We start from the raw sequence: 71,280 nt of genomic DNA, 5'->3' as shown, positions 1-71,280 counted from the left end.
CATGTACAAGGGAGCAATGCTGGCTCTGTGAAGTACAGAGATTATACTTATCTGCAAGAAACTTACCTTTCAGCAAGAAATATTTTAAAGAACAATAGCTAGAGTAGAACTAGGTCATATTAAATATTAACTGGCACAAAACTTACAGACAATGTACATGAAGGTTTAGAAAGGGATATGATTTGGGGGCAAGGAATAAGGACTGGGGGATGTATCAGAAAAGGAATTTAAGCTACATCATGAAGAGAGGATAAAACTGGGACTAGATTTGATGGAAGCTACATTCACTGAGAATTTACTATATTTTAATTTTTTTATTCATTAAATCATTTAAACCTATTCTAGAAAATAGGACACATGTCAGTTCCTATAGTAACACTGGCAGAGTGAGGTAAATTATTTTAAAACCTTTGTATAATGTAGAGGCTAAACATAAGCAGATAAGACAGCTCCGCCAAGGATACAGTCTGAGGGATGTCTGCATAGGTCTCCTGGGGTTTGGGCCACTTAGCCCCAGGGAGCAAGTATGGTAACATCAATAGCCAGCATGCAGGTGCCTATCGGACCTCTCTGTTCTATGTAGAGGTATCTCTTTCTTAAACCCAACTCAGGTGCAAAAGGCTGAGGGTGTCAGTAGGAGGGGTGACAAAGTCACCACAGGTAAAAAAAAAAAAAGAGATGAATGGGAAAGGCCAGGCAAGATCCTAAAATGTACATACTTTCCGTAAGAGGTATCTTTTAATACTAATTCTGGAGCTCTATACCAGCGTGTGGCCACATAGTCTGTATAAATATCCCCAGGAGCTGCTAGCATTCGTGCAAATCCGAAATCACAGAGTTTAATAATTCCTGTCTGGGATACTAAAATATTCTCAGGTTTTATATCTCGATGAATGATCTAAAAAACAAACAGAAGATGCAATACATTAAAATGAGGTTTCATTACCTAGAGAAGCTCTCAAAAATTATACAGAGAAAATCTAGCTAATTAAGGCAGTAAAGCTATTTTCTTACCCCATGCAAAGGATTAACCACACAATGCAAAAGCTGAAGTTATATATTTTCAATTCTTGCCCCATACATTATCTCAAAATGACAGGGAGACGAAAAAAACAAGTATAATACTAAAAAGGTACATCACACTCCTAAATGGAAAAGTAATCAAAAGAACTTGAAAAAAGTTTAACTTTCCTTTAACCCCATGTCACTTCCCAGGTACTACCCTTTCTCTCATTTTCTTCACAGTAAATCTCTTGCTGACATCATCTCTACTCATTCTTCACTTTATGATCATTCATTCACTACTCAAAGTAATGAAATCTGTCTTCTGCTGAAATGTTCCATTAAACTGAGCCAACATCAACAACTTAATTGTTGCTAGTCCAACAGAGACCCCTCAATGCATATCTTACTTGATATCTTAGTGTAAAAATGTTGCCAACCATTCCTTCATTCCTGAATACTGGGACCTAAAATTCTCCCAGGGTCCTTCTATCTCTACGGCAATTCTCTCTCTATCTGTCCCTTAAATGCAGGTTCTGATCTTAGGTTTTCTCTTCTCATACATCTTATCTCCCTTTGCCTGGTCTCTGTAAGTGCACTTATTGCCACTCGCTGAAGTCCCCGGCCCAGGTGTACCTCTATTATAGAGGCACCCCATCTGAATACATTCCCTTTTCAAGTGAAATCTTAGTTACAGTTCAAAACTGTACTTACATTAGTTTTAGCTCTTCTTCGAAGTCGTCTACTCTCAGTCTAGCCCATACTGGTTTTTCCCTTTTTCAAAAAACATTTTTAAAGTCTACAAGGCACTATAGCAGTGATGGCGAACCTATGACACGTGGTCAGAGGTGACATGCGAACTCATTTTTTTGGTTGATTTTTCTTTGTTAAATGGCATTTAAATATATAAAATAAATATCAAAAATATAAAGCTTTGTTTTACTATGGTTGCAAATATCAAAAAATTTCTATATGTGACACGGCACCAGAGTTAAGTTAGGGTTTTTCAAAATGCTGACACGCCAAGCTCAAAAGGTTCGCCATCACTGCACTATAGGACTACAGATAACATGACTATTCCTGACTCTGATACAGTGCTAAACACTTTATACCTACTACCTAATTTGATCTTTACAAAAAAATCTGTGAGATACTATAGTATCATTTCACAGATAAAGAAAATGAAGCTCAGTGAAGTTAGATAACATTTCTGGACCCAGAGAGTAATGGGGCTGCCACCTTTCATTGTGCAAGTTGTGAACTGCACAAGTTTTGTGTTTATCCACAGATAAGCTGGTGGGTGAAAATCCAAGACAGACTGATAACAAAGACTGGTGCTTTTAACTTTTGCATTATACTGCCTCCCCATGGATCTAGCTGGAAAGGAAATCACAATCTGAATTCCAGTTGCTATCCCAACCATATTTTTCAAAGCAGTAAAATATGATACACTATGAGCAAGACAGAAAATTAGGAATTAGGATATCTGAAAAAGTATGGAATATATATATGCTATGCCTATATCACTTCCTAATAAAACTATTTTTGAAGCTTTTACTGTTATTTCCTGAATACAAATCTAACTTTCCAGAAAGCAGAGCTCACAGTGGGAACAAAATATCTCCTTAATAACCTGAGCTAAGGCAATGCTAAGGGCAGCACTAAGAATCAGAAGAGTTGATTTTCTTTCCTTTCTTGATTTTTTCAGGAGTCAAACAAGGCTCTATATCTCTTAGCTACTTTATTTCTCCTTTCTTCCCCTAAAGGCATCCACATGAACTTGCCATTCCCCTGGCCAAGTTTCCACTTCCAACCTTCAAACCTCCCTTCATTTGAGCTGACCTAGCTTTCAACATTTTAAAATGTACTTTCTCTAGTAAAAGATGCCCCAATTGACTTTTGATTCCTCTATACCAAATTATTAATACCATACTTGGTCTGCCCTATAATTAGAAATATTGTAAGCTCACTATGTTTACTTGGTTCTGCAACTAAGTTATAAAGTAGTGACCTCATTTTCAGGATGTCAATATTGTACAGAAAGATAATTTTAACAACGTCATAAAAAAAAGAACAATATTTATTTTATTTTGGGGGTCTAGCAATGGCTTTTTATTTTTATTTATTTTTTTAAAAAAATCTTTAAAGTATTACATAGGTCCTGCTTTTCCCCCCATTAACCTCTTCCAGCCAGCTCCTGTTCTCCCTCCTCCCCCAGGCCCTCGCCACCCAGTGTCCTTGTCCACGGGTATGCATATGTGCATACAAGTTCATTGGTTGATCTCTTTCTACCCACACTCCCCTGCCTTCCCTCTGAGGTTCAACAGTCAAAACAGAACAATATTTAAAGGGCACTTATCATTCATATACATTCTATAGTTTCGCTTATTCTGCAGCACTTACATTATTATTGTGAAGATATTCAATTGCTCGAATGATTTGGAAAAGGTATTTTCTAAGTCGTTTACTCTCTAGTCCATGACAATAATGTTGTAACTCATCTAATACTGTGTGGTCAATAAATTCAAATACCAAATGAATTTTCTTTTTCTGTCTAAAAACTTCAATCAGATTGACCAGGTTTTCATGATGGAATTGCTATTGACAAAGAAACAGATTTTTAATAAATTATTTCATGCACAATGATTTATACATATAACAACTATATTTTAAAATGAAGCAGAAATAGTCTCAGCTTCTTTTCCTCCATGCATTTCAACAGAAATTTCTCAACTGATTTGCTTACATTCCTGTTTTAAGAAAATGTTAATCTATTTCATAATTAATATTTATAGAACAAAGGGAAATGTATTGCTTTACTTCAAGTTAGCATTTGCTTGTTTTTTATTAAAGTAATTTAGAGTTAATGTACTATAATGCAATTTGGTATGCTAAGAGATATCTTCCTATCTTTTAACTTGATTTGTGGTTAAATTTAACATCTGAAATTTAAACAGTCCTTATATTTTCAAATGAGCACCGAGTTCAATGCTACTGAGTATGTGATCTGAATGTATATAAATTATTCTTTGAGTTTAATCCTAAACTCTTGAGAGTAAAATCTGTTCCAGGAGGGACATTATAAGTTCATCACACTGTAACAAAAGAGTATCAGAATATCTAGAAACTTTCAGATATGTGAAATACCTATTTATAGCCAGAAGGACATTACATAAATATACAGTTATTTGTGTGTACATTTTTGTTCTAGTCTATTGAGCATTATGCTATTCTATTTGAATAAAATAATAGTCTATTATTCTATTAAGCAACAAGACATCTTTTTAGACTGATATAATAATTTTAAAATATCAAAAATGGTATGCATCGGCTTAGAAAAGAAATGACATTTTAATATTTTATGCTGCTTATTCTATTTTGTAACACATTGATTTAATTACAATAAACTCTGAGATATTTAACTTTTTCAAATTACCAAAAATACTTATTCATTTGGCTAAAAACTAAGGGGTATATTTTCAATATTAGATTCATTAGAAAACTCTACTTTATGAAAATTATTTGCCTTTATTCTGAGGGGATATTAGCAATTTTTCTACTTATCTGTATTAATATCTAAACCAGTCCTTAAAACATGACTAATAGAAAAACATGTCAAAATATAATGCCAGATGCCTTTCCTACTTTTGCTCCCAATTTCCTTGGTGGGCAAGATGCCAGCAGCAACAGCGTGCAGGCAGTAACAAAACAAAAAATGACTGCTTTTGGACTTTAATCTTTCAACTAAGGAAAATTATGGGTTTCCTATCCAGTCTTTATTTTAAGGGCAAAAGCAGTGAAAGGTTAATGGGAGTTAATAATCATTAGGGAAGATCCCCAGGGGTAAGGAAACAGGTACACTCTCAAATAAATCATGAAACCCCTAGAAATGCTCCATTACCCCTTTTCAAGTTGTTTGTTTTCCTTCATTACTAGACAAGGTTTATACAGATATTTGCACTAATTACTGTCATTTATTTAGTAAAATTCTAGAAGATAAAAATTTAGTTCAAATTAAGTCATTATGACTATCTTTTTAAATTAAGTATTGTTATCTAATCCAAGAAATCTCTCTTGTAGAATTAGATTAAACTAAAAATTCTATAAGAAATAAACCAATACGAATAATTAAGGTGTCTCAAAATAGTTTGCATAATAGTTGTAATAGCTGTAACATTCAAATTCATCCCTGTGCTCTTGCCATGACATAACTGACTTTTAGAAAAAAATAATCAGCTTAAATGCAATAGAGTTGAAGAAAGAATGAAATATATTACCTAGGAAAAGGTCTTCTAATCAGATTACTCACTTATAGTGTCTAATAGTTGCCTTACAGTATTATTATGTTTTGGGTCATCAGAATAAGGACTGGTATCTTACACAAAATTATAACATCTTCACTGACTTTAACTTTCCTTTTCATTGTCAAGAAATAGAGCAGTTCCAACGATACACAGACACCTAATATATTTCTTCAATTTTGAATTGATCCATCATACCTTATACTTACAAAGAAATAGAATATTACTTTGTTTTCTTCATTAAATAAAACATCTAGACTACATTGTCAAAGTCATAACCTTAAAGCATCTAGATAAATTCCAATTTATAATATACATATATACTTAAATCACTAGTTTTGTACTCAATCACCAAGGGGTCTTAATGCCCCTTTCTTTACACCCGGGAGTACTTTCCCCTAGGTTGACCTGTCATACCTACACAAAATCCTATCGTCTGCCCTGATCTCTCCTGATATTGTTCGCCATCTCTAAGAGCCCTCTGGCCATCTTTACTTAAATGTACTCCTGTCACCTCAAATTCAACATTTCTTTCTGTTTTTTTCACCTGAGGATATTTTTCCCATTGATTTTTAAGAAAGAGTGGAAGGGAGGGGGAGAGACAGAGAAAGAGAAACATCGATATGAGAGAGAGACATAGATTGGTTGCCTCCTGAAAGTGCCCCGAATGGATCAAATCTGCAACTGAGGAATGTGCCCTTGACTGGAATCGAACCCGGGACCCTTCAGTCTGTAGGCTGCTGCTCTCTCCACTGAGCCAATCAAGAACAAATTCAACATTCCTAAAACTGAACTAGTTCCCAAACTATGCCTCGTGGGGTATTTCAAACTTCCATGATAGTACTCACTGAACCTCAAAGAAATCTTTGTGTCTTCTTTTGCAATATATCATGTTTTAACTTTATTTTCCATTCAAATTGTCACAATCCAGTAGGGTTCCTCGTGACATTTACCAGTATTCCTGAATTAAATTCCCTAACAGGACTCCCTATTGTTATTCTTGGAGTCCTCCAATCTTTTCTAAAAAATAGTGCCACATTTGTATTTATAGAGTTTCTTTATTCTGAATTCAAAACCTTCGTCCTCTTACATATTCAAATTTTAACTCCTTAGCCCAAAAGGCAAGATTTAAAAACCGCTCTGGTTGGTTTGGCTCAGTAGACAGAGCATTGGCCTGCAGACTAAAGGGTCCCAGGTTTGATTCTGGTCAAGGGCACATGCCCAGGGTTTTGGGCTCAATCCCCAGTAGGGGGCAAGCAGGCAATCAATGATTCTCTCATCATTGATGTTTCTCTCTCTCCCTCTCCCTTCCTCTCTGAAATCAATAAAATTACATGTGTTAAAAAAAAAGACTTAAAAACCTACGTCCAATTTACCTTTCTAACTCTACCTCTATTTCGGTACAGGAAATTCTACAGGCAAATACCTTTGCTCTTTGTCCTTTCCACTCTGCTCCTTTTTTTTTTTTTTTTTTAAATCCTCACCCGAGGATATTTTTTCCATTGATTTTTAGAGAGAGTGGAAGGGAGAGGGAGAAACACCAATGTAAGAGAGACACATCAATTGGTTGCCTCCCACATGCCCCCGACCAGGACCAGGAGGCTACAACCGAGGTACATGCCCTGACCAGAATCGAACCTGGGACCCTTCAGTCTTCAGGCTCAGGCTCAACCCACTGAGCCAAACCTGCTAGAGTTCCACTGTGCTCTTTATCTTTGTCCTGCTTTAGCCACTCTGAGCTTATGCTGTTCCACTAACCTATTATACAACAGTCTCTCCTTCTTACATAAATCCTACACATCATTTAAAGCCAGAGTCATGTCCCAATTCTTCCAAGAAACCTTCACTACCCAACAGGACTTTGTGTTAATCACTTGGCACTTCTTATGAGCCACTTTTTATGCAGTATTATATGTCCTCCTGTCTCTCTGATTAAATAATAAAAGGCCTGAAGAGCAGGTACTGTCTTTTACCTCATTATAGTCTCAGCATCTGGCACAATGCCTTGCACAAAGCACACATTTTTATATTTCAGAATAATTATTTCACAATAATCAGTGAAATTCTAGAAGATAAAAATTTAGTTCAAATTATAACTTTTGTTATATTATCCATAAGCACATATATCTTGTATCACTATAAAATTACAAAATGTAAGACAATTAGGTAGGGTATCACACTTTTCTATTACCTGTCTTAATACATGTGTTAACTGAAAAACTCCTTATATAATTTTTTTCCATAACTATTTCTCTCTCAACTTAAAGAGCAATTAAGGCAAAAGAAGCAAACCTTTAGAAACTTTATTTCTCTCGATGCAATTTTGTTGACAGATTTTTCTGGTGTCTCATAAAAAATCTTAATGGCCACTATCTGCCCGGTATCCTTATGTTTACACTTCATGACTGTTCCATAACTTCCTTCTCCCACTTTTCCAAGAGTTTCATACATATCCATTCTTAAGCCCTGCTTCTTCACAGAAATAAAGAAAATGTTAAACATTTTTATTTTATTTATTGAAGCTGGATAATGCAGTTCCACAATAAACCCATACTTTAAAATACAGAAACATAGAAAAAAAATAGGAATCTTTTCCACAGGCACCGTTTGTCTTTGGAAACTGCCAGCCCGGCAGTAAGGTGTACTTGTGGGGCTCCAGCCTTCCGGAGAACTTCGGGACCCTCCTGCTGCCTCGGTTATTCCCATCAACACTAAGTATTAAGATTCCTTCACTACACGTCACAATCCAGGGGGCGGAGGGTTATCCTCACACTTCCGGTCATGCCCGTCAAATAAGAGGTTCCGCAATACTGCAGTGGCCCGCAGGTCAGTCCCCGGGACCCAAGAAAACCTCGGTCCAGCCCACTCCTCAAAGCAGATATCTTAGGGTCCCGGGTCAGTGTCGCACCCTATGCCCGGCGGACGACCTCGTCCGGGCAGCCGCCACCGCCTCAGCCCATTCTGTGGTCCCGAAGGTCCGGCCCCGCGTAGTCCCAGTTGTACTTTGGCCGCTGGTCCCACTAGCTCTCCACCACCCGCTACCATGGCAACGGTGCCGCCGGCCTCTAGTGCGCAAGACCGGAACACAGGCCGGACTGGCCTGACCCGGAAGGAAAGTGAGAAGTAGCGGAAAAGACTAGCTCCCGGTGTGCTCTCAACGGAAGCTCGTTTAGGGGTGGAGGTGGGGATTAGTGGTTGCCAACGATCAAATTGGGTTCTCCTCGCAAAGCTGATTTAGAGTGGAGATGGGGGGGGGGGGGGTAATGCATCAGCAATTCAGACGGCAGCGTGAGTGACTGCAAATACTCTAGGAGAGAGGAACCGCGGCGGAGGCTTGTCCCACCGGCCTCGCGTATGTCCCCAGGCTAGAGAACACCTGCGCTTCCGCTGGGTCCTAAAAGGACGGCAGGTGTCATTAAATAGTAGAGACTTCTTGTAAAAGGAGACTTCCGAGCAAGTCTAGTGTGATTGTAGTTTTCTAAGTTACCTAGTTATGTAAATACTCCATAGACGAGTTTGAGTTCAGCTGTCCACATTTCATCCTTAAAATGGAGAGAAGACGCTTCTTACATCAAGAACATTTCTGCAATACGCTTAAAAAATTTTTTTTCAAGCTCATAGTAATCCTTTTTAAGAAAACTGTGTGTCAAAACTGGAAAACTTCCTTTTGGGGGAAGCAAATATTTCAACGGGTTCTACCACACATGGGTTAACACACAAGGGTATAGGGGGGAAAGCTGTTAGCTAATTGCTTAATACTAGAATGAGGTCCTGCTGGCCTTCCAGCCTCCAGTGAATAACAAGGATATCACTGGAGCAAGTGCCCTCTTTCTTAGGGATTTCATTTATTTTTGTCTGTAAAAGTAAATTTAAATGTTAAAGGGCCAAATCTCACTGTTTCCCTAAATGAGGAAATACCATTATCCAGTAAATTCGAGCCCAGTTGGTCCCACTCACCATGCATATTAAAATTATATCTGGTGAGCTTTTAAAAAGGTTCCACCCCAGAGATCCTAATTTAAATGAGAAAGGGTAAAGGAATTGGTATTTTTAAAGCTTCTGAAATGTTTCAATGCTGCTCAAATTTATATTGAGAGAGGAGTGGGAAGGGAAGGAGAGGTGGTCATGGTTGTCTTTTTCTTTTAATATATTTTTTATTGATTTCAGAGAGGAAGAAAGAGGGAGAAAGGGATAGAAACATCAATGATGAGAGAGAATCATTGATCAGCTGCTTCCTGCACATCCCCCAGTGGGGAGCGAGACTGCAACCCGTCATGTGCCCTGACTGGGAATCGAACAGTGACCTCCTGGTTCATAGGTCAACATCCAACCACTGAGCATGCCAGTCAGGCAATGGTCATGGTTTTGAAACTGGACAACCAATGGATCCGGGCTGGGACTGATGGATCCGGGCTGCCTATCACTACTTGATCCAATTAAGCAGAGACTGAGTTGAATCATGTGAGTGTTTATTCTAATAATGCCACAGTATGGGAGAGCAGCAGGTCATCCATGAAAATCTGCTCTGCTTATGTTGGTTAGAAGGACAAAATTACATGGGGAAGTGGGCAAAAGGAATTACAGGCATGGGGAAGTAGGCAAAAGGAATAAGAATGGGTATAATGGTTACTAGTTACAGGCAATGAGGGGGTTTGGAAGGGTGGACTCTCTTGTTTCAACTCGGTTGTTAATTCTTTGATGAATGGACCGCATTCCCAGGTTAACTCCCATGTCCCAGGGTGTACAACTCTCAGCCATTTAGAATGTGGTTTCTCCAATCAGAATAGAACAATCATGGTTAACAGAGCATGATTAATATTTCTGCCCCTAATAGTTTTTGTTTATCACTACCAAAATATTGAGCATTTTTTTCCATTTAAAAAGTTATTCAGTGTGGCTCTGGTTAGAACGTCGACCCAGAAGTGTCTTGGGTTTGACTCCCAATCAAGGGCACATACCTGGGTTGCAGGTTCGATCCTGGGACCTGGTGCAAGGGAGGTAACCAATCTACGTCTCACATCGATGTGTTTCTATCTTCTCCCCTCCTCTCTTCCACTCTCTCTAAAAATCAATGGAAAAAATATCGTCGGGTGAGGACTAACCAAAAAAAAAAAAGTTATTGAACCCTGTTATAAAATACTTTGTATCTATGAATAAGAATGTCATAGTGGGCTCAGACTTTATAAGTATATTTATTAAATATTTGTTGTGGACTAAATAATTGCAAGGGACAAAGCATGAATCAGAGTCCTTGCCCTCAGTGATCTCATAATCTAGAGCTACAGAATCACTACAGTATAAAATTATAACTTTTAAAGGGAAGGGGGGGGCAGAAGAGATTAAACAAAGAACTTATATGCATATATGCATACCATGGACACAGACAACAGTGCAGTGAATGCTTGGGGAGACTGGCAGGAGTGGGATGGAGGGGGTCAATGGGGGGAAAAATGAGGACATCTGTAATACTTTCAACAATAAAGATAAGTTAAAAAAGAAACTATCTACTGTGAACCATAGGCCCCAAATGCTATTACTTGTGCTAAAAGCCCATGATACCAAACCTAGATTTAATACCTCATCTAATTGCAGTTTCAACCTCAGCCAGAAGCAGCCTTGACTAGAAAATTCCAGATAACCAGACTCAAGATTTTGTTTTCTGGCAATTGTTGACAGTTTGGCTCAAATAAATTCACAAAAATTCTTCACACGTTTGAATGTTTCTTATGTTGACAAATGGCGCTAGATAAATGACATAACAGACTTTTTTTTTGAAGTTTCTCTTTAGTATTTCATTGCACGTAACCCTACCAGTGTGTCTTCATCCTTGGTAATAGGAGGATTAGGATTGCTATGGCAGGAAGGCAAAAAAGTAAAAATAAGGATATTCAACTTTTGATTTAGAGAATCACATTTGTGAATGCACAGCAGGACCTATCAAAAGTTAGGTCTGGCTAACTTGATCACAAAGGCAGTTACTAAAAGCAAGAGATAGTCAGGGTTTGAAAAAAGGGAGTGTTGACATAAGAAACATCCAAACCTGTACAGAATTTTTATGAATTTACTTGAGACAAACCGACAATTGCCAGGAAACAAAATCTCTTATCAGATTGAGAAAATGCTCCCGAAAAAAAATGGCAGTTTTACCATTTATTTTATACATCAGAATCAAAGGAGAAGATGTAAGGGGGTTATATGAAATCCATTGGTGATTAGGGAGATGGTAGAACTCAGATTGAGGAAATCTCTGAGATTGGATAAAAAGTATACCAGAGACTCAAATACTTCTTTTACATTGGTGGGTTCAGGATAATGAACACTTATCATGGTATGTGGAGAAAAGATAGCAACGGGTTCAGTGGTCTCAAGTTCTGGTGCGAGATTATGCCCCAGGGGTCTGGAAAAAGGGGGATTACTCTGACATAACAAAGGTATGTTATCATAGATGCAAAAAGACAATAGGACATGACTACCTTCCATGGCTCCCTTTTCGTTAGGAAGTTCTCATTTCAGACCATCCTATATGGCTATTTTAGGTCTCTGAGCTTGTAAAGCTTGCCATGCAGGCCTCCCCTAAGTTTGTCGGTTTTAGTATGTGGCTTCTTTTTTGTCCAGGAGATACCAGGAAAGTGGGGAAAGAACCCTCTCTGGTTCCATTGAACTATGGGCAGTTTGGGGCAATGCTAAGGCCCTCATCCTATCCTCTCATTCTGGTTTGGGCTGAAGAATTACCCTAATATATATGAAAAGGTTCAGGGTCCTCTACAAGAGTCAATAACTTTGAGCTGTTCTCCCACGCCTTCCCCGCCCTCCCTGAAGCTGTGGGGAGCATTTCTGGTGCATCTGCATCAAAAGAGCTAATGTGGAAGACCTGAAATGAATTATCCAGGCTAGATATAAAATCCCCAGCCATGTCGCCATGATCTGTTCCCCAATCTACACCATTCTTTTACCTTTGCCCATAATTTCCAACCCTGGAAACCCCACTGCAGTGCACACACAGGCAATCTGGTGCCCCTAAGGAAGATTTTACTTTGTATTCAGGGGATTTTACTTTGTATGGGTCTCAGCATTCAATACCGCAATAAAAAAAAATGGTGGTCCCATCACTTTATGTACTAGATTTGATAAGCTTTTGAAACAACCAAAGGAGATTACAATTCCAAATTATTTTTAGCTCTGTGTTAGACTTAAGCAAAACATGCTTCGCTTCCCAAAACCTCTTCCTCTCCCATTGCCCTCCCTGATCCTGGGACCAAATGTTTGGAAAACTAATACAGGTGTATGCCCATCCGGTCAGTTTAACTACCTGCTTCAAATACCTGGCCGAGACTCAGGTGCAGCGTAGCCCTCGCTTTACCAGTTCTAATCACGTCATAGGGGCACGTGGTTCTGGATACTTCGCCACCTCCCCCTCAGGGGTGGATTGTTGACATCGCCACCGGTAGATCACGTGACCTTACGTCATCCCACCTCCTTCGCCTGAAATCTCCAACCCGCTGGCGTCCCCCTCTCCCCACTCGGTCGGACCTAACCTAGTGAAAGGGGACGCATCAGGGTGGTGTTTCGGATTTGTTGTCTCCTAACCCACTATTATCTAGTCTGAACACAGAAAATACTCATTTTCCAATTAGTTCAGAGAGCACCAACGGTAGGACCTTGTTGAAAAGCTACCGCAGGAGCTCTCACCCGTGCCCTCCCCCTTTCCTCCCCCCCTCGCGCCGTGGTACTGGCGGAGGGCGGAGGGATCTGGAGGCGGCGGAGGGAGACGTCATTGCGGGGTTGTTTGTGCAGCCTCCGTGGCGGTGACCCGCAGTGATTCGGCCGCCGCGCCGGGGGGTGGGGGGGCCGCGCGGGACTCTTTTCTTTCAGACGGACCGCGGGGCAGCTGTGGAGCATGTCGACCCCCGCCCGGAGGAGGCTCATGCGGGATTTCAAGCGGTAAGGCCCTTCCCCTCCGCCTGGACGACGGCTCCTCCCCGAAGCTGCGGGCCTACCGGACGCGGATCCGGGACACCTTCCTCTTGGGGTCCTCAGAGGGCCGGCTGTGGACCCCCCGGGAGCGACGGGGGGCCAGTTCCAACCCCCGTTCGCTATCCCGATAGCGGAGTGGTTTCTCACTCCGCTATCCCTCCCTCCCCAAAAAGTAAAAAAAAAAAAAAAAAAAGGCTGTGTGCACCTAGGATTCCCCGCTGCCCGCTTGGGCCAGCTGCCTGACTTGTCGCCCTGCCGTTGAAACCTTACCCCCGCGCCTGCACCCGGCGGTACCCCTTCTCGAGACCCCAAAAGGGAGCCCTTGCAGAAGCTTTTTCCTCGCTGACTCCACCAGTGAGCTTTGTTCGACGGGCCTGCGGTCTCCTCGGAGGGGCAGGGTGGAGGCGAAAAGCACCCCCCCCCCTTTCTGCAGGGAGGGTGGGGTCAGCCTCGGGAGGTCGGAGGTGGTTAACCCATCTCTCGAACCCGACTCCCCCTTCTCCGCCCGCGGCGGCGGGCAGACCTTGAGAACTGGCTCAGGCTGGGACCGAGCTGGCAGCGCGGCTGCAAGATCTTCTGCACTCTGTTCGGGCCTGGGCAGAAGCTCTATCTATAGTCTCCAAAGTCTGGAAAATGCTTCTCGAGCAGCGCTAACTTATATTCTCAGGCCTCCTTTGTAAACGGTTTGGTAGAGACGTGGGGTGGGAGGAGAAGGACTTTTTTTTTTTTCTCAGTTGTTTACCGTTTACTTTGAGGTACGGTGGGGGGAAAGTAATAGAAAACTTAGCATTGCGATCCTCTGTTTTTCTGAGACCTGCCCTGATTGAGATGAAATTTGTAGTATAGAAACTTAGATCAGCGGCTCAGGAAGTGACCTCTCAACTTGGCCATGATAAAATCGTAGGTGAGGCCTTGGAAGCCATTGTTTTGGGCTTTGACCAGTTTATCATCATTGAATATATTTGTCACTTCTCTTAGCCGGTTACCTTTGGTGGGCGTCCAGCAGCATCATTCCTGTAAGGCTTCTGTTCGTGGCCCAGTCTTCTTGAGGCTGACTAAAAATAACTGTCTTTATGTGGACTGATTTGAAAGTATCATACCAGATGACAATCACTGCACATATATATATATAGAGAGAGAAAATACAGCGTTTATTTTTTACTGAGTCTTTGAAAGGAGATGCCCTATTTCATGTAAAAGTCATCTTCTAAAGCTTGAAATCAGTAGATTTCAAATTAGCTGAAATTCAGATGAGTGAAATTCAAATAATAAAACTTACAGTTCGTGCCTATTGTTACCCTGATTTGCTGTGATTCTCTGCTTTATTCTGCATTGGACACAGGGTACCTTTGGTAATTTTCCAAGGGTCTTCAGGTTACAAGAATTTGACAGATGTTGGAAGATAGTTTTGTATTGAGTCTCCTGCTCTCAGAGGTAGTTTTAGTGTTCGTGCAGCGCCTTTAAAATAAGGACTGACGGGAAACCAAGCAATTTTGATTACTCTGAAAGCCATTGCTAATTGAAGCAAATGGGATAAAGTAGCTCTCCTGCCTGAAACTACTTTCCTAATCAAATTGAATCAAGTGTTTTCAGTCCTTTAGTGGTCACGCTGAGGATTTTTCTGTTTTGAGGAGGAGGAGGTTTGGTGGCCATGTTGCACAAATAGCCATCCTTAGCACTCACACAGTCTGCATTACAGCAGCAAAATTGATGGTTCTGTTAAAATGTTCTTTTATTTTTGGTTGAGGGCAGCCTATACATATGTTAGCTGTTGAAAGATATCTTAATCTTGATGGTAATTGAAGAGGGATACTCCCAAGCCCTTTAGCATTCTAGATGATTTGTAGTGGTATCTAACAAGTATGTACCTGGGCGAGTTTTTTTTATTGTCAGATGGTTTATTCCAGCTCAGCATAAGAACAAGGAAATAGGTGTTGTTTGTGTCTCAGAGCAGAGAGTATAGAGTCTATAGGTGTTCTATTTGGCCTTTTTAGTGGCCCAAATGTTCAACTTTTAAAATTATACTATGGATTTCTAGATTGCAAGAGGACCCACCTGTGGGTGTCAGTGGCGCACCATCTGAAAACAACATCATGCAGTGGAATGCAGTTATATTTGGGTGAGTTGAAAGATAAAACAACTGATAGGTGTGGTGAGTTTTTAAAAATGAGCAACTAGGAAAAGAGACTGAGGTTGAACGGGGACCTCACAGAAACTGCAAGGTAAATTAGAAAAAACATTGCCATAAAAGTTTTATCGGTTACATAAAATTTATTTGCATTTTGCAATTAATACATAAGATTTTATAGCCCTAGCTGGTTTAGCTCAGTGGATAGAGCATCGGCTGGTGGATTCAAGGGTCCTGGGTTCGATTCCAGTCTGGACACATGCCCAGGTTGCGGGCTCGATCCCCAGTAGGGGGCGTGCAGGAGGCAGCCAATCAATGATTCTGTTGTCATTGATCTTTCTATTTCTCCCTCTCCCTTCCTCTCTGAAATCAATAAAAATATATTTTTAAAAAATACATAAGATTTTATAACAACTTTGGGTTTTACCTTATAAAAATACCATTTGAAACTAAAGGAGAAGAGATAAATGATTTTATATAAAATGTGCCAAGCAAGTGTTTATGCTTGTATTTATTAGAACTATAAAAAGGCTAGGAACAAAAACATTGAGAACTTAGACTATGACAAGATTTTAAATGAAAAACGTTTCATAGCCCAGTATGAAATACAGGCATACCTCAGAGATACTGTGGGTTTGGTTCCAGACTACCACAATAAAGCAATTTTTTTTTGGCTGGTGGAGGGCCTTACTTTCAATTCATAAAAAAAGGCAGCATCTGTGAAGTGCAATAAAATGAGTATGCCTGTAGCTGAATGAAGTCTTTGAGAAGCAGTCTTACATTCTACATATATATTGCATATATGCTTTTTAATTTAAAATTTCCTTATGCCTTTTCTTTGGTTTTCTCAGAATTGATCTTTTTTTATTTCACTCTTTTTTAAAAACTAGGGTTTTGTGCTAAATCTTTAATTTTAAAGGGGAATATTTTCATAAACAATTCTGAGTTGCCTCTGAATTAGTTACAAGTAAGAGTCTACCTTAAAAACTAGTGGGAAAAAGAGGGTAGTTCTCCTTCTAAAGTTATTATTTTAAATTCAGGCTGTGAACATGCTTCTTTGAGACCTGAATATGCCTTGCAAGTAATAATTAAACTTCATGCTGCTGCTTAGGAAAAATGAAATTGGGGTATGGAGGCCAGGAAAAGATTTGAGCAAAAGAAACTGGCTTTCTTGATTTAGTTATGTCTATCCAGTTTGAACTAGAAATTGCTCTGTTGAAAAATAGAACACACCTGCCCTAGCAGAGGGGCTCAGAGCATCATCCAATACATAACAGGTTGTGGGTTTGATTCCCAGTCAGAGCACATACCTAGGTTTCAGGTTCCATCCCCAGTCAAGGCTCTTAAAGGCCCGGCCAATCGAAGTTCCTCTCTCACATCAATGTGTCTCTCTCCCTTCCTCACTAAAATTAATGAACATCATATCCTTGGGTGAGGATTTTTTTGAAAAGCAGAACATGCTGCTTTGGTAACATAGTTAAACTAAAGGGTATTGATTTCCATCTTACTGATGTAAATTAAAATAGGACCTTTTCTCTCAAGAATGCACATATTTACAAAATAACTTGTTGGTATTTGGGAGCTGAATTCTTTTTGTGCTAAAATTATGATACATTTGTGTGTGTGTGTGTGTGTGTGTGTGTGTGTAAAGCTACCCTAAGAGGAAAACTTAGAAAATAAAAGTTACCTTTTATGCCTAAATCTGTAAAAATTTAGGCCTAAGATGATACTAAATTAACACTATCTTAAAAACTCCACAAATTGTCAGGATGAGCCCCTCTTTCTGTTTGAGTTTATCCTTTCCACTCTTGAAAACCAGGAAAAGGCAGAACAAAAGAATGAAAAACGTGTTTTAATCAGAAATTTTCTTGTTTTCAGACCAGAAGGGACACCCTTTGAAGATGGTAAGTCATTCTCCTTATGTTTTCTACAGTGTTAAGAGGCTTTTTAAAAAGTAGGAAATTATGCCCTAATTGGTTTGGCTCGGCCTGCAGACTGAAGTGTCCCAGGTTCGATTCCGATCAGAAGCACATACCCCCGGCCTGGGCCCTGGTGGGGGCTCTTGCAGGAGGCAACCAATGTCTCTCTCACATTGATGTTTCTCTCTTTCCCTCTCTCTTCCACTTTCCCTAAAAATCAGTGGAAAAATATCCTTGGGTGAGGATTAATAACAACAACAGAAGTAGGAAATTATAACACCAATGTATCTACTTAAAACTGTTTTTTATTGTTAATAGGTCAAATTAAAATTAAATACTGCTACTGAGTTTACAAGACTTTCTCCTCCCATCAGCTTGATCACCTTTGTTGCCACTCTATTACCTTAATATTTGGCTATAGAACCTTAAGCCTAGATCATAGGGTCTGTGTTGATAATAGTTTAAATTTTGATGGCCTTTGTAGCATGCTAACAATGTTGCTGTGGTAAACACTAGGAGAGGGTAATGGTGCTTTTTTTTTCTTTTTTTAACTTTGTCATCTGTATTGATAGGATGTTGAGCTGAAATTGTTCTTAAATACACAAAGCTGTCAGTAATTTCACATACAACTGGCATTCAACACCTGTAAACAGCATTCTTGCATACTTTTTAAAAATATATGTTATTTTTTGAAAAAAGCAAATTTCCAGTTCTAAAAAAGAATTGTTAAACAGGTTTGTTTTAATTATCAAAATGGCTTCAGCATTAATGCAGCAAAGATATTTGTACAAAAATATTGATTGCAGCACCATTTTTAAGGAGATAACCTGAATGCCCAATAGAGGAAATGGTTAGCAAATTATGGTTTAGCTAGACTCTGGAGTATTATATACCTGTTAAAGAATAAGGTAGACCAAATGACGTTACAGAATAATGTATGTTGCAATAAGTACATATATGCAAGTGTGTCTGTTATGTCAAAGGATTATGTACCACACTGTTATCAGTGGTTACTTCTAGGTCAGGGTTAGGAATTAAATAGAGGTATTTAAGGACTTAAGCTTTTTACTCTACACCAAGTTATTCTCAAGAGTGGTCCAAAAACCCCTTAAGGTCCCTAAGACCCTTTCAGGGGTTCAATGTGATCAAAACTGTTCATACCAATACTGAGACATTTGCCTTTTTTTTCACTGTATTGACATTTGCACTGGTGGTACAAAAGCATTATTGACTAAAACCAGGACCTAAGCAGTTTAGTGTCTTGGCATAAATCAAGATAGTGGCACCAAACTGTACTAAGTGGTACTTTTTATATTTTAAAAAATGCCAGTTTCACTTAATCTCTTGGTGAAAAAGTGGAAATTATTAATATTATTAAATTATGATCCTTGAGTATACATCCTTTTAATATTCTGTGTGATGAAGTGGAAAGTATGTATACAGCACTTTTCTTGTATACCAAATATAATGATTGTCTGGAGGAAAAATACTTCTGCAGTTGTTTGAGTTGCAACTTGAACTACTGCTTTTTTCATGGAACATTCTTACTTGAAAAAATGACTGACAGACAAACTGATTATTTAGGTTTGAGTATTTGGCAGGTTATATTCTCAAAAGTGATCTAAGTGAGCTGTTAGGTCAACAAGAGCAGCTGAACAGTGAACCAATATTTTCCAAATGTGAATGATGTAAAGCTTTATTTATATGGTTTCAGATTCTACATTGCAACTAACCTTTAAAAACTTACCATTTCTTTGGTGTAATATAAAAAAATACCTAGTTATCTGAAAAGGCTATGGAAGTACTCCTTTCCTTTTCATTTATATAATTGTGTGATGCCTGATCTTCTTCATGTTCCTCAACCAAAACAGCATATTGCAACAGATTGAATACAGAAGAAGCTAAGAGAATCCAGCTGTCTTCTGTTAAGATAGTCATTAAAGAGATTTGCAAAAAATATAAAACAATACTTCACTTCTCACTAACTTGGTGAGAAGATATTTGTTGTTGTTTTTTCTCATTAAATGTTACTTAGGTAAATGTGTAATGAGTTTATAGTTCTTAAGGATAAATATTTTAAGATTTTTGAGTTATAATTTCTAATACAACACATATTGATAGTTACAGCCCCTGGTGTGCTGGGGGCAGCTTGTACTGATTTGTGAGAACAGATTGTTAAAAGTTTTGGGAATTTTTGCAAGCTGATTATTAGAGAGCCAATATTTTAAAATGAAATTATTTTTTATTTTTGGTGGAGATACCATAAAATGGTATGCTATTGCATGCATCTCTTTCCAGCTTCACATTCAGTGACTTCACATTGAAGCTTGGTGGAATGAGAAAGTAAAAAGGGTCCTGAGCCCTAGTCGGTTTGGCTCAGTGGGTAGAGCCTGCTGGCTGAGGGGTCCCCTTCAGTCCCGGGTTTTGTCGAGAGCCTGTGCCTCGTGGCAAGGCTGGATCCCTGGCCCTGATCAGGGCCAGTGTGGGAGGCAGCCAATCGATGTATGTCTCTTTCACATCGATGTTTTCATTTACATAATTGTGATTGTCTCTCCCATTCTTTCTAAATTTCATTGGAAAAATAACTTCAAGTGAGGATTAATAAAAAAGGGGGGGTCCGGAGACCCCACAATAGGGGGAGAACTTAAAAATAGCTGTTTCATATTTGTGTTTACTTGAAATTTTTACATAGTACATTTTTGTAATTAAAGAGAATTAAAATGTAAACTTTAAAAATACATAGGTATAAGGCTGTCTTCACTAACTATACATTTCATAGTACCTCTATTAATATATCAAAATATGAAATAGATACCACCTTTTATTTTGCTTATATCTTTGACCTCCCTAATTCCAAATTTCCAAACAAAAAATTGTGAAGAGGTAGAGTTTGAATATCAAATATGAGTAGTGAAGAAGATAAAGAATAAAATATTTTACTAAATACATGCCTCTTATGTTAGTAAACTGAAGCCAGGAGCTTAGAATTAGGTTGATTAAGGTTTTGTTGTTTAGATTATTTTTTAAATTTTTATTTTTTAGTAGATTATTTTTAATTTTTTTTTTTTTTAGTTATAGTTGGCATTTTTTTTAAAAAGTGGCATTGGTGACATAAGGGAAAGAACTGTGTAGAGACACATGGAATGGTTTAAACTTTCCTTGACTTCGTTAGGAATAAGTTTTTCCAAGGGGTTGTAATTAGAGGGAGGACCTCTCTAATCTACTCACCTTTAAGGTGAGTTTCCTCAAAATAAAAGGACTTTGGATAGTGAATAAACACAAAAGAAGTCTAAAAAAACAAACCCCAAACCACTAGTAGTGTTATTTCTGTGAAATGGATTTGGAATTGGAGTTGAGAGTTCTTAACTTTTCTGTTTACTGTGAACAGATTTACTTTGTTAAAATGCATAATTTTAAAAAAATGCCTATGCTTCTGTTGACCAAAAAATACTGATATAGACTGACCAAAATGTACTGTGTTGGTCTATAACCAACAATAGTAGGCAGTTACACTTATGCTTACCAGTACTGATTCTTGGCATATTTAAGTGAAGGGAGTCTTAAGGGACAGAACAGACCTTTTACATTAGCTCCCAAGTCTCCAATCTGAGTCCATTGTATGTGGTAGTCACCAACTCTCAAAAATCCTCTGGGCACCCTCCCCTCTTCTAAGCTATAATAAATTGTCCAAATGTGCATTTTAAATTTAGTAGCTAGAACCAAATTGCCTTTTAAAAATGTAACAGTTATTCCCACCAATAGTATGTGAAAGTGTTAGTTTCCTATGCTTGCCAATGCTATGTGTGTTGTCATTCTGACATAAATTGAAGTATATTAGTATGTTTCATATGCTAAACCAAAATTCACATGAATTTTTATATGGTGCAAATACCAGTATGGGTTGAAAATTCATTGATGAAGAGATTTAAAAGTTATGCTTGTCCGTACTATAATTATTTTGGTTTGTTTTCTATCTAGGTACTTTCAAACTAGTAATAGAATTTTCTGAAGAATATCCAAATAAACCACCAACTGTTAGGTTTTTATCCAAAATGTTTCATCCAAATGGTAAGTAGCAATTTTGTTTGACTTTGCAAATGATAAAGGGGAGGGGGGAAAGGCTTGTTTCCTTCCTTCTAGGTCTTACCCCATAGTTCTCACTCCAAGGGCCCATTTCCAGATGTTGTTTCCAGATCAGTATTAGTCACAAATCTTACCAAGGTTCCAAATTTGAGATAAATTTTTGTTTTAATAACTTCTGATTTTAAAGTAATATCTATTTGTAGAACTGTGAAAGATGTTGAAAAGAATTTGTCACTTAAAATTTAGCTTTTAAAAACACAAATAAATGCTTGTACAAAATTGGTATGTTCTGAATAAAGTTAAGTACCTAATTTTTTATATACTATGAACATTTTCCCTTATTAAATATTTCTACACCATTCTTAGTGGCTACAAAATGTTCTGAGTTTGCCATAACTTATCTAATCAGTGTCCAGTTGTTTTCAGCACTTTTGATATTCGTGAAAATAAATCTTCTCAAATACTCCTGAATATTTCTTTCTTTTTTTTTTTTTTTAATATATTTTATTGATTTTTTTACAGAGATGAAGGGAGAGGGATAGAGAGTTAGAAACATCGATGAGAGAGAAACATCAATCAGCTGCTTCCTGCACACCTCCTACTGGGGATGTGCCCGCAACCAAGGTACATGCCCTTGACCGGAATCGAACCTGGGACCTTTCAGTCCACAGGCCGACCTACTGAGTCAAACCAGTTAGGGCCTGAATATTTCTTTAGAATAAGTTTTTAGAAGTGGTATTACTGGATCAAAGGTTTGTGTATTTTTAAGGCTTTTTAAAATAGTTTTACTCTTTTTTTCTCATTCCTATTTTCACTTTCAGAAGTTTATTTTATTATTTTTCATAAATGATTGCTGAGGGACCCTTTTGTAGTTAAATTTGTCCTTCCCTGACTTTGTGCTCTTTACTTTTAATATATTTATATTCCTGATTATAAATTACTGTCTGAAAGACTTATTTTTCAAAATATTTAAGCTCTCTTTTTGTAACCTTTTGCTCATTTCAATGTGATCTTCCCCATCAGTTAACTTCTTTTCAGAAGGCACATATTCAGAAGTCTTTCTGATTGCATGTAGTCTCGTACTGCAAACTGCATGAGTGAGCTATAGGCAGGTAGAGCTCCCTACTCAGAGGAGTGTTTTTGTGTACGTGGAACCAGTGTGACTTCCCAATAATAGATTTAATTTCTTTTGCTTTTTTCTTCCAGCTGCCATTTTTTTTTCTTTTAAAGCCAAGACAGGTTTAATTGAATGTTTTGTTTCTGTTTTGGGGAAATTCCCAAGTTGCTTACTACTCTGCTTTTGCTTTATCCTGGCTTAGACTTTATATTGAATCAACCCAAATTATAGTAAGGGGGCTCTGTAAATCAAGGTGGAATAGGCTGTAGAATGCACAGGGAGTATATGTGTATAGGTGTAGGATTAATAGATTTATGGAGAAACTATATTGTTATTTTTGATCATTTAATATTAATAGCGCCAAACCGGTTTGGCTCAGTGGATAGAGCGTCGGCCTGCGGACTGAAAGGTCCCAGGTTCGATTCCGGTCAAGGGCATGTACCTTGGTTGCGGGCACATCCCCAGTAGGAGGTGTGCAGGAGGCAGCTGGTCGATGTTTCTCTCTCATCGATGTTTCTAACTCTCTATCCCTCTCCCTTCCTCTCTGTAAAAAATCAATAAAATATATTTTAAAAAAAATATTAAAAGCATCGTCTCCCTTTTGCTGCTATCAGTACTTTTTTATTGTTAACTTCCTGGTTTACTTTATTAACACCTTTATTGAAATATAATTCATACTAGGGGCCCAGTGCATGAATTCATGCACCTTGAAAGAAACTGTGGACTGCGAGGCTGAGGTGGGCATAGGACGGGTCTCGGCCCATCCTCTGCGCCCCTGCCTTGCCCTTCCCACCGCGGCCCCTGGTCCCCTGTCTGCCGGCAGCCCCGCTCCTGCCACCACTGCTCCCATGCGCTGATGGTGCCGGCCCCGCTCGCACCCCCTGACAGTGCAGAGCAATTAGGGCTGGCGCCAGCAGTGGGTGCGAGCAGGGCCAAAGCTGTCAGCAGGTGCGAGTGGCAGCTGCTGCCTAAATCGCCCCTCAGGAGCAGGGGGAGGTTGAGAAACCCTCAGGGGCAATCAGGGCCAGTGCTGGGCACCGGCAGCGGTTCTGGCGCCAGCAGCGGGTGTGAGCAGGGCCGGTGCCAGCAGCAGGTGCGAGCACGGGAGCAAAGAATTTTCAGTAACCACCAGAGGCTTGCCCCGATGACAGCGACTGGCACCCCACCTTGGTCTGGCATCCCCGCTCACCTGCTCCACCATCCCGCTGCAGCCAATGCCCACCATGTTCCACTCGCGCCCCCTGGTGGTCAGTGCACATCATAGCGACTGTTCGGTTGTTCTGCCGTTCAGTCTATTTGCATATTAGGGTTTTATATATAGAGATACCATGCTCTTTACCCATTTAAAATATACAGTTCAGTGTTTTAATAATTTTTATTGAATTCAGAGAGGAAGGGAGAGGGAGAGAGAGATAGAAACATCAATGAGAGAATCATTGATTGGCTGCCTCCTGCATGCCCCCTACGGGGATGGAGCCTGCAACCCAGGCATGTGCCCTTAACCAGGAATCGAACCATGACCTCCTGGTTCATAGGCCAGTGCTCAACCAGTGAGCCATGCGGCTGGGCCAATTTTAGAACCCTTTCTGATGTTCCTTTGGATTTATAGTAAGTAAATTGACTTGTTTTTAAGCTGAGTTTTAGGATCTTGTCTAAAGCTAACAGTTGGAAGTACCTAGCACATGGATAGTAATGGGTAAGAAGGATAGAGCCCTGTGGTATGACAGCATTTAAGTATACTTTGCCTCGTCTTCTCCCCCTGCCCCCAAAAGCTGCATTGCTGTTTTTATGTAGAGTGATCTGGCTTGCTCTAAAGACTTCTAAAACTTGTTAATTACTTTTATTTTTTAATTATAAAAGGAATGTATACTCAGTGCAAAAACATCACAAAATACAAGAAAAGATAAAACAAGGTCTTTCATAATCCTACTATCACAGTTATCTGCTAGTTACATTTTGACATTTAATCTTACAAATGTTTTTGCAACTGCATACACCTCAAATGAAGATAGTTATAATTTTTTACTATAAATGGAATTATATTATCCTGTATAAATAATTGGAAAATTACAGTATTAAGGTAATATATTGTGGATGTCTTTCTACATTAGTTAACATAGGGTAGATGTGTATCATTTCTGTTGACTAGTGTGGCAGTGGTTATATGAATGTAGCATTTAGCAGGTCCCCTCTTTATGGGCCACAAGGTGGTTTCCAATTTTTCACTCTTATAAAGAGTGTTATAGTGAACATTTGTAAATAAAATTTTGTAGTTCATGATTATTTCTTTTAGAGTAATTTCTGGGAGTGAAATTGCTGTGTTAAAAAATAAACTTTAGCCCTAGCCGGTGTGGCTCGGTGGCTAGAGTGTCGGCCTGTGGACTGAAGGGTGGGTCCCAGGTTCAGTTACCGGTCTGGGCACATGCCTGGGTTGTGGGCTCGATCCCCAGTGTGGGTGGGATGTGCCAGAGGCAGCTGATCAATGATTCTCTCTCATCATTGATGTTTCTGTCTCACTCTCTTTCCCTTCCTCTTTGAAATCAATAAAATATATATTTTTAAATAAATCAGCTCCCCCCCCCCCCCAAAAAAAAAGAAAGCTTTATTTAAGAATATTTAGAAATAGGGAATTTAAACAGATTTACTATATGGGATGTTGAAAAAGTTTTAACTCCCACCCAGCCTCCTCATGAGAAGGTACAAAATAAGAGACCTTATTTAGGGCTGGTTTTCCTGTGAGAATGGGGTTTAGTTATTGCCTAATTTTCAAAACTTCTGTGTGGGCCAAGCGTTCTATTTGTGGTAAAGCTTTCTCTTAATAGATATGACAAAGTTAATATGTAACCAGTTTTAGTGTTGTCTTTGCAGTGTATGCTGATGGTAGCATATGTTTAGATATCCTTCAGAATCGATGGAGTCCAACATATGATGTATCTTCTATTTTAACCTCAATTCAGGTAAGTGTGTATTAAGATGCATCATAATTTTTCAAGACTCTGTGGTATCCAATCAGCTCTTTTAGGCATAATCTAAAGACCGAGTGAGCAAATTAACTTTCCCAGCACTGAGGTAACCAGTGGCAGAGCTCAGACAAAAAACCCATGATTTTTAGACGTCTGGTCTCCTTTTTCATTAGTGACCACCTTAGATCAAATCCACAATTATTTTCCTGTTTATGTGTAAGTTAATGTTCTCACAGGCCAAGTATTTGTGCGCATGAAGTATAGCCAGAGGTTGTGGAGAAGAATAAAAAATCTCAGGGAAAGATGAAAGATGATTGCTTAAAAAAAACCATAGGGACCTCAAGAAACTGCCAAGTGCAGAGAATTGAGAATACTGCCCCATCCAAGAAATTGTCTATACTAATAAAAGGGTAATATGCTAATTAGACTGGAAGTCTTCCAGACGTCCTTCTGGACAAAGCTATGGTGGTGGGGGCCGAGGCAGAGGTGGTTAGGGGCGATCAGGCCGGTAGGGGAGAGTGGTTAGGGACAGTCAGGCCAGCAGAGGAGAGCAGTTAGGGGCGATCAGGCTGGCAGGCAGAGTGGTTAGGGGTGATCAGGCAGGCAGGCAGGTGAGTGGTTAGGAGCCAGTGGTCCTGGATTGCAAGAGGGATGTCTGACTGCAGTCAGACATCCCCCAAGGGGTCCTGGATTGGAGAGGGTGCAGGCCCTGCTGAGGGGACCCTCCACCCACCCACACACAAATTTTGTGCACCGGGCCTCTAGTATATATGTAAAAGAAAGTAGTGTAACTATTTGCCAAAGCACTCTGGCAGAATATTTCACAGTGGACCTTGAATGATAGTTTTCTGGAGGGGTGGAGAGAGGTATGTTTTAGTTATGTGGATTTGAGAGGAGCAGAAGTAATGTTTTGGTTTGTGACCTTTTTAAAGCTTTGCTTTATTGGGATCATCTTATAAACATTGTTTTTAACCTTCCTATTTCATCCCTTTGCTGCTAGATATGTTTTATTGATTAAAGGAAACAAGATTATCTAACTTATAGTGAGACATTTGCCAAATAACTACAATAATAGAGCTTAATGTTGGAAAAGGTTTGTTACTAAGCTATTTACAGGTGTTGTATATTAACCAAATCTGCAAATCAAACTGCTCACTTCCTACTTTAATGTTAGTAGGCTAAAGAAGATATTCTTTTCCAATTTATTCCAAAGGTCTTAAGGCAATTGAGAGTGATCTGTTTTAGAAGCTTTTCTCTAGCAGTAGGAATCTTCTCACTGTATTTATCAAGCCATTTCTGAAATTATTTAGACCTAAAAATATGTAAGACATACTAATTTCTGCCATTTTATATAACTTCTGTGCTCCTTATCTGACCCCTGTTAATGCAAAGAACAACTCTGCAACTCTATTTTTTTCTCTCTCTTTCCTTTTAGTCTCTGCTGGATGAACCAAATCCAAACAGTCCAGCTAATAGCCAGGCAGCACAACTTTATCAGGAAAACAAACGAGAATATGAGAAAAGAGTTTCAGCCATTGTTGAACAAAGCTGGAATGATTCATAATAGACAACTGGTCTGTTAATCTTTTTCATCATTGTTGTGTATAATTTACCTCTCAGTAGAAAGGCTAACAAATTTTAAGTGCCACCAGTTTTAAGGATTCTGCAGAAGAAAAGTCCTTCAGTTTAGAACCTATAAAAGCTTGTGTATCTTGATTAATGTACTTTTTATTGCATGGTGTGAACTAAGTTATTGCTTACATAAATTTGTAATATATCCTGTTTGTATTTTTTTCCAAGTGTATAATGTTGGTGTGGAGTTTTCATGACAGAATATACACATTTTGTAAATCTGTACTTTTTTCAAATATTGAATGCCTTATTTTTGAATTCTTTAGATTTTTAAATTGGAGAAAAGCACTTAAAGTTTTTTATATATGAATATTACATGTAAAGCTGTTAAAATACATAACTTCAAGAGACTTTGTCACTTATTTCCTTATCTATGTAGGAGGGGTTAATAAGTCTCTAGCTCTCAATCAATTGATAGTTTCATTTCCAATTTCAAAAGAACAGATTTATATTTTATCAAGAAATTCTTCAAATTTGATTCTAAATACTTATAATCTCAAACTTCATTTTTGAATGAACCTGTATTGCTTTCAATTGAGCAATTGTAAATTGGTTTGTTCTGTCCAACTCTGTACTTAGGCCACTTTTACTGTTTCTTCATGCTCTACTTACTGTTAAACTGTGCCTCTTGTGATTTCACAATTTGCACCTCTACCATGAGGAATTAGCACCTTTACCTTTAATGAGCAGAGAGCTGATGCAACTTATTTGCTGCTTGATAGCACTTTAAAAGACTTTTGATAATGAAGAAAGTAAAACCATAAGCATTTACCAAACATCCATACCCCACTATTAGCAATGAATAAGAATTTCAGTGGACGAGCAAGGCAGACATTTTTTAATCTCCTAAGTTGTATAAAAGTTGTACTGCATCTAGTTTACATTTTAAACATGGTATTGTAGAAAGCTAATACAAAGCTATCCTATGCCTTCAAGTAGGATAGAAAATGGAAAATATACAAGTAAATTCTGTTGAACCACCTGTGTAGTCTTTCTAGTAGTTAAAACAGCTATTTCAGTAATCCCAAGAGTTTTCTTGTCATATTCCTACTAGTATAGTAAGCTCAGAGCTGCTTCTCTATTAGAAGACTGTAAGATGGCAATATCTATAGCTTTTAGTAAGCAAAGTTTAACACTGGAAGGATAAGTGCTGATCGTTTCTTTTAAAGTTATTAGTTGGCAAATTTGGGGGTAAGTGTATGGCCTTAAGTACTTTGATACAAGTGAGAGTTCACTCACTGGAATTAATGGCCAAAACGGGGGAAAGGTACTTTATTTAAAGATACTTTTTGGTCATTTTAAATGTGTGATGCTTTTATATTCAGCTCTAAAATTATACTTTCTATAGACATATAGTCCAGTGAGTGAAGTGACTCTGATAGTTAATACACAGTAGCAATGAGTCTTCCCTCTTACTTCATTACATGTTATTTGGATACTGCTTTGAAATCTATTTTTATCCTTAACCTGTTTTCCTTTCCCTATTTTAAACTGAAACATTTCAAGTATCGATGGGAAATTATTGAAGAAAATTCGTGCACAGGTAGGGTACCTAGGCCTGGCTAGCAGGCCTGCCATCTGGGGCGTTCCTTTGTTTTGTGCCGCCCCCTAGTGGTCAGCACACGTCATAGCGAGTGATTGAACTCCCGAGGGGACACTGCATATTAGCCTTTTTTATATATAGAATATATCTTACTTGGCAAGGAGTCAACTCTGACTCTTAAATCAATGCATGCAACTCACCTAGTCTGCATTTCATTGGAGAAAATTCTTGGGAACGGTCTGTGAATTACTCCTCATAGTTTTTTCCTTCAGCTTAGGAACAGCTTAGGCCAGCCGTGGGCAAACTAAGGCCCGCGGGCTGGATCCGGCCCGTTTGAAATGAATAAAACTAAAAACTAAAAAAAAAAAAGACCGTACCCTTTTATGTAATGATGTTTACTTTGAATTTATATTCACACAAACACTCCATCCATGCTTTTGTTCCGGCCCTCCGTTCCAGTTTAAGAACCCATTGTGGCCCTCGAGTCAAAAAGTTTGCCCACCCCTGGCTTAGGCTAATGAGGACAGTGCAGCAGCTAACACACAAAACTGTTTGTGCATGGCTAAAGCCGGTGGTGATTTTATAGCATCCTGGGCATTTCACATCCATGAAGTGGGAATTGGGCTCCGTACCAGGCGTTTTTCTTGTTTTTTTTTTTTTTTTTTTTTTCCCTTCTGGAGAGGGATGTTGTCATGGGGAAGTTGTCATCGCTAGAAAGCCATTTTCAAGGTTATATCATATAAAAAAATATGTACTTTTAAACTCCACAAATTTTTTTTTTTTAACTCAACACAAATTTTATAAATGGTATGGCAGGAGGCTAGAATTAAGTTATTTGTTTAGGTATGAAGGTGGATTCATGTTAAAATTTAAATACATTTGTGACAAAATTCCTCTTTAACAATGACACTGTACAAGGCACTATTCTAAGAATTCTGACATACATTGCATCTCAGACTTAGTAATCCTGAGGTGTAGGTATCAAAGACTAGCAAACTAGGTACAAAGAGATTAACTGTGACTAGCTCCAGATCAGGGGTCCTCAAACTATGGCCCTCGGGCCACATGCGGCCCACGGAAAACATTGATCCGGCCCGCCGGTTGTTTTTGCCGCCGCTGCCTGTTGCTTAGCAGCCGACTCCTCCCGGGCCGCAGTGCGCATGTGTGGAATGTGCGCTGCACTCTCCGACTCCCCTCCTCCTCTCAGTCTCGGGTGTGATCTCACGAGTCACGAGTCACGAGCTTGCCTGTGCAGAGCCTGCTGCTGCCTGAGGACCGAGGTAAGAACAAGTTAGGATTTATTTTTTTTTTGAAGTTAGGTCTATTTTTTTTTTATTTTGCAGTTAGTAGGGCCTTTTTTTTGAAGTTAGGAGAACCTTTTTTTTTTTGAAGTTTTGTTTTTTTACTTCAAAATAAGATATGTGCAGTGTGCATAGGAATTTGTTCATAGTTTTTTTTTTTTTTTAATATATTTTATTGATTTTTTACAGAGAGGAAGGGAGAGGGATAGAGAGCCAGAAACATCGATGAGAGAGAAACATCGACCAGCTGCCTCCTGCACATCTCCCACTGGGGATGTGCCCGCAACCAACGCACATGCCCTTGACCGGAATCGAACCCGGGACCCCTCAGTCCGCAGGCCGACGCTCCATCCACTGAGCCAAACCGGTTTCGGCAGTTCATAGTTTTTTTTTAAACTATAGTCCGGCCCTCCAACGGTCTGAGGGACAGTGAACTGGCCCCCTGTTTAAAAAGTTTGAGGACCCCTGCTCTAGATCAACCAACTAGCTAGTGATAGAGCTGGGATTTGAACTTAAATATTCTATCCCAATTTATGAAAATACTTTTGATGATTTAGAATTATGTACAGACTGGTATCTGTCCAATGAAAAGGTTTTCCTGACCACCATTTTCCAACTCTTTTTCTAGTATAAAGTCTTGATAAAGGGACATTTTCAGGTCTCTGCTATAAAGGACTATGATTTATCAATAGACCAAAAATTTTTCTCTTCCTAAAAATATCCTTGAGTCTGCACACCCCACCCCCCAAAACATAAGTTCTATTAATATGATTAACTTCTAGAACTGATCTAAAAATTATTAATATAGGTGGAGGTAATAGGGGGGAAAAGCTATTTAAAGTACCTTATTTAGTAACATCTTTTGTGCTCAGTGAATAAGGCACCTAAGTTTATTCATTTAGTACTCTTTTTAAGAAAGAACTCAGGCTTACAGCACAATTTAGTTACATCTAAGGTATTTTGATCTCTTAATTCTTTCATGTTTCAAGAGCAGAGACCAAGTTTTTAGGTCTTGGTGGTGTTTATTACAATTCCTTTATATTGCATTCAGCAATGCAAAGTCCCAAAGAAATCTGTTGGAATTATGTTTGTTAATAGAAAAGTCAATGGTTGGAAAGCTAGTAAAGGTAAATGAAATTGTGCATAGGACCTGGGTCCTTGTGCCAAGATGTGCCCTCTTCAGTTCCCATGTAGTTAGGGAAAACAGCTGTTGTCAGATAAGGGGAAAGATTACTTATCAGTTATTCCAGTATATAACATAGAACAAAGATATGTTGAAAGAATTGACAGTTTTCCTCTATCCTTTAAAAAAATACAGAAATATGTGTCATTCTGTCAGTAATTTCTCTACACCATCACTACAGTTTTTTTTTATATATTTTGATTCTTTTAGTAATTTCTCTACACCATCACTACAGCTTTTTTTTTAAAAATACATTTTATTGATTTTTTACAGAGAGGAAGGGAGAGGGATAGAGAGTTAGAAACATCGATGAGAGAGAAACATCGATCAGCTGCCTCTTGCACACCCCCTACTGGGGATGTGCCTGCAACCAAGGTACATGCCCTTGACTGGAATCGAACGTGGGACCTTTCAGTCTGCAGGCCAATGCTCTATCCTCTGAGCCAAACCAGTTAGGGCTTTTTTTCTTTTTTTAACCTTTTATTATAGAAAATATCTAACAGGAACAAAAGAAGATAGAAAATATATTGACCTTCCAGAGGTTCATCATCCAGGTTCACATTTTTTTTCTTTTCATTATCTTTTTTTCTACCTGACTTCTCTTTTTTTTTTCTTTCCATCACCATGTATCCCCTTGATGGCCTCTTCCTTCTTCACCCAACCCCTCACACATCTAAAATCACCACACTGTCGTCCATGTCCGTGGGTTCTCTCTAGTTTTTTTTTTTCTTTTTTTCATCTCTACACCACACCCCAACACCACCAACAGACAAGTACCAAATGATTTCACTCATATGTGGCATTTAATGAACAAACTAAACTACCAAGCAAAATATAGACAGCATTATAGAGAACAGTCTACTTTTTAAAAATTGTCTCAGAGATCCTTTAACTTGAACACGGCAAACCAGATTCCCTAATCAGCATTTCTAGCCATGACCCCTTAATTGAGGTCATCGGTACTTTTCTTTCTCCCTTCTTGCTCCTCATAGACAATATCCTCAACCACACACTCAAACCATGAGTGATATGGATCACTTCATTTCCTCTTAGTTCTTATATATGTTGGTAATTTTCTCATCCAGCTAGTTAAGGTGTATGACCCTTACTTTGAATTCTTTCTCTGACATATTGCTTGCCTCCATTTTATTTAGTTTCTTTTTTGGCGATTCCTCATTTTCTTTCCTTTGGGGGTTTCCCTAAATGGGGTTTGTCCCCCCATTTTTGCTGTCTCTTTCTGGCCTTGGGGTCCAAGGGGTTGAAGGCCCTAGCAGTGCAATGATCTGGGACTCACTAGACTGCAGGCTGGGTCTACCTTCAGTTTCACACCTTTATTGTCTGCTCTGAGCTGTACCCCTTTCTCCCCCGACTCTGGTCCCTCAGTTGTCCATTTCAGATTCTCATGGTGGGCGGGGGCATGTGCACAGTTCATCTGGTATGCAACTCCCTGTGAGGGCCCAGAGCCCTCTGGCATGCAATTCACTGTGTGACCCCAGCACCCAAGGCAGGATGACACCCTAGAAACCCCTGGCAGCACACATGCAGCATGGTCCTGTGACCTGTGGCTGGGCACACCAGGTTGAACCAGCAGCTCTGAACTGGGAGGCAGGTAGAGCACAGGCCAGGTGACAGCTCCACAGTTTGAATGGAAAAGGCATGCCCTTCTGCAGCCCTGAGGATGGAGCCTGGTCTGATGGGGTGATTGTGGGTGCTCATTTTTTTCTTTCATGTAAATGTAAGTTAGTTGAGACATTTCATATATTCCCAGCTTGGCCTCCAAGGTAAAACGGCAGGAATGAAGTAGTGAGAGTTCACTAAGTGCCAGGTGCTTTCCCAGACATTAGTTTTTCCACTGAATCCTCCAATAAAGATTAAAGGATCATCCCCACTTTGCCGATCCCTATCCTGAGGTGAAATAACTTTGGGAAGCATCTCCTAATTCACATCTACTAGGTTCAGTTAAATATTCTTAAAGAAATGTCAAAGGTAAAGGAAAATGCAGCCCTAGAGGATGAGATTTTGGTGCTAGCATTCACATCAAAGCAAGGTCTTTAGGCCCACACAGTTCAAGGTTGACCTTACTACTACCTTCACTAAACCAGGGGAGTATCAAGACTTGCCTTAGGCCCTAACAGCATCTTCCTCTCAAGCAATAGGTTGGAGGGCCATAATCAAGGATATTTTGGGTTCATTAGCCTACTTTTCCTAGGCAGAGAAAGAAAGATGGGACTTGGGCCACAACTACCAGGGTGATATTTTAAGGAGGCACCCTTTTCTGACAGCACTGTTGGAAAGAAGCTCTGGTTCACATGGTCTAGAATAGATAAGAATTCATCAAATGGGAGCTTATTAGTCTCAATTTTTACGATTTGATTTCTAAGGGCGTCTGTTCAGATGGTTACCCCAACTCCTCAGCTGGTCCTCTTACCCAAAGGCAAGGCTTCAAGCCCACCTCCATGTCACAGGAACATATGCCAAGGACTCTGCCCCTACGGCTGGCATTGTGAGAAAGCCCAAACCAAAAAAGGCAGCCAATACTGCCACTCCTAGCCCTGGGAGTCATGACTTTAAAGGGACAAACTTTTTTTGCTTTTCACTAAAAAATAAACAGGCATTACCATTTGCTCTCTATTTATTTTAATGAAAAGTGAGCCATGTGAGATTCTGTTTCTCCACCAAAGAATTTGTGTATTTGTCTGTGTGTCCATGACAAGCAGAGAATTTTATTTTTTCTTAATATATTTTTATTGACTTCAGAGAGGAAAGGAGGGGGGGGGGGGAGAGAGAGAGAGAGAGAGAGAGAGAGAGAGAGAGAGAGAGAAAAGAGAAGAGAGAAATATCAATGATGCGAGTGAATCATTGATTGGCTGCCTCCTGCACAACTCCCACTGGGGATCGAGCCTGCAACCCAGGCATGTGCCCTGACTGGGAATCAAACCCGGGACCCTTCAGTCCACAGGCAGACACTCTGTTCACTAAGCCAAACCAACTAGGGCACAGAGAACTTATTTAGTGTGTACTCTATTTGTTGAATGAAACAATATACATTATGACCAAAATTCTGTTTTAAGTTCTAAAACTTGTGCCTCTTAAGATTGTTTAGCCCTAGCTGGTTTGACACTCTAGTGGATAGAGTGTCAGCATGTGGACTGAAGGGTCCCAGGTTCAATTCCAGTCAAGGGCACATGCCCAGTGGGGAGCGTGCAGGAGGCAGCGGATCAATAATTCTCATTATTGATGTTTCTATCTCTCCCTCTCCCTTCCTTTTGAAACTCAATAAAAGTGTATTTTTTAAAAAAGATTTGTGTTTACTTTTATTCTACAGAACCAAAAGGTGTCCCTAAACTCATCAAGAATTAGATAACAGAACTCCCTAGACATTAACAAACTCCTTCCAGACATAAGAGTACCCAGCAGAGAATTTAGAGCTGGACAGCGGGTAAACACTAAGTTATCTGACATATGGGGTAATATAAACCTCATTTCAGATGCAACACTCTATTTTCATGGCCATTTACTACTACAGATAGCAAAGCTTCAGGGGTGGTGATAGTGTCATTCCTCCCAATGCCTGTGGAATAGGTAAGCACAGATCCAAGTGGATCCTGGAAAAGTTCAGAGGGAATCTTTCCCCTGCAAAGGTAGAGGATTGATCAGGTGGGCCACAGACTCTTAAGAATGTTTCAAAAAGCAATTTTCTGGATAACATGAAAGGGTATCACTTAACTGAGCACCCTAAACTGTTCTTGTGCTTTTCACAAGGTATTGAAATTTATGTCTTTAACAGAAAAGATCCTCTTTTAGTCATTATTTGAAGGTAATACTATACTATGTCTCTTCCTAAGATATCACTTGATCCTCACCCCATCTTGGGAAAGACTATATATATGAAGAGGCCAATATCTTGTAGCTTATATCTGGTGCGAGCTCCTGTTTGAAAGCTAAGAGTGGACCATTTTACCTACACCACAGGAGTGCTGCGATGCAAAAAAATTGGATTTCAATGCCAGAAAAACATGAGGATAAAATTATAAAATATTATTTAATTTTATAGGTAAGATAGCCATATAAGTCATAAAGATGAGAAGAAAAAGGAGCTACTTAAACTGAGGAAATAATGAAGAAAAGCATCAGAAAATGGTATTAGAAAATTTCATTTTGGTTAGCGAAGTCTTCAAAAATAAACTGATGGGGATGGGGGTGAGAAGTTTATCCGTCAGTACACAATTTAAGCTTGCTGTATGCAATAGATATATTCCTGATGGGATATTATTAATTTAATGGGACATTATATCTTCTAGAGAAAAAAGAATCCATCATGAGAAACCCATGGAAAAATGCATTTTAAAAGTGAATAATCAGCCCCGGCCGGTGTGGCTCAGTTGGCTGAGTGTCATCCTGTGCACCGAGAAGTCATCAGGTTTGATTACCAGTCAGGGCACAAGCCCAGGTAGTGGACTCGAGCCCCAGTAGGGGGTGTGCAGGAGGCAGCCAATTTTTATTTCTCTCTCTCTCTCCTTTCCCCTCTCCAAAATCAACAAAAACATTTTTAAAAAGCAATAACCACACTCTGCCTTTCCACTTTATAATTTGGGTTTTTAAGCCTCACAAATTTCTACAAATAATTAGAATGAAAGAGACTAGGCTACATTTGAGGAAAAGAAGAGGTTAAGGCTCATTAAGCATGTGCTTGGCCCTCCATCTTAATCCTTGCCATAGCTCTGGTAGTAGTTATTTCTATGATCTCCATTTTTCAGATAAGGCTGGAGGGGAGAAGTGGCTTGTCCAAAGTTATAGGTCAGAGATCTTGTTTCTCCCAACTTGGTCCACTCCAGTGGTCACTCGAGATGAGCTAAAAGTTGCACAAAGATGAGGCCCATCCAAGGTGTGCAGCCTGGCCTTAAGCCATGGCAAGAGTCATCCCATTTCTCTGCCACCAGACACCATGCTCCCACAGTCAGCTCTCCTCATTAGCACTTCTGGTTGTTCAGGTACCTGGGTTTTTCAATAAGTTAAACTAAAGCAGGATCCACTGTCTTATTTACTACTATCCTCAGGACCAAGCACCCTGATGCGTGAATCCTACTATGACTGGCTATTACACTGCTGTCTCCTAAATGATGTCCCTCTCTCAGTACTTATGCTTGGAATAAATACTTAATGGTGGATACAAAATAGGAAAGAGGAACAGGAGAGGGATAAAGAAGAGATACATTGCCCTGACCGGTTTGGCTCAGTGGATGGAGCATCGGCCTGCGAAATCAAGGGTCCCAGGTTCGATTCTGGTCAGGGGCATGTGCCTTGGTTGCAGGCACATCCCCAGTGGGGAGTGTGCAGGAGGCAGCTGATCAATGTTTCTCTCTCATCGATGTTTCTGACTCTCTATCCCTCTCCCTTCCTCTCTGTAAAAAAATCAATAAAATATATTAAAAAAAAAAGAATAGATACATTAACTAAAAGGGGGAAATTAATACCAAAATTTCAGAGCAGAGCAGCACTGCAATAAAGAATTTCTTTGTGCTTGGCAATTCCTCAAGTCTAGTAGAAGACAAGAGCGTAAGGCTCCCCCTCCGGGGGGGGGGGGAGGGGGGGGGAATGTGGCCTTTACTCAGCAGCTGGGAGACCTTCTAGAGAATCTATAGATCAACTGGCTGCCTGGATCAAACTAAGGAATCTTTTGTCAGTTTTAAAATAAGATCAGATGCTCTTTTGTAGGCTGCCTCTTCCCATGAGCTGATGGGTACTTGAAGCCTATGGTTTGATTCTCTCATCTCTTTAGAAAAGATGAGTGTGTGTGACAGTGGAGTATATGGATGGTGTAAACTTCAGATAGCAATAGGAAATAAAGGGTCTGGTTTGTGAGGGGTAAAAAGGACCATAAGACCAGAATCACACTTAAAGGTACATTGTTAAGAAATCCAAAGTGTAAAATCCATTACCTGCCATAATTACATCAACATAAAAAAATATGCATTTTAACAAAAAGTTTGATATTCAGAAACAAAATAAAAAGGCATGATTCATAAATACATAAATATCCATGCATACTTTTACTATGATAGCTACTGGAAGAATGAGACCTTTTAAAATGCCACTTTCATTTCAACTGCCTCTTTCCTACATGTTGGTAATACCAGGAGTCGTAAGAGAGCTTCTGTGGTCAAAGTCACATTCTTCCTTTCTAGCCTGTAGCTGATAATGAAAATGTGATGGATCTTCTGTCTTAGCTTTGATGCTGGGGGGAAAAAAGGAAAAGATTATGTAGTCATGTAGCCCAGTGAATCAGATTCATAAAATACAGCAGCGATGCAATATTTATGTACTACCCAGATAGTAAGAAGACTCAAATTATTAATATTTTACTACACACAAAAAATTCAGAACTCTGACCATACCATCCATTTGGAAGCCAGAACCTAATTTTTTTTTTGTCATTTGTGATCTGTAAATGTTCACAATTTAATGTGATAATGGAAATGCTTAAAATATAACTTTTTTTCCTAGCATGCTTTGCAATGAAAGGTTCTAAAAGCAGAATCACACAAACAGTTATTGTTCTAAATTAAAATCAGCTAAATCCAGGTAGTAATTCACAACATTCCACATTAAGTCAGGATATTTAGGAGATGTGAAGGTTATGTACTTCTGGATTTCACACTATTAGAAACTGTCTTGAAATAGTGGCGAAATGAAGCAGACATATTATTTCTGGGTACTCTCTAGCACCTTTGGTAAATTTAAACATGGCTTTAGACAACTTTTAAGGAAGGTGAAGAAATCATTTTGGCTGTCACCTTGTATTTGAATGGATTTCCTTACCATTTAGCAGTGTGAATGAATCAATCTGAGAGTCTTTTTAGTAATCAGAGTTTTCAAGGTATGACCTATATCCTAGCTAAGCCTATTGCATCAGTCTTTTTGAGTAATTTAAAAGCAGCAAAATTCCTCACCAAAAACAAAAAGTATAAGAAGTCTTTCTCCTTTTAGGAGAATGCAATATCACCTAAAGAAACCATCTTCAAAGGGAAGGAGATTATTCTCTAAATTGTCTCTCAGATTTCTGATAAGACCAAGACTACAACAGCACAACAGTTGCCGCTGGCTTTGGTTGCTGCAAGTCTGGTCTTTGACACAAAGTGTTGATACGTGATCCACTCATCCTGGGCCCCAGGCAACAGACTGGCCTATGGGGTCAGACAGAGCTTTTCTGGCTGCTTTTAGCAGATAAAGGGGAAAAGGTAGCTCCACTGAGCATTTATCTTGGGGATGCAAGACAAAACTGATTTAACTAATCTGACAGGCTGCTTTTTTTTTTTAAATACAAATACTCACCACCTTAGAATCCTATCTCCTTCCACCAAATGGCTGCTCCATTACCCTACAGCTTGCCAAGACTGTACATAATGCACAAAAAAAGAACCTCTTGAAACGCAGATACACTCATTTTTCTAACTTCTCCTTCACTTTCCATTCTGCCATTTTCCCTCATGGATAAAAATGTTTTCAGGGGAAATGGACAATAATTACAATGACAAATTCTTTCTTTTAGTCAATAATGACAGCTTCCTAGTCAATCACTCCTCTTTCTCCTTAAGACAATGCATTGGAAATATTAATTCTGACAGTCATAGTAATGACACCCTTTCTGAGTAAGCTGCTGCAAATTTGTTAATTATTGCTTATTAATGGATAAAGCTGGTCAACCACAAAAGCTGCCAGTAGGTGCCTGGGGATGATTGTTAGATAAATGTTGTTCATTCCATATATTTGTGTTTGAACCTCCCTCTTTCTAAGGAAAAACCATACACTGCAACTGTTGGACAAGTACCATCAGTAGACCAGACACTCTAACCACTGAGCCAAACCGGCCAGGACCATAAGTGTTTTTAAAGTCTTACTTTAAAGAGCTTATGTCCCTAAGTCATCTTCACTAAGTCCTAAGATATCAACAATGCCAGGCGATTCATTTCCACCTGCTAGCTAGCCATAAGACTCAACTAAACTCTAATTTTAGAGGTAGGGGTCAATTGTGGGCAGAACTACAACATGTTTTCAGGTGCATGGCTCAACATCAAGGTTTTCTTTTGTTCTGGGCTGGCAATGTTGCTTAAGGTTTGCCAGTATCTACTACATGCAAACACCTCAGGGAAGAGACAAAAGTCCCTGAAGGCTCTTTCCAGTGGGCTCTCAAGGTGGCCTTCAATGGAGAGGGGACAGCCTTCAACACAAAGTCTGTCATGCACACATGCCCGGGTTGTAGGCTCAATCCCCAGTAGGAAGTGTGCAGGAGGAGGCAGCCGATTGATGATTCTCATCACTGATGTTTCTCTCCCCTCCCCCCCCTTCTCTCTGAAATCAATAAAAAGTTTTTAAAAAATTTAGAAAAAGAAAAATAAGTATTGAAGGAAATTGAAACACACGTAATCCAAAAGTGCTATAAAAGTATAGGCTCCCTGCAGGCTTCTTCCAGGTAGCCAGATGCTAAGGATTAGTTTGACCGCAAACCTGGTTTCTAGGATGCCAGGTTCGTGCCTGAGAACTATTCTCTGGAGCAGTGGTTCTCAACCTTCCTAAAGCCGCGACCCTTTAATACAGTTCCTCATGTTGTGGTGACCCCCAACCATAAAATTATTTTCGTTGCTACTTCATACCTGTAATTTTGCTACTGTTATGAATCGCAATGTAAATATCTGATATGCTATATGTGTTTTCCGATGGTCGCGACCCACAGGTTGAGAACCGCTGGAGGCTCACAGTGTGCAATGACAGCATAAAAAAATGGATATCCCAGGACAGGGCTCCCTACATTTTTGATGCTCAAGACCCCTTTACAATATATAACAGTTTAGAGAGACCTTCCCCCCAACACACACATACACTTCACTCTGGCCTATGGGTAATTTTAGGGATGTGCGTGTCAATTACAAAACCTCCTTAGGTTTTGCAACCCAATTATCATGAAGTGGTCTGATCTCTAATAGCCTGGCATGACAAAATACAGCTACATACAAGAGAGGAAAGTATACTACAAAAGAAAATTGATGTGAAAGATCTCAGGGAGGGCAGAATACCTTTTAGGAGCAAAAAAGCAAGGAGAGGATCTGCCACAAGCAGGAAGTAAAGGTTCACACTACTCAGAAAACAGTATATATTCTAATGCATCACTATCAACTCTATACCATTTCAAATGCACTTGGAAAGCCTGTTTACCTTTTTCATTAACTCACTTCTGGTAGTAAATTGTGGCAGGTCTTCCACTTCAATCCCATCAGCCATTTCCATCACCTTGTCTAAAAGGTCTTTGTTGTAACTGCACAATAAAAAGTAGTAAGGTTAAAAACCTTGGAAAAAATTGCTTGTCAGTATGGGGCTAACAAGAAACTGCAGGTAAAGGGACTGTAAACTCAATTCTCAGAGGACTGATTTGGTACCAGAGGGGAAATCAATACATGTTCAGCAGCAGGTTAGTTAACAGTTCTTCCTGTTGGGAATACAGAAGTGGCTCTAGGAATGCCAAGAGAGCAGGTATTCCAAAACAAATTTACAAAACAAGCAAAACATTTACAAAAATAGAGGCACTGTACATCTGGCAGTACATATTCATGCATATGGTATGACAGCCAAAAACTTTGTAGTTTTTGAACACATGGAATGTTGGTCTAATGAAAATAAAATCATTTGTTCATTTATCCAACTTTCTGACATTTGCCGAATCTTGGATCCTGTTAACCAGGATTTCCCAGGGGCGCCTAGAAGGCAGAGAAAAGAGATGGATGTGACTGGCAAGATTTGCTTCCCCAAATCTTGTTCTAATAACCCCCAACATCTGAAAGCATAATCAAGTGGCTTAGGGCTAGGTGACAAGAGTCGGACAACCAGGAGTAAGCTGAGTCATTTTATCGTTAACATAATTTCAGGAAACGCTAAAATAAAAGGAGATGGGAGCCTCAAGATCTGTTACCTTCTTCATGGCTGGGGAGGGGGGGATGCAAGACATCTGTTACTTCCCTGAGAGGAAAGGCAATGAGGCAAAAGCTGGCTCTGGCTCGGGGTCCAGCAGACTGGGGAGTGGGGAGATGAAGGCGAGGGCCACAGATTACATCCTGCTAGAAGCTGCAAGGCCCTAAGTATGTCACCTCCCCTCTCTCAGCTTCTTCATATGTAAACTGGGGACCTCAGTTTTCGTCTCTGCATCTGCCATGTGGGTGAAAGGAGCTAATGGACTTGAAATGCACTCTGCAGAGGTGACGGCTGGAGCTAACACTACCAATACAGATAACAACGGCAATTTCAGAGGCCAGCATGTACTGAGCTCTTGCTAGATGGCAGCCTGTGTGCTAGGTGCTTTTCACCCTTCAATACTGTAATCTTCACAACTCGTTTTCCAAACGAAGACACCGAGGCTCAGAGAGGCCATACACATCTTTCCAAGGGGCAGGCCAAGGGTGGGAATCGGACGCAGGCCTGGCCAGTGCGGCTGGAGGCTGGGGGCGGGGTCGGCCTGGGCCAGAGCGGCGGGTCGGAAGGCGGGGACGGGGTCATCCAGCCGGCAGGGGACCGCACCTGCAACCCAGGAAGAGGTGGTTGGCCCAGACCATGGAGAGGGACAGCAGCTGGTCCAGGCGGCCGCCGCCGTCCGGCGGGTCGCGGTAGTCGGGCAGGTAGCGCAGGATGAACTCCATGCGGGCCTTCCATTGCTTCTCGCTCTCCGAGTAGGAGCGGAACTGCTCGGCGAAGTCGGTCGCCTGCCGCACCCCAGAAACCAGCTCCTCCACCGCCGCGGCGGCATCCCCACCCACCATGGCGCCCTCCGCCGCCGAGGGCCAGGCCCGTCCGCCGCCCTCCCGCGCCGCCTTCCCGACACGCACCGCGCCGCTTCCCGGCGGCTAGAGGGGCCCGGGCGGCGCGCGACTTGCGCCGGAGGACCGGCCTGGAGCGCCCTCGCCGGGCGCGGCGGCCTCAGCGGCCCGGCCGCTCCGATCTCCGCAGCCCTGGGCTCCGGGGCGCAGGGGCGGTTCTCGGCGGACCCCTGGGGGAACCGGTAGGGAAACGGAGGCCCCCAAGCGCAGAGACCAGGCGCCCCTTTCTCTCCCTCGGCAGCTGGAGGCACCGCTGTGCTGTGTCCTTGCCCTGAGGGTTCCCCGGGCGCCCGGCTCGCGGACGAATTTCCTCAGTTCGGGGGACTTTTACGTGCAGCTGCTCCGGTTCCGTCTGTGATTCCCAGAGGTGGCCACGCCGCACCCAGGTTGTGGGGGACCCGCCTTCCTTGAGCGAGTCATTCACCCAGTTACGGACCCGCCAGGCCCTCTGCAATGAGAGCAAACCCAGGGGCCTGCTTTCATGAACTTGATCATCTGCTGAGGGAGCCATTGGTGAAATACCTAACTGTTCAAGCGAAAATGTCCAACGTTGACAAATTTTAATAAGGAAGAGGTCCAGAGTGCTAGGAGTCTAAACAAGCAAGGAACCTGCTCCAGACCTGGGGGGCCAAGGAAATGATGCTGGACGCTGGGAGCTGAGCAGGCGTTAACCACACACAGAGGAGAAGGCCATGGCCAGAGAGAGCCTGGCCTGGTGAGAGAACAGCAAGAGCTGTGTGCCAAGGTCCGAGAGTGCAGGACAGTGGAGGAGGCGAGGCCACAGACATCCACAAGGACCGCAGGCCGTGGCAGAGACTGTGGGCCAGATCCTAAGAGGAATGGGGAGCCACTGAAGGATTTTCACCCAAACAGGGACACCTGTGTTTCCAAAAGATGTTGGAAGGAGCCAGAATGTATGTGTCCAGAGATGAGCAGGTGAGCTGGCATGACTCTGCTGTCTGCTCTAGGACCACATAGCAGACCTCCTGAGAGACGGAAGAGCTTCGCTGCTCGGGGTGAATTTCCCACCCCGGAAAGCATTCCAGTACAGTAACAGGGAAAGCACTTGAGCCAGCATCAGCCCTGAGAGATTATTGACCTAATAGGCTTCCCCATCATCCCCTATAAGATGTGGCATAGGGTACAGAGCCGGCCCTAGAATCCAGGATTAAGGGCTCCAGTGAAGGTCCTATGTTGTGCGTGGGGCCCAGGGGCAGAGCCAACCATGTGCTGTCTGCTGCTTCTGATGAGAAATCAGCTGCATTCCCCCTCTCCCCCCCAAGGCAGAAACCACATACAGAATGGAAATACCAGGCAGTCTTATGAGTATACTGTTCCTGCAGACCCAACACCAGGTGCAGGGACATCTCATTTATGGTTAACAATATGGAGGCATGCTGCTCTCACCCTGTGACAAGGAGAGGGTGGACAGGGCTGTGAAGCCAAAGACAAACTCAGCTCCACAGCAATCAGGAATAGATGCCCAGAGCTGGGCCTATCTAACTGAGTGCAGATCACATCTCCTGAGGGGCTTGTTAAAACAGCGCACTCCCAGGCCCATCACCAGGTACTCAGTCAGGGCCCTAGGTAATTAATTCCACCTGTGAGTGACCAAACTTAACACTAATAAGGGCTTGCTGAACAAAATTCTTTGTCACCTGATTGTAAGGTGGAAAGGCTGACCCACAAATAGGAACCTGGGCTCTGTGGCCAGCAGCTGCAGCTACACAGCTGTGTCAGCCACAGGTGTGGAAAAGCTAAGGGGTCATCCAGCAACTAGCTTATTTAGCATCATCTTTGATAATGATGGGATATATGCATACATATGTACCTATATACAAACATACTCAGACATGTATGTAGGTTATAAGAACCCAAAAGTGCACAAATAGGTATCCTTTTAAAATATGTATATATATTTTATTGATTTCAGAGAGTAAGGGAGAGGGAGAGAGAGATAGAAACACCAATGATGAGAATCATTGATTGGCTGCCTCCTGCATGCCCCCTGCAGGACACATGCCCTTGACCGGAATCCAACTCAGGTCCCTTCAATCCTCAGGCTACAGCTCTATCCACTGAGCCAAACTGGCTAGGGCGGTATTCTTTGTTTTTAATAATATGAAATTGTTGACCTTATGCTTTCAAAATGTAAAGCAGAAAAATTTTTTTTAATGTGAAGTAGTTTAAAAATGCTAGTATTACTTATATGGAACCCTGAGGCAAGTCCAGTTACTAACCAGTTTTTATCTCTAACTTGTTTCTATGATTCAGATTTTCTTAGAGTACTTACTTCCATGGACAAAAATCAGTTTTTCTACCTTATCTTTTTTTAAACATTTTTATTGAGGTCCAATTCATAAACCATAAAATTCACTCATTTAAAGTTTTTTTAATTCAATTAGTGTATTCACAGATTTATTCAACCATCAACACAAATTAAATAAAGAACATTTTCATCACCCCCCAAAAGAAACCCCATATTCATTAGCAATTGCTCTCTTTCATAACAACTAATCTACTTATCTCTGGATTTCCTATTGTGCACATTTAACATAAGTGGAATCATACAATATGTGGTCTTTTTTTTTTTTTAATATATTTTATTGATTTTTTACAGAGAGGAAGGGAGAGGGACAGAGAGTTAGAAACATCGATGAGAGAGAAACATCGATCAGCTCCCTCCTGCACGCCCCCCAGTGGGGATGTGCCCGCAACCAAGGTACATGCCCCTGACCGGAATCCAACCTGGGACCCTTGAGACCGCAGGCTGACGCTCTATCCACTGAGCCAAACTGGTTCGGCTATATGTGGTCTTTTATAATAAACTCTTTCACTTATATAATGTTTTCAAGGTTTATCCATGTTGTGACATGTCAATACTTCATTCCTTTTTTAAAAAATTGATTAGAGATAGAGAGGAAAGGTGAGAGAGGAAGAGAGAGAGAGAGAGAGAGAGAGAGAGAGAGAGAGAGACTCATTTGTTGTTCTACTTATTATGCATTCATTGGTTGATTTTTGTATATGTCCTGACCAGGAACCGAACCATGACCTCCTGGTTCATAGGTTGACGCTCAGCCACTGAGCCACCATGGCTGGGCTCTCTTGCCCTTTTATACATTTATTTATTTTTAAATATATATATATTTTTTATTGATTTCAGAGAGTAAAGGAGAGAGATAGAAACATCAATGATTAGAGAGAATCATTGATTGGCTGCCTCCTGCACGCTCCCTTCTGAGAGGGCTCAAGTCTGCAACCGGGCATGTGCCCTTGGTCAGAATCAAACCTGGGACCCTTTAGTCCGAAGGCTGACACTCTATCCACTCAGCCAAACTGGCTAGGGCTCTCTTGCCCCCCACCCCTCCCTTTTTTTTAAATTGTTTTTATTGATTTTAGAGAGAGAGGAAGGGAGAGGGAGAGAGAAAGAGAGAGAAATATTGATAAGAGATACATCGATTAGCTGCCTTCTGCACGCTCCCCACCAGGGATCAAGCCTGCAGCCTGGGCATGTACCCTGACACTGAATCGAACCAGCAACCTCTTGGTTCAGGGGACAATGCTTAACCAACTAAGCCACACTGGCCAGGGCCGATCTCTTGCCCATTTTTTAAAAAAATAGACTTTATTTTTAGAGCAATTTTATGCAGCAAAATTGAGTGGAAAATATTGAGAGTTTCCATATGTTCTCCCCTACACACACATAGCCACCCCCACTATCAACTTCTCCCACCAGAGTGGTATATTTTGTTACACTGAAACATCATTATCATCCAAAGTCCATAGTTTACATTAGGTTTCACTCTTGGTGTTGTACATTCTATGAGTTTTGACAAATGTATAAGGACGTGTATTCACCATTAGAGTAACATACAGAATAGTCTTACTGCCCTAACAATCCTAACTGTCATTTGAAGAGCAAAAGTTTTTATTTTGATGAAATTCAGTTTCTTTTTTTCTTTTATGAGTTATGCTTTTTGGTCCTAAGAAATCTTTGTCTAACCCAATGACATAAAGATTTCCTGTCTTCTTCTGGAAGTTTTATAGTTTTAGGTTTTTCATTTAGGTCTATGATTCATTTCAAGAAAATTTTTGTATATGATGCAAGGTAGGGGTTGTCAAGAGCAATAAAGGATATAAAATTTTACCCTACTTGCAAGTTAACAAGTTGCCCTGCCACAATTTCAACGGATGCTGACAAAAGACATAGGACTCCTGAGACAGAAACAAAGAACTTTATTGCAGCACAGCAAGCTGTGTGAGCTTCATGTTTGCATTGGTTCCCCATGTCCCCAAGTCTCACAGGGGCTATGCCAAAAGACCCAGGTGGGTGAAATACAAACAGGTACACAGAGAGGGTTTGTATCACAGCTCAGCAACTCCAAGCTTAGGGAACATCAATTCTATATAATAAAGAGCTAATATGCAAATGGTCATCACGCCCTCGTGCCCTCACACCGTCTCGCCCTTGCACCAGGGCCGGGGGACCTGAGACTGGACCAGGGAACCTGAGGCTGTGTTCCACTCAACCGCCCCCCCCCCCCCTCGGGCCCTGTGGGGCTTGACAGGGGTGGGGCCGGCCAGGTCTGGGTCTCGCGTGATTTCAAGATGCACGCGGGTAGGCGGGGACTTGACTCTGGGTCCCGCGGCGTGCCCCAGACTCTGACAGGAGGAAGATTTTCATATACATTTTACTAATTTTCTTTCCTCTCTGCACTTCTATTATAGAGAAAGGGCAAATAGCAATATTAAAATATTTCCTCTAATTAACCCCCTTTTAATGTGCACGAATTTCGTGCACCAGGCCACTAGTCTTTTATAAAGGACTGCAAGCAAACTTGTGCAGCCTTTGCCCCAGAAAAATACATTATTTTTTTTATCTGAACAGTAAAAACAAAAAATTGCCCTTTGCTCTGAAGGTAGACACATCTCCAGTCTGTTTCATGGAAAACATCCTTGAAAAGACAGTCTGGAACAAAAGGAGTTAATGTCTAACTCTTAAGATGTGAAGATGCATGAGAGACCATGGAGAATTGTCTCCCAACATAGGTTGAGATTCTTTTTTAAAAAATATTTATTGATTTCATAGAGGAAGGGAGAGGGTGAGAGAGATAGAAACATTAATGATGAGAGAATCATTGATCGGCTGCCTCCTGCATGCCCCACATTTGGGATCAAGCCCACAACCCAGTATGTGCCCTGACCGGGAATCAAACTGTGACCTGAGCCACACCAGGTGGGCTTTTTAAAAATATATATATATATTATTGATTTTTTACAGAGAGGAAGGGAGAGGGATAGAGAGTTAGAAACATCAACGAGAGAGAAACATCGATCAGCTGCCTCCTGCACACTCCCCACTGGGTATGTGCCCGCAACCAAGGTACATGCCCTTGACCAGAATCAAACCTGGGACCCTTGAGTCCACAGGCCGACACTCTATCCACTGAGCCAAACCAGTTAGGGCCCAGGTGGGCTTTTTTTACCTTTTTTCTTCCTTTCCCTTCCCTTCCCTTCCCTTCCCTTCCCTTCCCTTCCCTTCCCTTCCCTTCCCTTCCCTTCCCTTCCCTTCCTTTCCTTCCTTCCTTCTTTCCCTTCTTTTCTTCCTTCCTTTCCTTCCTTCTCCTCCTCCCCCCTCTTCTCCCCCTCCTCCCACTCCTCTCCCCTCCTCCCACTACTCCCCCTTCCTATTCCTCCTCCTCTTCCTTTTTTTGCATATGGTTGTCTAATTGATCTAGTGCAATTTGTCAAAAATACTATCCTTTTTCCATTTAATTACCTTGGTACTTTTGTCAAAAATCAATTGACCATATATGTGTGAATCTATTTCTGGACTCTATTCTGTTCCATTGATCTATTTGTCTGTCCTCTTACCAACACTATACTGCCTTGAATACTGTAACTCAGGAGTTAGTAAACTGTTTCTGTAAACGATGGGTTACCTATAATTCCTGTTGCATACTTTTCTTTGTTTCTTTTTCCAAACATTTAAAAACCTAAAAAAAGCATTTTTAGTTTCTAAGACTTACAAAAACAACCTCCAGGTTAGATTTGGTCCATGGACCATAGTTTGCCAACCCTGCTGTAGCTTTATAGTAAGTCTTAAGATCAGATAGTTTGAGTCATCCTACTGTGTTCTTCCTTTCTTTCTCCTTCCCTTCCTCCCTCCCTCCCTCTCCCCCTCCCTTCCTTCCTTTCTTTCTTCCATTTTTAATTTTTAAAAAATTGGTTTTGAGCCCGGCCAGTGTGACTCAGTGGTTGAGCATTGATTGACCTATGAACCAGGAGGTCCAGGAGGTCACAGTTCAATTCCCATCAGGGTACATGCCCAGGTTGCGGGCTTGATCCCCAGTGTGGGGTGTGCAGGAAGCAGCCAATCAATGATTCTCTCTCATCATTGATATTTTTATCTTTCTCTTCCTCTCCCTTCCTCTCTGAAATCAATAAAAATATATTTTTAAAAACTGATTTTGAGAGAAAGATAGAGAGATTTATTGTTCCACTTATTTATGCATTCATTGGTTGATTCTTGCATGTGTCCTGACCAGGGATCAAACCTGCAACTTTGGTGTATCAGGACAAGGTTCCAACCACTGAGCTATTTGGCCAAGGCCAACTGTGTTCTTTTACAAAATTTTTTTGGCTATTTTATGCTATTGCTTTTTGATACAAATGTTATTAGTTTGCCAATTTCTAGAAAATAGGCTGCTGGGATTTTAATTGGGATTGCATTGAATCTATAGATCAATTTGGGAAGAACTAACATTTAACAGCATTGAATCTTCCAATTCATAATTCTGATGTATCTCTCCACTTATTTAGATCTTATTCCTGTGGTATATTTTAAAACCCGATGAAACATTAGATTTATACACACATTTATCACTTTACTTGTTTTTCATTCCTTCTCTATCTCTTACAATCTGGTTTCATTTTCCTTCTACATGAAAAATTTGTTTGCATTTCCTTTACTATAGGTCTGCTGGTGGCATGTTCACTTTTTATCAACCTGAAATGACTTTATTTTGCCCTCTGTATTAGTTATATGGCTGCATAACAAATTACTCCAAAACTTAGTGACTTAAAACAATAAACATTATCTCACAATTTCTGTAAATTAGGAAGGCAGGGGGAGCTCAACTGGGTGGTTCTGGCTCATCATCTCTGATGAGGTTTCAGGACATTTATTGACTGGTGCTTCGTGTATGGGAAGGCTTGTTTAGGGCCAGAGGAGCCACCTCCAAGATGGCTCACCCACATGGCTGTTTGCCACAACCTCAGCCTCTCACTATGGACCTCTCCACAGGGCTGCTTGAGTGTCCTCATATGGCAGGGGTCTTCCTTCAGAGCAGGTGAATCAAGAAAGAGCAAGGTAGAAGCTACAATATCTTTCATGACATGGATTCCTAGGTCACATAACATCATTTTTGACTTATTCATTAGTCACTAAGTCCAGTACACATTCAGGGGCATGCAAATTAGGCTCCATATTTTGACCCCACCAGTGTCTCAGTGGTTCAACATCAACCTATGCACCAGGATGTCACCGGTTCGATTCCTGTTCAAGGCACATACCAGGTTATGGGTTTGATCCTTATTGAGACCATGCAGTAGGCAGCTGATTAATGTTGATATTTTCTCTCTCATTGATGTTTCTATCTCTCCCTCACCCTTACTCTCTCTCTCTCTCTCTCTCTCTCTCTCTCTCTCGTCAATAAAAACATATTTAAAAAAATAGGCTCCACATTTTGGATGGAGTGTCAAATGTATTCAAACCACCAAATCTTTCTTTCTTTTCATTTTTTCCTTTTCTCCTTCCCTTCCTCCTCTTTTTGCTCATCCTCTTTCCTTCACCTCTAATACTACCTTGAACATTCCTCTCCAATCCTTTTGGGTCTGGAAACCTTAAGAGAATTCTAGAGGATATGCTAGAAAAATAATCTAGAATGTTTTTCTTCAATTCTTTTACCACTAATTTATTTCTCATGCCTACAATGCATTGGTTATTAAGTCTAACATATTCTATATATTAGAGTCTCTAGCATTTCCCTGTTAAGCAAACTATTGCTTTTCTGCTAAGAATTTTTTTTCATTTTGAGGAACTACCCATTAATTCCCATTTTACTAAATGTTTTAAATCAAGAATAAGTATTTATCAAATGCATTTTCAGTATTTATAAAGCTACCCATGATTTTCTATTTAGAACTATTAATATGACCCCACCGGTTTGGCTCAGTGGTTCAGTAGTTCATAATATGATTTATATTAGATTTTCTAATATTGAACCTTATTTCCATTCCTAGAATAAACTCCATTTGATCATATATTCTTTTTAAAAAAATAACTTTTATTTATTTATTTTAAAATATGTTTTTATTGTTTTCAGAGAGAGGAAGGGAGAGGGATAGAAAAATCAACAATGCAACAGAATCATTGATCAGCTACCTCTTGCATGCCCCCTACTGGGGGTCAAGACCACAACCCAGGCATGTGCCCTGACAGGGAATCAAACTGTGACCTCCTGGTCCATGGGTCAATGCTCAACCACTGACCCACACTGACCAGCTGGTCATAATATATTCTTCTTTCAGTGTGCTTTTGGATTCTGTTTGCTACAATTTTATTTAGGAGTTTTGTATTGATATTTTTAAATGAGATTGGCCTATTTTTCTTTATTCTTACAATTGTTATTATATTTTGATATCATTGTACTTATATTTTCTTTTTGAAATGAGTTTGTTCTTTTTCTAGGCTATGGAGCATTTTCAAAAATCACTGGAATCATTTGTTCTTTAAAGGTTAGTAAAGTTGTTGAATTCCCCTATAAAACAATGAACCTGATGTTTCTTAGGTTTTCTGGGGGGAGGGAGAAGGGTGTTTGACAAATTTTATCTAATTATTTTGACAAAATTATTTCTTAAAAGTTTTATTGTAACTTATATAGCATTATATCTATATGTTATATTATGCATATTATATTCAAATTATTTTGAAAAATTTATGCAAATTGGTCTATTTTGGTTTTCTATCTTTAGTTTCTGATGAAATTATACATTTCATATAGGTTTTCAAATTTATCTGCATAAAATTGTATAAGGTATTCTTTTTTGTTTTGTTTTCTACTTTCTAATATTTGTGTGACTATTTCCCATTTGTAATTTCTTATTTTGTATTTTAGTGTGTTTCCTTCATTATGATTAACTTAGCTTGCGACTTACCTAATTTATTGAATTTTTTAAAAGAATAAGCTGTTCTACTATATTCTGTTAGATTAACTGATTAATTTCTGTATTTATCTTTATTTATTTTTTCTTTTGCTTTCCTTTGGTTTATTTTATAATTCTTTTTCTTGTTTCTTAAGTCAGCTGTTTATTTCATTTATTTTTCTTTTATTTATGTTGATATACTTATTTAAGGTGGTGAATTTTTCTTTGAGTACTATTTTAACTATATTCCTAGATCCTTCTATATATGCTCATTATTATTGTTTACTAGAAATTCTGCAGTTTTGAATTTGTATTTTCCATTTGATTATGGATTTATTTCATATATACCCCCACACACATCCAAATAGAAGGGCACTCTTTGTTTTCTAAATGCTAGTATGTTATAAATGTCAATGTTTATTGTGTTGTTATTATAGAATGCTATCTATATTATTTTTACTGTGATGATTTAATGAGCTTTGGTTTATGGCCTAACATATAATCTTTTGTGTGTACAAATATTTCAGACCACTTGATAAGGAAGTATATTCTCTATTCTCAGGGCATAATGTTTGATACATATCAGTAACATCTACCTTATTGATTATATTGTTTGGACTTCTAAATTCTCATTTCATTTTGACTACTTGATTTGTTTGGAATTGGGCAAAGCAAATCAAAGTCTTCTATTATTAGTGTGTCTTTGTCTAAATCTCCTTGCATTTCTATAGTTTCTATTATATGAAAGTTCCTGCTGTATTATTTTGTGCATATATACTCATATCTTAAATTTTTATGGTAAATTGTAGCCTTTAGCATTAAAAACTACTTCTCTTTATTTTACTTAAAGCTTTTTGTACTGAATTCTATGTTGTCAGATATTGAGTTTTAAAGTTTGTATTTTTCTTGTATGCTTTTCTTTGCCCATCCTTTCATTATTAAGCTTTCTGAATTATTTTGTCTTATATGTATACAGCCTATAGTTGGATTGGGCTTTGCAATCTATTTTGAAAACTATTTTTAAAGTAGATGAGTTAGCCCCAGCCAGGTAGCTCAGCTGGTTGGAGCATTCTCCATACACCAGAAGGCTGTGGGTTTAATTCCTGGTCAGGACACATACCTAGGCTGCAGGTTCTCATCCCTGGTCGGGGTGCATTTCTCTCTCTCTCTCTCTCTCTCTCTCTCTCTCTCTCTCTCTCTCTTTCTCTCTCTCTCTTCCTCCCTCTAAAAAAGTAATAAAAACATATCCTCAAGTGAGGACTTAAAAAATTACAAATAAATAAATAAATAAAATAGAGTTAAACTCATTTATATTTATTGAGATAACAGATATACTTGGTCTCAATTCTATACTTTTTAAAGTGTTTTCATTATGTAGTTGCCCTTTTTCTTAATGTGGTTCTGATATTTAGGAAGGTTTGTATTTTTGTTCTAGAAGTTACCTTTATAAAATACTGTTGATCCACTCTCTTTAGGGACTGTATCTTCTAAATACCTACTATGAACAATAATAAAAATATCTTGTAATCTCATCCTCTCCCCCTGACCCCTCCTCCGTCATACAATCAATGGAATTATCAATCCTAGTGTTTATGTTAAATATGCTTAAGCTTCTACTTTATTTGGAATTTTTAAATAGTATCCTTTGAATCAATTAATTTGAGGTGATCAGTGAGCTTATTCTTTTTAAAAATATATGTTTTTATTGATTTCAGAGAGGAAGGGAGAGGGAGAGAGAGACTATGAACAATAATAAAATTATCTTATCACTGATGGGCTGCCACCTGCACACTCCACACTGGGGATTGAGCCTGCAACCTGGGCCTGTGCCCTGACCTGGAATCGAACCCGTGACCTCCGGATTCATAGATCAATGCTCAACCACTGAGTCATGCTGGCCGGGCAGTGAGCTTATTCTTATTCCTATCTTCTCTCTTTCTTCTTCAGTTTTTTATTAGTGATGAGAAATACCTATCATATTAAGGATTGTAACATCTGTATTCTGATCTGTCATCCTAACCTCTGTGTTGGTTTTACTCTCATGTCTGTAGTCAAATACATTTCATGCTCAGCCTTTTACCTGGATTTCCTCAGACTCGCTCAGTAGTACTGAGACTGCTGTTCCATGGTTCTAGTAGGTTCCTCAGAAAAGGCTCATGATATTTCCTGATTTCTTGCAGTTTTCAATATGTTTGTCTATAGGCTTTATACTTAAACTTAACTTTTCTTTGAGTGTCTTGAGGCGTTGTTCTTTGAGGCGTTGCTCCACTGTTTTGTGCCTTGAACAAGTGTTGGAGGGGTGGAAAGGTGTGGCCAGGGGAACTCTTTCTGTTGCCACAGTGACAAACTTCAGACATGGTCTCTGTGAGTAGTCACCTCTTCTCTGGATTTCAAAGCGTGGTTGATGAGAGCTTCTCTGTCCATCTCTCTTTCCCAGATTTCTTTACAGCCTTTGTTTCTAAGAGAAGGCGCCCACCTTTCTTTTTCCAGTGCTTTCCATTGTCCCTAGCAATCTTTCTTTGTATGATTTAGGACTTGTTTTCATAGTTCCCTTTCAAAGTGGGGTTTTCCCATTCTGGAAAGGAATAATAATAATAAGAGCTTTCTAAGCTCTCTGAGAGTCTACATCCCCTTCTCATTCAAGGTTTTTCACCAGGTTTCCTACTCTTTCTCACCTTTGGAAGCTCCTGAAAAAATTTTGGAGGCTGCAGCTGGTTTCTCTATTTGTCGTTGTTCTTGTTGAGTGTGAGTCAATTCAGAGCTAAACTACTGCTCTAAAACAAAACATTCTTCTATTTAATTATAATTTAAAAATTTAATGAATGCCACTGTGGCTTGTCCTTTCAACTAAACTTCCATGGACATCTAGGTTTTATTTTACTCCTGACAAACTCCTAGAAGTGGGATTCCTCGTTCAAAGAACTGCACACTTTTAAAGCTTTTACTATGTTTTGCCAAAGTACCTTCTAGAATGTTTGGACCTAAGTTACCATACCTACCAGCTGCAGGCTTCCTCTTTAAAGCAGGTAAATAGTACAAGGCTGCAATGAGTGCTCTCACGTTTTTTAATTCCTTTGTTAGCATCATAATTAGCTAGTTAATATTAATAAAAGGAAGACAGCACATACATGAAGAAGCCATCAATGTTTCTCTCTCAGACCGATGTTTCTATCTCTCTTTTCCTTTCTCTCTAAAATCAATGAATTTCCTTGGGTGAGGATTATATATATAAATCCCAGGTAATGTGGGAACAGAGGACACAGTTGGTATTTCTGTATCAAAAGGCATGAATGTTTAGCCTGTTGTAAATGTAAGCGTAAGGTTGGTGTTTTTTTTTAAATGAATTAAACAACTCCTCTCTCTGCCAGAAACCTTGAAATTGATGTTCTTATAACAGCAGTCAAGTGGCTGCTTTTACCTAACTGAATTGATGTTCAGCATTCAAGATCACAGAAAGTTAGAGTTCTTCGCTATTTTGTACACCTCGGGCCATACCAGGAGAAGTTCAGTCCGAGTGCCTTATTTTAAGCACAGCATTGATGAACTAAAGTGCTCAAAGGGAGGGATGGAGAAGGGGAGCTGGAGATCAGGTAATGTGGGAGCAGAGGACACGGTTGGAGAGGCCCTATGCCTGTCTTCAGATCTTTGAAGAGCTGTTTTGTAGAAGATGGTTTATTTTCTGCTTTTCAAGGCAGGCATAGGGCCAAAGAGTGAGAGCTATATAAAGTCAGATTTCATCTTTAAATAGAAGAACTTTAAACAATTAGAGCTGTCTGAAAAATACTAAATACCCCTTGGGTTGAACTGAGCCCCCGGTCATCTCACATCTATAAAAGATTCATGATTGAACTAGATAACTAAATATTTTACAATTAAATACATATATATATATATATATACACATATATATGTATATATATGTATGTATACACACACACACACACACACACACACACACACACATGCACATATGCACAGCTCTTTGTTTTTAGAAAGTCCCTTTTGTTATTCTGACCAGTAGTTTTATAGAATAAGACCCTATAGCTACTCATCTTAATCCCACTTTGATTTCTGAAACCTGTTGCCTGCCTAGCTGCTGTTAACTTCTGTTCACATAAGGTATAAATAATAGCGAAGTAACAAAAATGCTTTATGTTTGTGTTCATCCTCATTTTTAAAATATTCATATTTTAATTGCTTCTCTCTTTTTATTGATTTCAGAGAGGAGAGAGAGAGAGAGAGTGAGAGAGAGAGAGAGAGGAGAGAGAAACATCAATGATGAGAGAGAATCATTGATTGGCTGCCTCCTGCATGTCCCCTACTGGGGATGGAGCCCACAACCCGGGCATGTGCCCTTGACTGGAATCGAACCTGGGACCCTTCAGTCCGCAGGCTGATGCTCTATCCACTGAGCCAAACCAGCTAAGGCTAGTTGTTTCTCTTTATACATTTATGTATGTGTATTGCCAAATTGTATATTTATATATTCTGGGGATGAATTTAGCTTTCAGGAGGACTCATATCCCTAGTCTTAATTCTATTAACCACAAAGAATAGTTTTCCCAGCACAAAAGGGAAAAGTTGATTACATTTCTACCATTAGTCAGTGGTAGAGAATCTCCCAACACAGTACAACAACAAAACTCTCCTTTGAGAGTGAAACTTTTAGTAAGCACATTGTAGACAAGATTAGGAACTTGTGTAAATTTGCTTAAAGAGATAGTTTTTCAATAAAAAACAATAGTTGGTGACATGGGTATGGTCCCACTCCTGAATTTACCTAAATTGAGGTCCCTTGTCATCCTGCCCTGCTCTCTCTCAGAAGAGAAAATGCAGCCTAGGGACCTCTGTGCCCTGCAGGAGCCTTTGGGCATAGCTCCTGAGCCCAGGGGTAGAGCCCTCAGGCAAACCCAGCTTCCCTTTAAGTGTACTCTGGGCTCACAGAGGCTGGCAAGGAGCTGCTGGCACCACGTCATACATGTCTTGAGTAGATATCAAATCACTGCTCAGCATCTGACCAGGAAGTTTTGTCAGCCTCTTTACACATCTCCCACACTATGAATATTAATTGCAGAGCTTTCTGGTTCCATTAATCGCTTTAGCCGCAGACCTAGATTGTGGGGTCTATATTTTAGGGTGCCAGATTTAGCAAATAAAATAGGTTAAATTTGAATGTATTTTCTCTGGCAACCCTACCACATTTTCCAATCAACATTTAAGATTTTGAGAGAAAATAAATGAATGAATGACTAAGTGAATGAATAAATGGAGAGGAAGATCAATAGAAACAATTCAGAGCTGTGATTAATGAGTAACTAATACTTTAAAAATTTTGTTTTTGTCCATGTAAGATATTTTCTATTGATTTTCTTTTTAAATTTAAATTTTATTTTAATGAAAATTATGTATATATACACACACAAATTTTGAAGTCAAATAGTACTAAAGGCATATGGTCAAGAACAGCAGTCCCCTATCCCACCCAACACCAACCCCCAGCCTGATCCCCAGAGGTACCCAGTTAAACTTTTTCAGCTATTTTGCCCAGTTTTAACCTCCTCCCCCATATTTTCCAATAATATACTTATAGTGCCAATTTGTTGATTTGTCAGTTTTCGACATTACTATTTTCTTGCAATTATGGAAGATGAGGGTTTGTTTGTTTAGCCATTTCCTGCATCTTCCTTCCCTTTTCCCCAGCATCCCAACCTGTTTCATAGTCTTTGATTAAATCAGTTATCTTTTTTTACATTGTTATGATTATATAAATGTTTTTGGTGTTGCATTTATTTTCTTTTGCAGTTTATATGTTGTAGTTTTTCTGTAGGTAGTAATTGCCTCACATTTTTTAATTTATTCACTTTTTTATAAACTTATTATTAATTCTCACAACCCTCTAATAGCCCCTCAACAAAATTTCCCACCTAGTCACATCTGTCAGGTAATCCTCTGGCCCATCTCTGACCTAAAATCCTCTATTTTCTGGCTCAGAGGGCACTCCTGTCCTGCTGTCATCCAGGACCTCCTTTGGCCTCTCCTGGGCATGTCTTCCTCATTGTTGGATTATACTCTTGTTTGGGTGGACAATTTACTGAGAAAGGGAACATGAAAGGCAAATTATTTGTGATCTCCCATGTCTGAAAGCATCTTTTCTTCTACCACTTCTCTTAATAATTTGGGTTTAGCCCTAACCGGTTTGTCTCAGTGGATAGAGCGTCGGCCTGTGGACTGAAGGGTCCCAGGTTCGATTCTGGTCAAGGGCATGTACCTTGGTTGTGGGCACATCCCCAGTAGGGAAGGTGCAGGAGGCAGCTGATCTATGTTTCTCTCTCATCGATGTTTCTAACTCTCTATCCCTCTCCCTTCCTCTCTGTAAAAAATCAATAAAAATTTTTTAAAAAATAATTTGGGTTTAGAATTCTAAGCCATTAATAATTCTCACTCAGAATTCTGAAAATTTCACTCGATTGTCTTTCAGCTTCTAGTGCTGCTGCTGAGAAGTCTAGTGCCATTCGGATCCCTGATCCTTTCAATTGACCTGTTTTTCCTTCCTGGGTCCTTTTAGGGTCTCTTCTTTATTCCTGATGTTCTGACATTTCATGATAACGAACCATGAGTTATAAATCTTATTTTTCCTCCCTGAGGATGTTATAGTATTTTTAAAGCTCTCTTCTCCTCCCTGAACTTATGCATTCCCTTCCCACTCGCCCTTACTCCCCCATACCTGTCTGTCATGTCTGAGGCTTGCTTTAAAAGTCTAGGGATCTTGCTGCTTAGAGCACTGTCCCAATATGCCAAGGTTGTGGGTTTGATCCCTGGTCAGGGCACATATGAATCAACCAATGAATGCATAAATAAGTGGAATAACAAATTGATGTCTCTCTCTCTCCCTCCTCCCCTCTTTCCTTTCCTCTCTTTCTCCCTAATCAGTACATAAAATTTTTTTAAAAGTTTGAGGATCTTGACTCTCCATTCATATGTAAGGGTTTTGTGCTACAGAGATGATTGCATGGTCAGCATGCCTGGGTGGAGCTTTTCTAATGGTGGACTTCCCTGTAGTGGGCGTTGGTCATAAATCGGCTTTTGCAATGGGGATCCCAAATGTCTGTATTAGGAGGTCTTACCCTTGAGTCTTCTCAGTTCCTACAGAAAAGGGTTCTTTAGTCTTCAATTGAGGGTAAGAGGTGTGCCTGGCTGCCAGGTTGTCTAGAAGCAGGGTGAGGAAAGGAGCTGGGACTTAACCTTTTAGTATCTAGATTTCTGTTTAGCCCCCATATTTTCTGCACTTCATACCCACCCTCCATAGTTCCTCATGTGCTGATGCAAATTCTCCACTGAGCATATCAGGTCTCCTGTGGGAATGGGCAAGGTGTGGCGACTCCACTGCCCACGGGGACTGTGCTCTCACGGAGGCCCCATCAGTCCCATTTGCAGCTCTGCCCTTCCCTGCAGCTTGGCGTGCTTCTCACCTTCTCACAGGGAACCCCTCTGCAGGCATCAGGCCTCCTGCCTCCCCCATGCTGCCATGTGACTCACTGCTTCTTCCTCTGCTTCCCACACTCCTAAAATGTGCCAGCATCCTTCATCTGCTGCCATCTCCTATTCTCATATACCTTATGGATTTGCAACTCTTTTTATTCCTTTATCGTTGTTTTTGGCAGAGTTTTGGGAGGGAGCAGAGATTCATGAGAGGCTCTTCTGCCGCATTTAACAAGAGCTTCTTTAGGGTCTGTTTTCACTCTGAAGCACTTGGGAACAATTTCCAGGCCCCATTCTCAGGCTGTCAGTCAACACAGTCATTTTTGTTTGATTATGAAGTAGGTGTTTCTTTATGGGAAATAGAGCAAAGTCCAAACACACACATTGTTTAATAGTATTAGTAAAACACCCTTGATCTTTTGAACAAAATTCAAATATGTTTCTCTGCTTTTGTCTAAGAATAGGGGACAAAAAAGCATGAGGGGCACTTTGAAATGTGGCCCAAGCCCCAGTGCTTACCAAACCTGCTCTGTTTTCTGGGTTTGAATAAAAGCAAGGAGAATGCCGAAATACCATCTCCTTTGAATTAATCATGAGCCCCACCTCTCCTGCTCTCCTGTGTTTACACATTACTGCTATTGTGTTGTATCTACTGGCGGATCTCCTTTCATCTGCAGGCCACACAAAACCCTCTTCATTTAAAGCTACACATGTGGCTCTTGAATTAAGAGGGGGCATTTCAACAGTAATTTCTCATTCCTCGTTTTGAAGGGCTCAATGTCTTAAGGAAAGCTCCCTGCTCTTTCTATGTGCTCTGCTGTGCCCAACATTTAAAGTCTGGAAAAGCTAAGGAGAGGGAGCAGGGTCAGGAGGCTGTCACAGGAAAAGGTGGGTCTGTGGGGTGGGGCAAAGGGTTAGCAATGGACCAAGATGGAGAGGGCCTTGAATGTCACATTAAGGGCTTTATTTCATTTATTTTTTTTATTGTTGTTGTGTGTTTTTTAAAAAAATCCTCACCTGAGGATATTTTCCATTGATTTTTAGAGAATGGAAGAAATAGGGAAAGACAGAGAGAAATATCTATGTTAGAGAAACACATGGATTGGTTGCCTCCTGCGCGCGCCCCGACCAGGGCCTGGACCAGGGAGGAGCCTGCAACCAAGGTATGTATGTGCCCTTGACCGGAATCGAACTGGGGACCCTTCAGTCTGCAGGCTGACACCACTGAGCTAAACCAGCTAAGGCCACACTAAGGGCTTTATACTTTTCTGCAGGTAGTGGGGAGCTACCCAAGGACCTTGAACAGAAGAGTGACACGAGATCAATTGTGCTTTAACAAATTAAGCTGATAATTGTGGGTGGGAGGGCTTAGAACAGAGAGAGGCTAGAATCTAGGAGGCCAATTAAACAAAGTGGTTCTTAACCTTGGCTACCAAGATCACTGGAAGAGCTTTGTAAAAATCCATTCCTCAGATGCAGCACTGAGCTGGAAGGTACTGTGACAAGCCAATAAGAGGGACCAGACCTGAAACACGGGGCTGTGCTCTGAGAGGGAGAGGAAGAAACAGATTGGAGAGAGGCTGCCAAGGGTGGTGGTGGAGTCTCACCTGATCTCTGCCTGTTTCAGAGACTAGAGGAAGAAGGCAGGACTATCATTGATCTGGGCCAAATGAAGGCTAGTGCTCTCCCTGCAGAAGAACTAGAGGATCAGATTTGAGAGAAGGTGGTGACAGGGGAACATGCAGGATGCCAAAGGGGCCTGGAACTTGGGGAAAGATGAATCTGTGAGCATCTGGCTCCTATATACAGTCATGGAGTGCATGGAGCTGGAGACTACAGTTCAAATCCCTTTGGTTGCACACACACGTGGACACACGCATGTGTGACACTGGAACCACAGCCTCCTCACTACAGAAAGCTGCTGATGCTAGCATTAACTCAATATGGCTGTTGTGATGACTTGATGAGATACAGCGTGCAAAGGCTGGGCACAGAGCCTGGCACGCAGGGAGCACTCCGTAAATGGTAGCTATGAGTAATACTAAAAAATGCGATCTCATTTCTGAAGCCAGTGAGCCATAAAGTATTTCATTCAGTGTATCTCACTTCTGAAGCCAGAGAGCCATAAAGTATTTCATTCAGTGTTAGGAGACATGTCCACAGGAAGGCATGAAACCTTTCATTTGTTGCTACTCACTCTAGGTGACTTTCTCTGGGTGTGTGTTTGCTGAGCCCCTTGCCTTTTATTTCTAGGGCTTTTAGAGAAATGACAGTTCCTTGCTGCTGCGTTTAATTGGAAAGGAGCTCAGAGACCTGAGATTATAATTATGACGTCTTAAATGTTAAGCTCTTCAAAAGTCTGCCATTGCCCTCAGTGTCACCCTGAACACATCTGGAAACCCAAACCCTGCAGCACCCCAGAGCATGCACTGGGTCTCAGCCAGGCTTCACCTGGGAAATCTGAGTGAGTGCCGTGCAGGCAGCAGGAAGATACACAATAAACCGAAGAGCCTATGATGAGCTCAGAGGAGGTGAGTTGATAATCTGCTATTTATAGCCCCACTAAGAGGCTCTGGCCGCCAGCTCCATGTGAGGCTGGGTAGAAACGATGCCTTCACAGAGCTGAGAGCACAAAATGAAATTGGTGATTCATGGGCAGCAGCCACTTGGAATACAAACACGTCTGCACCCCAGCCCCACTGGCCTTTCAGACGCCCACTTTGGAAGCATGTTGCACAGAGTTGCTAGCCTGCTGCCTCCTTTTCTGCATGTGTTTGGACAGGATGTGAGGATAGGCAGGTTCAGCTCCAACAAGGGGCCTAAGAAGGGCAGCAGCACCCCTTGGAGAACCCCAAGAGCCTGAGCCTGACCCTCTCAGAGACTCAGCCAGAGCCCAGGTCAGGGCTGAGTAAAAGGCAGGGCCTGGACTCAGGAGCCCACCTTCAGGTGCTGTGGCCTCAGAGAGCCTGCGGTTCAGAGAGAAAGGACAGGTCACACTTGCCAGCTGCACAGCCTCCATCACATTCCTCTCGGAGACTCAGTTTCCTCACCAGTAAAATGGGAATAATAACAGAATCTGCCTCACTGGGTGCAATGAAGATGAAAAGAAGGAACATATGTAAAGTGGTCAGCACGGTCCCTGGCCCATTGAAGGCTCCGTGAATGGGAGCTGCTGCCTCTGCAGCTATTTTTGCTACGGTGTCCTGGTCCCCACACTGATACCACTCCTCTGCTCACAGCCTGTGGCCCTGAGGCTCCTCATGGAGGTGGTGCCCTGGGGCCTCCACAGAGACCCTCTGCCTAACAGGAGCACACCCCACACCAGGCTACCCAGCATTATGGACTTCCCCCCCTGGGGAACTTGACTCTCTGCCTTTGTCTAGAAATTAAGTGCTGTGCCTCTGGGTTGGATCTTGCCTGGGCTTGGCCACCCTATTCTTCTATTCCTCTGATACCTGGGATGGTCCAAGGGGGCATTAACTATCACCTTCCAGTGGTGGGCTTCCCCTAAGAGTCCCTAGTGCTAACTTGAGGTCTGTAGCAAGCACTCTGCCCACCAAGGGAGGGCTGGACGACTGGCAGGGTGGCCCACCCCACCTACCAGCTGGACACAAAGCGCAAACTGCTGATTCATGGAGGCTCATGAAGTCTGGCTGTTTGTGTATTCTCTCAGCTCCAGCTGTCGGCCAAAACATAATTGTAGCTGTCACTTTGGCAGCGAGATGCTATGAAGTGTCCTAATACAACTGCCTCTGCTCCATGGCAGTGAGCTTTGGGGAGGTGGGAGGAATCTGCAGCTGCTCCTGTGGAGAGAGCCATTCTGGAAAGTGGTCTGTGTGATGCTCAGCCAGGTGCAGCTGCTGGAATGGTGTGAGCAGCAGGGTAAGGCCTTGCATTAGAACAGGCACTGGCATGCCTGTGTTTGCATAGATAGTAATGCAATTTTGATGATACCAATTAATATAAGAGAGTCTGCCGCTGAAATGAGGCTTTTGGGGCAGCTATGAGGACTTGGAAAACAGCCTTTAAACCTATGCACAAATTGGACAAGCATGCATGGGGTGAATGAGTGGTTAGGCGGTAGGGTACATGGCATAGAGAGATGGTCTAGAGATATGGCTGGGGCCATATTGGGAGCAAGGGACTTGAAGGCAAACCATGGAACTTGGCCTTGATTCTGGAGGCAATGGGGAACTAATGAAGCACTTTAGGGAGAGAGTGATGTGGTCAGACAACATTGGGATCTAGGCTCAAACATCCCCAAGAAGTGTCACTAAGGGTAAGGCTCTCCTTCCCCACAATAGTCTATAAGAAGTGTTGTTCTGCCCTGGCCAGGTAGCTCAGTTGTTTAGAGCATCGTTCCGATAGACCAATGTTACGGGTTCGATCCCAGTCAGGGCACATAGAAGAATCAACCAATGAATGCATAAATAAGTAGAAAACAAATCGATGTCCCCCCCCCCCAACTTCCTCTCTCTCTGTAACATAAATAAACAAATTAATTAATTAATTAATTAATTTTAAGATTAAAAAACTAAAAATAAGTAGTGTGATGCTTGGGAAGGTGTTCTGCAGCACCAGCTCTAGGATTCAGGAGTGGCTGTGGCTCTGTGCTTAGTGGGGAGGGCTGGCCCTCGTCAGACCAGCTGAGCGTGTGTAGTGAGTGAAAGGAGACAGCAGGCTCATGCTTTCCTTCTTCCTGGGTCCTCCTAGGCCAGAGTTCACTAATGAAGCATCTGCCTGCAGATGTGTCCAATGCAAGGGACTGCACACACTTGTGCTAAAGGTCAGGGGAGGCTCCTGGAGCAGAGAGATGGTCGTACTGCCTGTTGGTGTTGCCTCCACCACCACATATACACATTAAGAAAACAGCAGAGCCCAGCTGGTGTGGCTCTGAGGTTGAGTGTCGACTTATGAACCCGGTGAACCAGGAGGTCACGGTTCAATTCCGGTCAGGGCACATGCCCAGGTTGTGGGCTCGATCCCCAGTAGGGAGTGTGCAGGAGGCAGCCAATAAGTGATTTTTCTCTCATCGTTGGTGTTTCTATCTCTCTCTCCTTCTCCCTTCCTCTCAGAAATAAATAATAACAATATACTAGTATTTTTTAAAAAAAGAAAAGAAAACAGTATCCAAGTTTGGTTGATGGAGGAATTCCTAGAAGGAAGGTTCTATCCTCATGTACTTAAATACTGGTTTATAGGTTGGCTAAGGAAGACGGAAGAATAGAAAGTGTTGAGAGTCATACTAGTAGGTGCGGCACCCAAGAGCTTGCAAGCAGAGCACACTGGGTCCATCATGTAAGTTAGGAGGAAGACAGGACTCAATTGACGAACCTTTTGTGTACCCTTCTCAGAAGCGCACTGTTGCACAACAGTGGTTTGGCAGTGATTTTCCCTGTTCAGCTGCAAGCCAGAGGGCAGGATGCCTCAGGTTGTCTGTCAGGGGAGGTGGGCCAGGAGGAAGGGATGTTCCCATTCTGGCATGATCTTCCATCAGCGTTCCCTGAATTGGGCTGCCAGGGGTGCCGGAGGGTGGAGAGCCAGCAGGTGTTGAACAGTGAGGAAGGCTCCTCACCTGGCAGCTCCTGACACAAGGAGTGTACTGGGTGACTGGAACCATTTGGCCTATGGGTGGGGCCTGAACTTTATGCTAGTCCCTAAGGGCAGGTAGCATGTCCTAACTCCCTCCTGGCTGCCCATGGCTGGCTTGGAGCAGTAGCTCAAGATGTAGTTTATTTGGTTTGCTTTCTCCCTTAAAATTTACAAAATTTAATGACAAAGTATATCCGGTTTTTTAAATTTTATTTAAAAATATAACATAGGAAAGTCCAAGCAACTATAAGTACAGCTTCAAATGAATGCTTTTTAAAAATAAATATAGAAAAGTATAAAAAAGAAAATAAATGACCCTTAAATATTTGCCTGGACAACTTCCACTGAAATTATTTTAACATACAAAAATGAAAAGCGCCTCCTTCTTTCTTTTTTTTCTCCCACAAGTAACCACTAACAGTTTCTTGTGTATCCTTCTGAAGTTTTCTTCTCTGTACCACGAATGTTTCTAAAATGCATATGTGATCATACAGGCTTTGTCTATATTTAATGGTAAATTGTAAAAGAGGATGCAATCACACCCCTCCTAAGATATAAAATTAACATGTGTTAAAGATTTAACTCATTAATTAATGAGATAACTGCTAAAATGTTACAACCAATTCAAAGGAGAACTCAAAGTATGGCACACGATAGATAACAATGCTGAAATGGTTTTAGAAATGGGTGCAAAACTAGTTAATTTCCTCACGGCAGTAATAGTCAGTTGTATTCCACAATTCGCATTTCTGTGAACAGGAATTATTTTCATTGCTATCAAGTTTTTACGACTTACCTTCCATCTTTAGAGTTGAGAAATGTCTAGTCAAAGCCAATGAAAGGCAGAGATAACCCTAGTGGGTAAATTATTCAGGACACCCACAAAATTTCAACATCTTTCACAGTTTTCCATACACTTATAATTGGGTCCCTCCGCCCCTCCCTCCTAGGATTTCCCTGTCACAGCCCCTGCTGCCCATTTTTTGTCACAGCTGACCCAACCCTCTACCCAGGTTCCAGGTGATGGGTTGGGGCTCAAAGCCTGACCTGGGAGAGCCAACCATCACCTAGGTGAGCCAGACAGGTGCTCCCCAGGCTCTGACACCCCACTTCTATGGTGTTGGGCCCTGCAGTTGTGAGTCAGGGGACTCAGGGCTGGCGATCATGTTGGGCCTTGTAAAAGAAGTATACAGTGGGCTGTCTAATGAGTTTCTAATTTCTGGGATGGCTTCATGAATTTGGATTCCATGAGAGTCCCCCTTTACTCATGAGTCAGTTTGGGTGGGTGTCTGTCCCAATAATTCCCTACCCAAGAGAATAGCTGGAACGTAAAATGTACAGTATTATGACCTAAGGGGTTGGGGAAGTGTCTCAATCCTCCTGGTCTGAGGCAGCTTCCCACAGATCTCAGGGTCTGTGTTGGCACCATGGGGCTTGATGTCAGCCCCAGAGGGCAGGGGCAGAGTGGTCTATGATACTGTGGAAAAGAACAAATATCTGACTCGCTCTGTGCCCTTTGTTTTTATTTTTATTTTATTTTATTTTACAATATATTTTTATTGATTTCAGAGAGGAAGGGAGAGGTGAGAAAAACATCAGTGATGAGGGAGAATCACTGTTTGGCCGCCTCCCGCACGCCCCCTCCCTGGAGATCGAGCCGGCAACCCGGGCATGTGCCCTTGACCAAAATCGAACCTGGGACCCTTCGTCCACAGGCCGACACTCTATCCACTGAGCCACACCAGCTAGGGCACTCTGCACTCTTTGACAGTCATCTCCTATGAACATGTTTTCTTATCTTAAAAATGAGGGACAATGCTACTTTCTGTTTTGCCTCCTAGGGCTGCTATGGGGGTCCAGTAGGAGGCATGGGTGTGAATCTACTGCCAAGACCATCGATGAGAGAGAAACATCGATCAGCCGCCTCCTGCACATCTCCTACTGGGGATGTGCCCGCAACCCAGGCACATGCCCTTGACCGGAATCGAACCCGGGACCTTTCAGTCCGCAGGCCGACGCTCTATCCACTGAGCCAAACCGGTTTCGGCGAATAGGTTTTCTTATCTTAAAAATGAGGGACAATGCTACTTTCTGTCTTGCCTCCTAGGGCTGCTATGGGGGTCCAGTAGGAGGCATGGGTGTGAATCCACTGCCAAGACCAGTCACGCGGTGGGAACTGAGCCTACAGCTCTGGCAGGACAGGAGAGCTTGGCCTCTCTGTGCAAAGTGCTTTGGGAGAAGAGGTTTTATGCAAATGGCCAGTCATGATTAATTGATGGGGAGGCTCTCAGGCAAAGGATCAGATTTCACAGATAAATATATATATAGTTTGGCTCTCCTGAGAAGGAAATGTTCATTTAGCATAAGGCAAGTCTATCTAAATAAAGATTTTTCTTATCTTCAATGGGTACCTTCTCACCATCTTCATTCATTCACTGAGCATATATTGAGCACCTACTGTATGCTAAGCACTGTCCAGGCACTGAGATAGTGAGATAAAGGGAGCTAGCTCCTGCCCTTGTGGTGCTGGGAGACAGACATACAGAAAGAGCTTTATCAAGGAGTGTGAGAAGCACAGACAGAGGGTATTCTGGCAGCACCAAGGAGGGGCACCCACCTGTGACCCCAATGTGGCATCAAGGATCCACAGGTCATGTACAGAGGAATGTCTGGTATTGCTGGAGTGTCAGGGGAGCTGAGGGGCTGGCCAAAGCAGGCAGTGGGGGTCAAATTTGTACCATAAAACAGTCACTCTGGCTGCCTGTGGGGAACAGATTAGAGGGGAACAGACTAGAGGCACAAAGACCCATTAGGAGGTAGTTACAGGCATCCAAGCAAGAAATGATCTGAGCTAAGGAAAGGGGTGGAAGGAATTGATTCAAGAAATGTTTGGGCCAAGATTTAACCTGAGAAATGAGACAGTGATGACCCTCAGGGTTTCACTGTGGATGACCATGTGGTTAGGGTTCATCATAGGTTAAAGAGAGCACAGGAGTAGAAGCAGGCTTGGGGGAAGGGGCTGGGCTGGGTATGTTGAGTTGCATCATAAACATGGTGAGTATGGAAGACCTATGGGCATCCAGGTGGAAGTATCCAGTGGGCAGGTGGATACACAGGTCTGAAAGCTAGGAAGTTGTAAGGCTGTGAAGCCAGGGAGAGGAAGCTGAAGTGAATCTGAGCATAGGCAAGTTTATGAGTGTGGAGAGGAGGAGAGAGCAGGGGAAGAAGTGGAGGGACATCATGCCCTTTGGCCCTAAAATTCTCATTTGCTGAGAATGAGGGTGAGGGAGGGACTAAGGGCAAGGAGAAGATGCTTGGAACTCTTTATATGGGAAATGGGAGAGAATCTGACCTAGGCCAAGCAATAGAGGGCCCTGGTGGGAGGTTATAAGTCTGCATTGCTACGAATCTGTCCACCTCAGCTTTTCTCCAGAACACAGAAGCCAGGAAGGCAGGTTGGCTTATAGTGCCGCACTGTGGTCTTGCTAGGAGGGTGTGGCAGAAGGAAGGGAAGAGTGTGTACTAGAGAGAGCTAACAGTTCACCAAAGAAATAGTCCCTACCCTCCCATAGAATAGAGGCTTCCCAGCAGAGACTACATTTCCCAGTACACTCCTCCCCTCACACCTATTACATCTGAGAGGAGGCAAGTGACTTGTTCTTGCCAATGGAATGTTAATCAGAGATGACGTGTGTCATTTCCAGCCCAAGATAGTTAAGACACAGTTGTGACTTCTGCACCCTTCCTTTCCCCTTCTTTTAGTTTGATGCCCCCTTGGGAACCATGTCAGATATGGAAGAGGCATAGGGTGGCAGTATCCTGGTCACTGAATCACTAGAGGGACACCACTGATCAGAAACGGCCATTTGGGGGTTTTATGAGCAGGAAATTAACTATGTTATTTGAGCTGATACACATTCTGGAATTTTTTTGTTATAGCATTTATCATTACCCTAAGTAATACAGGATTTAAGAAAATTGATAGGCCCTAACCGGTTTGGCTCAGTGGATAGAGCGTCATCCTGTGGACTGAAGGGTCCCAGGTTCGATTCCAGTCAAGGGCATGTACCTTGGTTGCAGGCACATACCCAGTAGGGAGTGTGCAGGAGGCAGCTGATCGATGTTTCTCTCTCATCGATGTTTCTAACTCTCTATCCCTCTCCCTTCCTCTCTGTAAAAAATCAATAAAATATATTTTAAAAAAAAAGAAAATTGATGGTTATTCAGATGACTCTGATGGGCCAGGCTGGGGAAACAATCGAGGCCTCTAAAAACAGAAGATCTCTGTTAAAGTCCAAGAACAGCAGTGGAGAGAGGACTAGAAAAATCTAAGAAGCAGGAGGTCAAGGCCTTTGCTAGAATTTAGGAGGCAAAGAATTCTGAAAGAAACTATCTCATGATGTGGCAAGAGCCAAGTGGGAGAAGGTGAGGAACATTAAGCAAGTCCAGGAATCGTGATGCTGGGAGTCAGGAACTGTGTTAGCTGGTTAGTGCACCCAGATGTGATGGTCTGTGATGAAGCAGGATGTGGGTGGAGAGGAAGCCTCAGAGGACTGGCCATTGTCCTGCAACCAGGGCACCAGGAAGGAGTGCTTTAGTATAAAGAATAAACCAACAGGACTGCCATCTCTCAGTCCTGTCAGTGGCCATGGCCGAATAGAACCAGGGCATCTCACCACTGTTAAGGACTTGCTCAGTAGGCCACATAAGATGCACACTAAAAGCTGGTCCATGAAAGGGATACCTGTAAATGCTGATGTAGGCTACCTCCATCCAGAAACAGCCAGACCCACAGCAAGAGAGCTCTCTTCAGTTGATAGATCCACTTGAACTCTCCAAAGCACTTATTTACAAACTAGAGGCCCAGTGCACAAAATTCATGCACGGGTAGGGTCCCTAGGCCTGGCCAGCAATCAGGGCTGATCAGGTCCCCCACCTCCCCGCCTCCCTGCACTCCCTCAGCGCCCTGCTGCCACCACTAGTCTCCCACCGTGTTCCACACCGCCCCCTGGTGGTCAGTGCATGTGGTCAGTGCATGTCATAGCGAGCGATCGATCTCCCAGTCAAACTCCCGAGGGGACAATTTGCATATTAGATGTTTAAGCCTCATGGAAATTCCAGGGAGACCCATGAGAAGATGGTGTCTCTGCGCCTGGTAAAATCACCAGAGTGTGAAGTGAGATCTCACAGGAGGGGGTGGAGCCAGGGTTCCTGATCCTTGGCCTGTGGTTCTTATTATAAAATTCCTTTTATAGGCATTTTAAAATATTAACTTCTCATCATCTTAGAAAGATTTAGGCATCAACATGTCATTGGCAGCAGGAATGACTGAGATGGCCAGCTAGTAAGTCTTAGAAGAATTTCTGAGTGAATGGTGCCAAAACAGGGATGGGAGTAGAAGTGACAGAGAAGTGACAGAAAACTCAAGATAATAGTTGTGAAAATAAGAGAAGTTTATTTCTCTTTTAAAATAAATAAGGTAGGTATCAAGAGTTGTGATGGCCCTCCACAATTTCAGAGGGAAAGGCCCCTTCTATTTTGCTGTTCTCTGTTGTTGTGTACTAAATTATTTCAAAACTCACTTGCTTAAAACAATGGTAAACATTTATCATTCTTTCTGTCTGTCAGGAACTCGAAGTGACTTAACTGGGTGGTTCTGGCTTGGTCTCCCTCATGAGGTTACAGTCAGGGTATCACATGGATCTGTGGTCATATGGAGGCTTGACTGGGACTACAATATTGCTGGCTGTTGGCAGAAAGCCGAAGTTCCTCACCACCTATAGTTCTCCGTAGAATTGCTTGAATGGCTTACAACACAACAGCTGGCTTCCACTAGCCTAGAGCGAGTGATCTGAGAGAGAGAGCAAGGCAGAAGCCACAATATCTTTTATGATATAGTCTCAGAAGTCACACTATCTTTTCTGCAATATCCTATTGATCTCACAGGTCAGCCCTACTTAATATGGGAGAAAACTAAACAAGGACCTGAATACCAGAAGTTGAGAATAATTGGAGGCCCTCTCAGAAGTTGGCCTACCACATCTGCCAGCCTCAAAGTGTGGCTTTATCCTCATGGTCCAAGGTGCTGCTCTAACTCCAGCTGTCACATTATAAAAAGTGCCTTCTAGCTAGCATGAAGAAGGAAGAAAGGAGGAAGGGCATGGCTTTTTCTTTTAAGGATACTTTCCAGAAGTTGAATACATTATCCTACTTATATCTCATTGATCAGAACTTAGTCACATAGCTGGAAAGAAGGCTGGGAAATTTAATATGTATTTTGATGGTGATGTACTCAGCTAGACCAGATACTAGGGATAGTTGGCACTCTCTGCCACATCAACAATGTTCCTGTGTAGATTTCAAAAGTTGGCGGTGGGGGAAGGGAGCACAGATAACATAACTACCTTGGGTTACTGATCTGGCTAAAGACTTATGACCCATCTTGTTTAAGAAGTAATTGTGTTATGTGTTGCAGGGATGGGGGAGGAGTGGAGATTCGTGCTTTTCCCTGTAATTAGTAAATCTCAGTGTAAAAAGAAAATAGTCCTTAGAAGAGCTCAGGAGACAAATGAGCATTAAAACAGACCTAGTCCTAGAAGCCCAACCAAGGGTGGTCTCAAGAATTAAGATGATCCAGAAAATGAGAAGATCATCACAGGACTCATCGTGAGGGCAGCTTCATTCTGCACCCAGACCTGCAGGTTTAAATAAATTTTAAGTAGCCCGATTTCCTGATTCAAATGCAGAAGCACAGATGGGCAACTCTACCAGCTGTGTTTTTAAAGGATCTTATGATTCCTGATCAATGAACCGAAGAGACCAAATACAGAAGTGTTTAGAGCTGAGCAGCAGATTTGTGAGAGACCTCTTAGAGACCAGAGCCAGGGCTTGGGCAGCCAGCTGGGAGCTGACTCAAGCTGGGGGTGAGGGGGCAGGGAGGGTGATGTTGGGCATTGGAAAATGGCTAAGCAAATGAGCCATTAGCTAGCCAGAGAAT

General features: G+C 41.2%; 3 protein-coding genes and 1 long non-coding RNA gene across 7 annotated transcripts in view; 2 read left to right on the top strand and 2 right to left on the bottom strand.

Moving 5' to 3' along the window:
- The window catches only part of CDKL3 (cyclin dependent kinase like 3), a 35,603-nt gene extending 27,843 nt beyond the window's left edge, over window positions 1–7,760 (bottom strand). For both annotated transcript variants that reach the window (XM_023751999.1, XM_023751998.1), the window contains exons 1-3: window positions 7,596–7,760; window positions 3,406–3,600; window positions 720–898 (exon numbers count right to left, since the gene is read on the bottom strand). In XM_023751999.1, the coding sequence (XP_023607767.1) occupies window positions 720–898; window positions 3,406–3,600; window positions 7,596–7,760 (539 nt within the window). The remainder of the gene's footprint in view (window positions 1–719; window positions 899–3,405; window positions 3,601–7,595) is intronic.
- Window positions 7,761–13,064: 5,304 nt separating this feature from the next.
- UBE2B (ubiquitin conjugating enzyme E2 B) lies at window positions 13,065–28,096 on the top strand. Of its 2 annotated transcripts, none has more exons than XM_023752160.1 (6): window positions 13,065–13,244; window positions 15,316–15,396; window positions 17,284–17,309; window positions 21,303–21,392; window positions 25,420–25,481; window positions 26,923–28,096. In XM_023752160.1, exons 1-6 carry the CDS (start codon window positions 13,201–13,203, stop codon window positions 27,049–27,051), a joined length of 432 nt encoding a protein of 143 aa, XP_023607928.1. In that variant the 5' UTR covers window positions 13,065–13,200; the 3' UTR covers window positions 27,052–28,096. The 2 variants fall into 2 exon arrangements, with proteins under 2 accessions (XP_023607928.1, XP_006086655.1); XM_006086593.3 differs by having other exon boundaries at window positions 13,069–13,244; window positions 25,393–25,481.
- An 8,939-nt stretch (window positions 28,097–37,035) lies between these two features.
- CDKN2AIPNL (CDKN2A interacting protein N-terminal like) lies at window positions 37,036–41,995 on the bottom strand. Of its 2 annotated transcripts, none has more exons than XM_006086590.3 (3): window positions 41,710–41,995; window positions 40,374–40,456; window positions 37,036–37,381 (listed from the first exon to the last, which is right to left on the bottom strand). In XM_006086590.3, the coding sequence occupies exons 1-3, from the start codon at window positions 41,946–41,948 to the stop codon at window positions 37,230–37,232; spliced, it is 474 nt and encodes a 157-aa protein (XP_006086652.1). In that variant the 5' UTR covers window positions 41,949–41,995; the 3' UTR covers window positions 37,036–37,229. The 2 variants fall into 2 exon arrangements, with proteins under 2 accessions (XP_006086652.1, XP_006086653.1); XM_006086591.3 differs by having other exon boundaries at window positions 40,357–40,456; window positions 41,710–41,993.
- An 8,762-nt stretch (window positions 41,996–50,757) lies between these two features.
- Window positions 50,758–71,280, top strand: part of LOC106696767 — a 64,098-nt gene continuing 43,575 nt past the window's right edge. Inside the window, exon 1 of the long non-coding RNA XR_002828668.1 lies at window positions 50,758–50,804. This is a non-coding gene — a long non-coding RNA (uncharacterized LOC106696767). The remainder of the gene's footprint in view (window positions 50,805–71,280) is intronic.

The sequence above is a fragment of the Myotis lucifugus genome, unplaced genomic scaffold, assembly GCF_000147115.1.
Source record: "Myotis lucifugus unplaced genomic scaffold, Myoluc2.0 scaffold_28, whole genome shotgun sequence".
Classification (NCBI taxonomy): Eukaryota; Metazoa; Chordata; class Mammalia; order Chiroptera; family Vespertilionidae; genus Myotis; species Myotis lucifugus.
Note: the sequence above shows the minus strand (reverse complement) of the source record. Positions and strands in the feature narration are given on the sequence as shown.

Excerpts from the sequence above, each read along its gene's own strand:
- CDKN2AIPNL (XM_006086590.3), bottom strand. The coding sequence starts at position 41,948 with ATGGTGGGTGGGGATGCCGCCGCGGCGGTGGAGGAGCTGGTTTCTGGG. Across the intron at positions 40,457-41,709 it reads CACCTCTTCCTGGGTTGCAG|TTACAACAAAGACCTTTTAG; the intron begins GTGCGGTCCCCT and ends TTTATTGTGCAG. Across the intron at positions 37,382-40,373 it reads GCCACAATTTACTACCAGAA|CATCAAAGCTAAGACAGAAG; the intron begins GTGAGTTAATGA and ends TTTTCCCCCCAG.
- UBE2B (XM_006086593.3), top strand. The coding sequence starts at position 13,201 with ATGTCGACCCCCGCCCGGAGGAGGCTCATGCGGGATTTCAAGCG. Across the intron at positions 15,397-17,283 it reads TGGAATGCAGTTATATTTGG|ACCAGAAGGGACACCCTTTG; the intron begins GTGAGTTGAAAG and ends TCTTGTTTTCAG. Across the intron at positions 25,482-26,922 it reads CTATTTTAACCTCAATTCAG|TCTCTGCTGGATGAACCAAA; the intron begins GTAAGTGTGTAT and ends CTTTCCTTTTAG.